The sequence below is a fragment of the Panthera leo genome, chromosome C1, assembly GCF_018350215.1.
Source record: "Panthera leo isolate Ple1 chromosome C1, P.leo_Ple1_pat1.1, whole genome shotgun sequence".
Lineage (NCBI taxonomy): Eukaryota > Metazoa > Chordata > Mammalia > Carnivora > Felidae > Panthera > Panthera leo.
The window spans coordinates 130,117,622-130,189,710 of NC_056686.1; the positions used below are offsets into that span (position 1 = coordinate 130,117,622).

At 37.2% G+C, this 72,089-nt stretch overlaps 1 protein-coding gene across 1 annotated transcript; it reads right to left on the reverse strand.

Annotated features, from left to right (window-relative positions):
- Nucleotides 1-8,526: 8,526 nt before the first annotated feature.
- Nucleotides 8,527-51,612, reverse strand: LOC122225994 (thymocyte nuclear protein 1-like). The gene is made up of 4 exons (XM_042948661.1): nt 51,523-51,612; nt 34,177-34,326; nt 8,854-9,260; nt 8,527-8,623 (listed from the first exon to the last, which is right to left on the reverse strand). Exons 1-4 carry the CDS (start codon nt 51,610-51,612, stop codon nt 8,527-8,529), a joined length of 744 nt encoding a protein of 247 aa, XP_042804595.1.
- Between the last annotated feature and the right edge of the window lie 20,477 nt (nt 51,613-72,089).

Below are 72,089 nucleotides of genomic sequence, written 5' to 3' on the forward strand. Positions count from 1 at the left end.
TGATCTAATAACTATTTTTATTTGTAAACCACTGCTAATAAGATATTTAGTTATTTATAGTCAACTCTAGTTTGATCTTTTCCTTTGTATAAACTACTCTGGACTCAGGTCTGGGCTCAGTGCCACTACTATGTGACTCAATGGCAAAGTGTTCATCCCTTATCAAGGAACTTATCATAGAACATCCCTGATCAAGGAAGTTATCATAGAGCATCTCTTTTTTCAATTTTTTAAAATTTTTATAAGCTTTTTTATTTGTTTGGAGAGACCGAGAGAGTGAGCAGTGGCGGGGCAGAGAGAGTGAGAGAGACAAAATCCCAAGCAGGCTCTGCACTGTCAGCACAGAGCCTGATTCGGGGCTCAAACTCACAAACTGTGAGATCATGTCCTGAGCCAAAACCAAGAGTCAGACACTTAACCAACAGAGCCACCCAGGTGCCCCATCATAGAACATCTCTTATCAAGGAAGTTATCATAGAATATTAAAATTTTCTATCCATCTAAATGAATAAACTACTATTCCATATATTATTGCTACACAATAGAGTAGTATGTCTATCTTTTTCAATATTTTATGTTTGGTATCTAACCCAGTGACCAGGCCATAATAAATACCATATAAAATGTTGATGAGAGAAAGAGTTGAACTATTCAGTTATTTTTGTCATTATTTTATTATTGTATTTTATTTTATAACTATGGTTATATACCACTACCCTAGGACAAATTTTTAACATTAACATTACTGTATAAAAGGTTATGTATATTTTTTGTGCATTTTTATTAGAGGAATATTATTTTGATAAGATTTGCTACACAGAGTTAGACCAAACTCAAGATTAAGGGTACAGTCCTCCAGACTGCCAAGTCTACCCAAGAATTTACACATCATTCACAAGTTTAGGCGTTTCAAGCATGAATTCAGATCAGCTGGCTAAAAATGTGGGGGTTCCTATGACCATCCTCACATTTAATAATTTCCCTCTCAGTACTCGGGAAAGCACTATCTTACTCTTAGTTTTATTATAGGAAAAAAACATGATGTAGAAACACCCATGAGGCACAGTGTAAGACTGGGAAGAGGGTTTCAAATACAAAGTTTCTGTGTCCCAAGGGTATGTTACCCTCCTGGCACTGAAGTGTAACAATATGTGCATGAAATTCTGCCAAACTAGGATGCTCACTCCAGCTTTGCTGTCCCAAGATTTTATGGAGGCTTCATTAGGTTGACAAGAATGATATACTGCCTGCATGTTGAATTCAGTCTCTAGTCCCAGCCCTGGAAATCTGACTGATTTCACATAGCCTAACTCTGATCACAGGGTTGGTATTTCTGGATCTTGGTCAGCCCCTACAGTGGGGTCATCTCTTTAGCAAAATAATCAGTTGGGGTCTGAGGAGCTTAGCCTACTACCTATTATCTTGTTAGCATAAACTATCAGCTGTGGCCCCAGAGGTCCACTATGAATAACAAAGACATTCCATTCTCTGGGGAATTCCATGGGTTTAGAAATTACCTCCCAGGAGCCAGAACTAAGGCTAAACCTCTCTGGGTAAAGTTCTTTCTTCACTACATATCTGCCTAAAAATTCTTTTCTTTCTTTCTCTCTCTCTCTCTTCCTTCCTTCCTTCCTTCCTTCCATCTGTCTTTTCTTTCTGTTTTCTTTCTTTCTTTCTTTCTTTCTTTCTTTCTTTCTTTCTTTCTTTCTTTCTAATGGATGCTGGACCTGTGTAAGTTAAAATTTCTTATTCTAATAGTGATAGAGAAACACTGAAGACTTGTCAAAAACATCATTCAAAAAAGAGCAGAAACAAAAGAAACAGGAAACCTAGATAACCCACAAGTTGAATCCAAGCTGGTAACCATTTCTTTCTGTCTGATGACATGTTCAATGAATAGACGTCCTGTCCATGCCCAACAACATTACACATACCTGTGGATGAGAAAACAGCTTACTAATGCTGCAAGAAGAAATGTATTCCCTTTGTGACTGAGAGGTCATAATGCAGGAAGTTTCTTGGCTTCACAGCTTGACTTCACAGCTTGACTCAGAGCACAGAGTTTGGGTCCAGAAGTATAAGTGTCTCTTTCCAGCTGGCTTAAAGTTTGTAAGTGCATCAGCTTGCTGTGGGCTGATCCAACCATGCTAATGCCTTGCCATTGGGACAATAAACCAGGACATTAGAATCTGGGTACCCTGAGATGATATTGAGAGAAAGGTCAGCCATCTGGCTGCTACATCAGGTCTTACTAGTTTTAATTGACCCTTTTTTCTGTCCTATCTGTTTTTCTATTCATAAGCCCACAACTGACATTTCAACTGGTATAATGTGAACTAAATGTCTGAGAACTCACTGTCCCAAGAGCTGAAGGGGGGATTGACAAAGGCTTAGTTCTTTCAGAGGCATATTTTGTTTCTCATTAACACATTTATTTTATAGTCAATATTCTTCGCATGCCTGAATAATACAGAAAACAGATTTTATTTCATCTAAAAGATTAATAGGGATGGTATGAAAAAAATGGTAAAGATCTTGGGCTTGTCAGAAGAACTAGTTCTAAATATTTCTCTGAATATCTTTTTTTAAAATTTTTATTTATTTTTGAGAGAGAGAGAGAGCACGTGTGAGAGCAAGTGGGGGAGGGGCAGAGAGCTGGAGACACAGAATTCAAAGCAGGCTCCAGGCTCTGAGCTGTCATCACAGAGCCCAACGTGGTGCTCAAATTCACAAACCGTGAGATCATGACCTGAGCTGAATTTGGATACTTAACTGACTGAGCCACCCAGGCACCCCTCTCTGAATATCTTTAATTCCCAGATTTATCAGTTATAAAACAGTAACAAGAAAAGGCTATATCTCAAAAGATAGTTATAAGAATTGTTAGAGAGTACAGATAAATTGTTTAGGTATGCACCTATTTGACTCATAGTAAATGCAGAATAAATAATAGTGCTATTTTATGGGCATCACATTTTTACTGGGTAATGTTCAGATACGGGAAGAATATGATAACCTTTACTCAGTTTTTTTTTCCTTTTACATAGAACAGGAGAACCTCACCAACTGGTAGTCAAATGAAGCCCACAGATCTTCAGTCAACTTCTAAACTGTAAATCCACCTGTGTTGGTGAAACTAGGGAGGTCATCATATTAAATAAAGAAATCGAGGAGAAAAGTGACTTGTTATCACCACTTTACTTCCCTCATTACCAAATCAAAGAACAGATACACTCTAAAGAGTAATATAGACTACCAGTATCTCAACCATTGCTGTAATCCTTATGTAATAACTGCATTAAAGCACATTATCTCCTTTACAACATGCAGCGATAAACTCTGTTAATCAATTATCTTGGTTCTTATATACTTAGACCCTTTGAGGCAATTTGTTTTTACTGGAATGGTTAGCAGTTTGTCTTTTATCCTATACAAGTGTGTGTATGCGGTGCCCAGGTGGCATAGTCAGTTAAGTTTCCAACTCTTGATTTTGGCTGTGGTCATGATCTTATAGTTTCTGAGATCAAAAAATAAATAAATAAACATTTAAAAAGAAAACAAACAGTGTGTGAATTTCCCTACATTTTGCCATAGCAATTTCACAGAGATAGGTATCTAAAATTGCCAACAGTGCCACAACTGATGCCTTACACTGATGGCAGGATGAGTGAGCATGGCTGAGAATGGAACGAGTGGAAAGCATAGGCTTTCAGCTTGTGTAATCATGTAAAGGGCTGTAGATGAACTCGTGGACCACTAGCTTAAATAAAATCATTGTTGGGACAATCAACATTGAAGTCCTTAGATATCAGTGAATGGGGTTATTTGGATTCATTTCCAAGGTCAGAGATAATCTTAGGCCATTCCACCAAGCAATAGGTGTAATAAAAAATGACTACCTCGACTACTTGGAAAGGATCATATTTTGGTATATTCTCACCGGTAGCAATAAAAAATAGAATCTGTCAGAAACTTGATGCAGAGATTATTCAGTGACCAGAAGGTTTAAGGATAGTTAACCTTTCTTCTTGGTCCTTATTCATTAGTTAATAAGGTCCATAGCTAATATGGATTTATTTGGGCACTTCCCAAAGTGGAACAACTCAACATAGTGTTGGTTTTCTGGAATAAAGCACTGCCACAATCTATTCCGCTGTATCTTTTAAAAGGAAAGTAATGACCTCTCCTTGGTCTCTGATAAGGTATGAAAGTCTGACTATGTCACTGTAGAAACTTAGACTCAGAGCTCGAAATTGAAGCCAATCACCTATTTGTTCTAACACACTTTCATGTGCATATTGTTTATGCCTTTGTCTTTTGCCCTACAATTACAAAGTTGAGTATAGTGACCAAGGTCATATGTATCACATAGTCTAAAATATTTACTATCTTGCTCATCATAGAAATGTTTGCCAACTCCTTGTCTGAATGAAGCAAACCCCTCATTACAAGTTCTGAGAAGGATCCATAGAGACTATTTTGTCTATCAGAAAGGCTACCAAAATGAGAATATATAGAAGAGATGGAGTTTATGCACAGTTCAGGCCCCATGGGAAGCTGTGAAGGAAATACTTTTTCACCATAGGTTGAAAACCATAGGTTTTAAATTTTTGTTTGTTTCTTTCTTTAATATTTGCTTATTTTGAGACAGAGCAGGAGAGGGACGGAGAGAGAGTGAGAGAGAATCCCAAGCAGGCTCCACACTGCCCACACAGAGCCCAATACAGGGCTTGCAAATTGTGAGATCATGACCTGAGCCAAACTCAAGAGCCAGATGCTTAACTGACCGAACTACCCAGGCACCCTTCAGTTCTTGTTTTGAATGTCCTATGCTACTTGTTTTTTTTGTTTTTCTTTTTGATGGAACAATGATCTTTCTACAGCCAATGCTCTGTACTTATCAAAATATTTATATTAATTAACATGTGTAAATATTTTAGTAATGGGATTATTGCATATTTATCTTGTAAAATCAATTCATAACATATATGGACTAGGTCTAACTATTACCAAAAAAAGACTTGCATAATTAAGTGAAACTGTAGTTTTAAGAGCTATAGAAGCTTTTGCTAAAAATTGAATAATGAAGGGAATTAAAAATAAGAGCCTGGGAAATGCAGAGTTCTTTGTGAAGAAGTAAATTAACACTATAATATATTTAATTACCAAGTATCTCAAGCATTAATAAAAAGATAGAGAATAGTCCAGCAATGCTTATATACACTTGTACATCATTTTCTTTAGGTCTATTTTTTAATAAAATAAAATATTCCAATTACAGATGAATTCCCATGCATGATTTTTTACTTTCACAATACATGAACATATTTGCTAATTATGTACAGTATTGTTTTCAAGTTTTAGTTTTATGTAAATGGTATTATGCTTTATGTATCCTTTAATGTCTTAAATGCAATTTGATGAAATCCATTCACATTGATAGATACAGTTTATTCATTTTATCTGTTGTGCGGTCTATTGTCATATGACTAATATTAATAGTAAAAGATCAAAATTACTATATGCTATGTCTCTTACTCTACTCTGAAGTCTATTTATATAAAACATCCTACAAAAAATAAGAAGCTGGCACAATTTTTACCTCCATTTTACAAATGAAGAAACTGAAGCATAGAGCTACATTTTGCCCAAAGTTGATAGAGCTGGACTTCACACACTGGCAGTGTGACTCAAAAAAAAAAAAAAAAAAAAAATCATTCTAAATCACTATGCCAAAACTGCCTGGCTTAAGCACAATTTAAATATTTGTTCTGCTTTTAGTGGGAATTTTGGTTGATTATGATATTTGCTAGTATAGACAATGCTATAATAAACATGTTGGAGCTGGTCTTCTTATGCTACTGTGAAAATTTCTCTATGTATGTATAAGAAAATATATTTGGTATTTGTAGACTTAAATATTTTTCACCAAATCAGATAAATTTAAAGGGATATCTGGCTTTGCAAATAGTTATTCCTTTAAATACTAGTATGTTTCAGCCATTCTTCTTATATTTATTGATAATTCATATTTATGCTTCTAAGAATTCTTTGGTCTCTTCATTTGCACATGTTCCTATTTCTTTTTCTATTTATTTGTTTTTTTTAGTAATCTGTACACCCAATGTGGGGCTCAAACTCACAACCTCAAGACCAAGAATCATATGCTCTTCTGAGTGGGCCAGCCAGGCACCTCTCCTATTATTTTTTCTTAAACTTTCGAAATTGTGGGGCTTTAAAAATACACTATAAATAGTTTTTAGCTTGTCAAATTTATAAATGGTTTCTCTGTTATTTGCTTTTAGTTTTATTGTATGTTTAGTTCAACAGAAGTTTGTAATTTCAGTGTAGTCAAATTTATCTACTTTTTTAGGGCTATGTTGTTTTTCTCATGTAAAAAAAAATAGTTCTTCCTTCCAATCATAAGATATTATTTTGTATTTTCTTCAAAAACTTCAAGCTGATATTTTCCATATTAGATTTTCATCCTCCTGTATTTGATTTTTTCCATTTTATTGAAAAATAACTGACACGCATCACTGTATAGGTTTAATCATTATGGTTTGAATTACATTATTGTGAAATGATTATAACAGTTCAGTTAACGTTCATCTCATCTAGTTACAATGAAGAAAGGAAAAAATGTCCTTGTGATCTTAGGCTTTACTCTCTTACAACTTCTCTATGTATCATACAGCAGTGTTATCTATAGTCATCATCTTGTACATTCATCCCTATGCTTATTTGTCATATAACTGGAAGATTGTTGCCTTTGATCACCTTTTTCAAGTTCTCCCTCCCATCACCCCATTGCCTTCTGCTAACTTGGGGTTCAGTTTGTTATTCTTTCTCTAGTTCCTTAAGACATAAAGTGAGGTTGCTTATTTGGGATCTTTCTTGCTTCTTGATGTAGATATTCATTGCTATGAATTTCTCTCTTAAAACTGCTTTCACTGTAGCCCATAAGGTCTGGTATGTTGTGTTTCCATTTTTGTTTGTTCCAATTTTTTCTTAATTTCCCCTGTAATTTCTTCTTTGATCTATTGGTTATTCAGGGAAATGTTTATCTTCCATGTGTTCATGAATTTTTTAGTTTTCTTCTTTTATTGATTTCTAGACTTATGCCATTGTTGTCAGAGAAGATGCTTGGTATAATTTCAAATTTGAATTTGCTATGACATGTCTTATGGCCTAACATATGATCTATCGTAGAAAATGTTCCATGGGCACTTGAGAAGAACACATATTCTGATGTTGCTGGCTTGAATGCTCTGGATACGTCTGTTAGTCCTTTGGTCTACAGTGTTGTTCAAATCCACAGTTTCCTTATTGTTTAACTGACTGGTTATGGTCTATCCATTGTTGAGACTGAGGTACTAAAGTTCCCAATTCTCATTGTATTTTTTTTATTTCTCCTTTTAACTTTGTTAACTTTGCTTTAAATATTTAGGTGCTCCAGTGTTGGGAACATAGATATTGACAATTATTATAGCTTCTTGTTATTGACCCTCCTATCATTATACCTTGGTTTTCTTTGCCTCTTTTTTCCATTTTAGTTTAAAGTATATTTTGTCTGGGGGCGCCTGGGTGGCTCAGTCGGCTAAACATCTGACTTTGGCTCAGGTCATGATCTCACAGTTCATGAGTTCAAGCCTCGCATCAGGCTCTGTGTTGACAGCTCAGAGTCTGGAGCCTGCTTCGGATTCTGTGTCTCACTCTCTGCTCCTCCCCGGCTCACACTCTGTCTCTCTGTCTCTCAAAAATGAATAAATGTTAAAAAAAAATTTTAGTATATTTTGTCTGATATAAACTTACCACAGATTCCCCTGCAATGTCTGTGGTGCAAGATCAAGTAGAAACTCCCACAAAGTGACCCACATGCTTGGGAAGGCTAGCTGTTCCCCCTGGGTTGTCATTTCCCACCAGAGGAACTAAAGACTCCTTTGAGTTCACTGCATGGTCTGCATAGGCTGGGGAAAGGGCAATGTGGTCAAAGTGTAGCCTCTTCTCCTTCCCTTCTAGTGCAATCCGTCTTGTCTCTGAGGTGTGGGGGATGCTTCAGCCTCACCCCTGTGATTTAGGATTGTTTCGGCAGTGTCTTGTTCCTCAGTATATATTAACTCTTCTTCTTGTGAGAGAGATCAAAGTCAGGAACAGCCAAGATGTAGCCATCTTGGTGATGTCACTTGTATTTGATTTTTAAGTATGGCATAGAATATGGCTCCATTTCCTTCCTAAAACTATATGCAATGAAATCACTTATCTGGGAACACTAAATGATAAAACCATCCTTTACACATTTATTTATTAAGATATGATAGATTGATAGGTTTATTTTTAAGTTCTTCAGTGTATTACTTTCTTTTTTTTGATATTAATGTTTTATTGAAAAAGGTACATGAAAACCACCCATGTATACAATCCCAGGTGAACATAATAAGCAAGCCTCCTTACACCTTCTTTTGTCTTCTAAAAGCTTAACTTCTTTGGAGTAATGTTTTGCACATTTCAGCAATAGTATCCCAGTTAACTTGGTTCCTTTTTCTCCAGGTTCAAAATAAAATCAAACTCCTCTAGAGTCAGGGGATGAATTGAGAGTCTCTGGCGAGTAAAGAGAGCCATACATATATTTTTTTAATGTTTAGGGTTTTTATTTAAATTCCAGTTAGTTAACATATAGTGTAATATTAGTTTCAGGAGTAGAATTTAGTGATTCATCACATACGTACGACATCCAGTGCTCATCACAAGTGCACTCCTTAATCCCCATCACCCATTTAGCCCATCCCACACCACCTCCCCTCCAGCAACTCTCAGTTTGTTCTCTGTAGTTAAGAGTCTCTTTTATGGTTTGCCTCTCTAAGAGAGCCATATTTTTTAAGGGCTTGGTGATGAGTTTTGAGCTCAGCCAGGGTAATGAAATGCTTCATCATTGGAACAAACTGTACGTCTACCAAGGACAATTTGGGATTGTCTTCTTTGCTGTATGGGTCATAATGGGGATTGTTTTTCTCAAAATGTGTGTGGTCTGGGTAAGCCTCCTTCATAAGCTTCACAAGTTCTGTGATGCCTGGCTTTTTGCAGTTGCTATGGTAGGAGAAGTCTTCTCCCTCCAGCTTCATGGCTGGAAGGAAGTTCCAGGCCTGTCTTGGTAGTTTCAAACACCATCCCAGCATCCCAGTCTGCTTGGACTGTGCTTTAAGATCCTCAGTACTGAACTTTACATCTAGGCCTTTGTCTGATTGGCTTTCTGACTCTGACTTGCATTAGCCAGGAACTGATTCCTCCCACAGTTTTTAAGGGCTGGTCTTCCCAGGGCTAGAGTTACCCACTTTAGCTGATGTCTCTGCTGGAATCTTGTTTTTCCTGCTGGCCTCTTACTGTCTGGCCCAGTAGGCTCAGCAGCCCAGCCAGCCTCTTCCGGGGCCAGCCTCTTCCGGGTCTCCCTGTGGGGATGTTCTCTCGAAGCACTGACCCTACCACCCGACAGACCTATGACTTTTATCTTTTTTTATTTATTACAGCTTTATAATAAGCCTTGATATTTGGTAGGATAAGCCTCCTCATTTTGTTAATCTTTCTCATGAATGTCTTGGATATCTTAAGATCTTATATTTCGTAAATATTTAAAAAAATCTTTCTAAGCTATCAACTAGAATTTCATTGACGTTGTAGAATAATTATTTATATGGACTATTGTCATCCATAATCATTGTATACTTCTGAATTTAGTTATTCTATTATTATTTCCATAGTTTTATGTTTTTTTTCTTAAATTCTTGCAGGACTTTATTGTCATTATTACATATAAAGTTCGTTGTTATTATGAATGGCATTTTTAAAAATCTGATATTTACTAATGTGGAATCAATAAATGTGTACCACTCAGAAATACCTTTAAGAACGAACCTGTTGGGGATGCCTGGGTGGCTCAGCCGGTTGAGTGTCTGACTTCGGCTCAGGTCATCATATCACCACTCCTGGGTTTGAGCCCCCACATCAGGCTCTGTGCTGACAGCTCAGAGCCTGAAGCCTGCTTCAGATTCTGTGTCTCCCTCTCTTTCTGCCCCTCCCCCTGCCCACACTCTGTCTCTCTCTTGAAAATAAACATTAAAAATATGTTTTTAAATAAAAAAAGAATGAACTTGTTACATAGTGTTCAGTCAGATAACAGCCTAAGTTGTCTACCTCTGGGATCCATTACAGTATTTGATTCAGATACACACTCTCCCTAGGCAGCCCCCAGCCAATGACTGAGCATGATCAGCATATTAGGGCCTCGTGTTGATTTCTCTATACAATACTTTTCTATAGGCAATTTTTGCCCTACAGCTCTCTGCTGGGCTGCCTACAGCTTTTTTAGAGTTGCATTGGTCTTTTGCAGTTCTTTGTCCTATTTTTTTTTATATTTGTGAAGGAACAACAAATTTCATAAAAAATAAGGCTTAGTTTAAAATATTTCCATAAATTTATAATCTGAAAAGCTCTCATTGTGCTAATTAAATAATCTGTAACCTCTTTGTCATCAGCATTCTATCAACAGAATTCGTAATGTGATGGGACTTTCCATGTCCCAAGATTCAATTTATCATGCTGGGTTTTCACCAGAGGGAATGAAGGTTTCATGAACCATGGTCAAAAATCATCTGATTACATTTCAGTCCTAAACCCAACTTGCCTTTCCCAACCCAGAACACATTTTTATTTCCAGTTGGAACAAATGTGATCTGCCAAAGAATTTGAGTTCATATTGTTACTGAAATATAGGAAACTTATAGGAAAGTACATGAGAAATCATTAAAATGCACTCATAAATTTTCACATTGTCAAATTTAGAGAAATATAATACAGGTTAATTAAGCCAGGGGATATGAATACTGCACCAAAAATTCAGTTTACATCCAGGTTACTGATGCAAACATTTGTTACCACATATGGCTTTAAATATTTCAAGACATTGGGTTTGATGTTTATACCCCACAGTGTGTGAATCTTCCATATGGTGGCTTCCTATTATACATACTATTTGAGTTATATGGTTGAGTGATAGAAGTTTTTATTTCAAATGCTAGTGGATGTATTCATGTACACACACACACACACACACACACACACGCCTATGCCCACAAATTTACACAAGCTTTAGAGCTTATCATGAGCCTTTGAGACCAACAAAATAGCCCTAGCTATCAGTCTAAATAGATGTTGGAGATATGTTTTAGCAAAGTATAGAATTATTTTTTGTAGGCTATTTTATTTATAACGGATACAATTCCAACTCAACATTGTCTTCAATGTTAATGGCAATAAGTAATTTAAACTTTGCCTTGTTGCTTAAAAAACAGCTATATACCCAAGCTATATACCCAACTTCATCATCTTCTTCTTGCTTTCTATATATTGAAGAAGCAAATATAATTAATGACTCATTTAGATTATCCAGTGAGTAAGAAGCTCTAGTTTGAGTGGGAAGTCTACAAAAATGGTAAAACAAAGAAGAGACTTGGGATTGCTTGCTCAGGGCCTATAGATAAATGCTTCACCTTACCAACAGAGTAGCATTTTCTGTGTTTCTTTTCTTGTTGACATGCCCTGAGACCAGAAGCCTGACAGTGTTTGACCATGCAGCAGTGGTAAGAAAAGTATGGTGTTATTTTAAAAGGACTTTTCAATTGTAACGAACCTTTTCAATTAACAGAAACATGACTAAAGGATTAAACAAAAATCATTGTCTTAAAGACTTAATACAAAATTCACCCAATAATCTGAAATGATGCATTTTGAATACTCATCACACAAATCATCAAAAAATAGATTTTTAATATTTATTTATTTATTTATTTATTTATTTATTTATTTATAAGTGCTCAGCCTAGAATGCAAGCATCCATTTCTCTTTGTGCTTAGTAATGGTGGACCTTTGTAATCATGGATTCTTAAAAATAAAAGATTGGGGAAGTGCCTCCGCAGGGGAATCATATATGTGAGGAGAGATGATAGACAGATAGATAGATAGATAGATCTCTGTTTCTGCAATGATAAGTGTAACTTCTACTCACCAAGACCTCTTAGGAAACAAAAATTCTCAGAGTTCAGACATCTCAGTTTACCATAATGTTAACCACTCTTCCTTGCTTACTAGCAATTGCAGAAACAATTGTACCACATGCAAGACAAAGAATAAATAACCAAGAATTTGGTTACTTAAGGGGCACTTGCTCTTACAGAAACTCACACAAACAAATTGATTGGAGTTGATCTACATAAGGATATGGGTTGACATTGCACGGGTCAAGACCAAATTTTATGTCACCTGTAAAGCATTAGCTCCTGTTTCCCTTTCTCAGAGCCCCAGCTTTTCTATGGTGACAGAAGAGGTAGATCTTGGGATGACCAGATTGCTTTGTCTAACAAATGGGGCATTTATGCTGCAACAAATATCCCTTCACTTAATAATGGTAGTCATTCACCTCTGGTGCAAGTGACAGTAGCTGAGATTTTTTTTTTTCCAGCAAACCAATAATGGAGAAAATTTAATCCAAATGAGAAATGGGCAAAGATCATAACTGAAGTAGAAATTTTTTACAGATGAGGGAGAGTTAGAAGAGAAGGGCATGTTTACATGTAGTCTGCCTCTGAATAAATATAAATAATAACATAAATTCAGTTTAAACTTATGTGGATAATAACTATGGAAAAGGAAATTGCCTCTTAGGTTAATTGTTGCCAGATGCTCCTATTTGTAAGTAGTATGATCCAATGCTACCAAATTTGCTACTGTAATCTGACTGATGTTTTAATGGATTACATAAAACTAATTAGTCAAATCAGGATATATGAGAGACACTAACTACTTTTTATAATTTGTTTTCATATTAAATTTCCATTCTTGGAAATATATTATCTTCTAAACAGTCATTTAAGTACTTTTTGTGAGATATATGTCACAAACGTCTAGCTTTAAACATAACATTCTATTGTCCCATTTTTTAATATTGCTGAAAAAAATATTAGCAATATTTATTTTTCCTAGGTATATTTTCCAACATTTTCTCCATTAGTATGAGCTTTATAGTGTTTGCCTTATACTAGTACATAGGAAAAGACACACTTTATTCACAGTTACATTTCTAACAACACATACAACGTTTGGCTTTGTACCTATTACATATTAAGAAGATAGGTTATCATTTAGCTATGTTAAAATTATAATACTGCCAAAAAATTTAAAATATTCCATCTTTAACATTCTTTCACTTTATACTTTAAAAAATCAGATGGCTTATCTGAATATATTGTACATTTTTTATAGCTAACAAAATCATAGAGACTATTTCAGCCTGTAACTTGTAAGCACAGCACCATAAGTAACACTTTAATTGTGTACATTGGCTTTATTTCCAACACATGAAAAATATTTACTAGTTTTACTATACTGTTATACTCACACTTGATGTCGCTATCTTCATTTGTATAGTAAACCCTGTCTCTTGCTCAGCCCAAGCTCATTGCTCCAGAAATAATCCCTTCTTTACCTTACATCATCACTTTCCCACTCTACTGGATCATTCCCATCAACATGTACATAGACTGTTATCTCTTTAAAAAAAATGGTTTTCAGACTCCACTTTCTCTGTGAAAGACTTTCCTATTATTCTGCTCCCCTTTGTAGTAAAACACTGAAAATATGTGTTGTTTTCCCCCTTCTCACATGTTCTCACTTCATTATGTTTTTCCTCATCACCTATTAAAAATGGTGTCATGAAGATCACTATCAAAGTAACTAAAGTCAATTTACTTGACCTGTAGGTAGCATTTGAAATAGATTACCATACCCTTCTTCTTTATCTACTTTCCCACATTTCTTCCAAGACTTTACTCTCCAGGGATTTACCCTGCCTCAGTGGTCATTCCATCTCAGCCCCCCCTTGCTGGTTCTTCTTTTTCTCCCCAGTCTCTAAATTAGAACATTTCCAGTCTCAGTCTTTGGTCTTCTTCTTTTCTTTATGCTCATTCTGACGGATATCTCACCTATTTTCATGGCTTTAAAAATTAGTATATGCAGAAGACTTCTAAAGTTACACCTCTTATCCACAGTGCTCCAACAGACTGCAGACCTATAAATCTAGTTGTCTACTTGACATCTCTACTGGATGTCTAGTTGACACCTCAAACTGAACATACTTCAGAATGAATCCAGTCTCAATTACCCCTCCCCATATCAGCCCCAAATACAGGTCATGCCCACTATTTTCCAGCACTTACGCCAACGTAAGTGGAAACATCCTTGAATCCCCATTTTCTCTTACAAACTACACCCAATATATCAGAACATTTGTTGTCTTTAACTTCAAAATATATTCAAAATCCAAATATTTCTCATCACCTGTGATCACAATTGATTCCCCGGATTACAACAGTCTCCCAACTAATTTCTGCACTTTTGTCCATTGGAGTCTATTATCAACACAAGCGCCAGAATTTTTTTGGGAAACACTCTTAGAATTGGCACCTTTAGGGGCAAGGGATGGTGAGACCATCTTTAGGCAAAGGGAAACGTTGCACTGTGATACAGTCTCAGGAAAGGTCACTCAGTCCCACAAGAACCTCTGAAACTTGAGTGGCCCTTCTGAGTGGTCTCAAGGTGGATGACAAGTGGCAGAGCCTTTAGCTCCCCATTAACCACTAATGAATGTAGGCTGCCCTCAGAGCAGAGTGAGACTTGGGTGAACGGGCCCCCTCCAGCTGAGGGCAAGGAGAGGAAAGTGTCATAGTTGGAAGCTATCAGGCAGCAGCACAAACAGCAAGTGCAGAATGGGTCCTCCAGTTCTGAAGGGACATGTGGTTGGAGCATCACCGTATCTACCATACGATCCGTTGAAAATCACTGGTCTTAAGAAAACAATTAGGAGAGGAAGCAAGTGGAATTGGGCCAAGTTGAAATTTTAGAAGAGAATATTGCTAGGTTAGCTGACAAAATACAAATTCCATCTCTTCCTATGAACTTCAACTGTACTGTTTACAAAAACTGTGAATTGTAAGGTACTTTCAAATGGGCATATGATTAATGATTCAAGAGAGAGTAAGTCTGAAGGTGTCAACTATGTGATAGGAATTTAATCATTCAGTGGCTTCAGGAAGGTTCCTTTATTACCAGATATCTTTCTACTTTGTTCCTTTCTGCATGAAATCAGTTCCAAAAGTAGTCATTCGTTCCTTCAGCTTATATTTTTCTTTTGTTTAAAAATATATGCACTCTACAAAGGAAAACTCATTAAACCCTTTTGGTCACTACAATTCATTTTTTTATCAAAACTGTCAACATTCAATAAGACTATTGACCCTTTATGTACTAGATGCTGTGTGAGGTTGTGAGCTTACGGAGGTGAATGAATTTCTAAATGATTTCAAGGAACTCTGCAACTTAGTAATGGAAAAAAAGAGAAGGTAAAGGCACATTATTTCAATGCAGCTTGATATGTGCATCGACAGAGATTTGCCCAGGGTCCTGGTCAAAGGTCACCAGAGAGGAATCCTGGAGGACAAGTAGGGTTAATCAGTTGGAGACTAGAGGTGGAAGTAATATTTCAGACAGAAAAAGCTGTCTCTGTAAAGGTTAGGAGGTCACAAAGGATACACAGCACACTGGAACTTACACGGATCCGTAGCCCTGGGACAGAGAGCCTGAGGAAGGCAAGCTGTGGTGGGAGGGAGGCTGAAGCCACAGGCGGGAAGAAATGCAATCATACACAATTGGTTTTCAAACTCAGCATTTCTTTAGCAGAATAGGGAGCATTTTTGGAAGGAAAAATGAGTTGGAACATGACAATCAGAAATTGTAGATTTTTTTCCTTTATTAGTAATTTACAACATATTTAAAGCATACACATCCTCCTTTCCCAAATTCTCAAGAGATTCACAAAAAGTGATAGTCTTTTTCTTGCATTTGTGACTGTTGCCTATACAGGGAATCCAGTGCAAGATACAGATATTCTTACCCTATAAAAATGCCACATATGTATGCATATAAAACTGTGTATGCTTGGGGCACCTGGATGGCTCAGTGGGTTGAGCGTTGACTCTTGATTTCAGTTCAGGTCATGATCTCACTGTTTCTGAATTTCAGCCCCCCATCTGGCGGTGTGCTGATAGTACAGAGCCTGCTTGGGATTCTCTCTCTCTCCCTCTCTCTCTCTTCTCTCTCTCTCTCTCTCTCTCTCTCTCTCTGCCCTCCCTGGCTCATTCTCTATGTCTCTCTCTCAAAAATAAATAAAAATTAAAAAAAAAAAAAGAAAATCATTAAAATTGTTTATACTCAATTTCAAAGCATTTATAGATTTCCTAAAGCTCATACATTGTTGCTTTAGGATGCTAAGTTAAGAAACCCAGATGTAGCATTTATGTATCAATTTGGTAAGAATAGGGCCAGTATATTTGTTCTTCTCCTCCCCCTCCTGCCACAAATCTCTTCCCAGAGTACATGATGTTAATTCTAGTTGCCAATTCATTCATTTAGTGACACCCATAATAATGATTTATTACACCACTCAGCTTCTGGGCAGGGCCAGATGTATATCACCCTGGTCATGCAACCCCTTTCTCTGTGAGTGTATAAACTTTCAGGGAATAGTGCCTTTCCTTATGCCTAGTGTAAATCACTCAGATGGTATTATAGCCCTATTTCCTTCTGTTTTGTCCTCACTGGATTTGGAAGCAAATGTGAAAACAGCTTAAAAAGTCATTTACCTGTTGTAAGTATAGCTGCTTAAAACAGGAGGGCCATCTTTTATAGTTATGAGATGTCACAATGACTTTATTGGGGAGACAGATTTAATCAATGTCACTGATGGAACTGTATTAAATAATTACACTTACTCTTTTGACTTTTTCTCTAGTTGGCACTTGAAAAAGCTATCCTTTTGTTCTGGATCACAGTGGAAATCTTTTGTTATAGTGAGAAAGTTAAAGCGTTTTTCTTTGTCTTCATTTATTTCTCCTTTGCCACTTCTTTATACCTTTCAATGTAGACTTAATTTATACCAGAACATGCATACTCATTGGATTAAATGCTTACATCTTAAATTTAAAAAATTTTTTAAGTGTTTTATTTATTTTTGAGAGAGAGAGAGAGAGTTCGAGCGGGGGAAGAGCAGAAGGAAAGGGAGACACAGAATCCGAAGCAGGCTCCAGGCTCCCAGCTGTCAGTGGCAGAGCCTGATGCAGGGCCTGAACTCACGAACCATGAGATCATGACCTGAGCTGAAGTCGGATGCTTAACCAACTGAGCCACTGAGGGGCCCCTTAATGTCTTCATTTATTTTTGAAAGAGAGAGGGGTGGGGAGAGAGGGGAAGACACAGAATCCGAAGCAGGCTCCAGGCTCTGCTCTGTTAGCATAGAGCCGCACGTGGGGCTTGAATCCATGAGCCCTGAGTTTGTGACCAAAGCCGGAGTCAGATGCTTAATCGACTGAGACCCATCTTTGGCTCCAGTCATGATCTCGTGGTTTGTGAGTTGGATCCCTGCATTGAACCCCTAGCAGTCAGCACAGAGCCCACTTCGGATCCTCTGTTAACTTCTCTCTCTGACCTGCTCGCGCTCTCATACACTCTCTCTCTCTCAAAAATAAATAAGCATTAAAAAAAAATGTTTAGGGGCGCCTGGGTGGCTCAGTAGGTTAAGCGTACGACTTCAGCTCAAGTCATGATTTCACATGACCTCAAGTCCCATGATGGGCTCTGTGCTGACAGCTCAGAGCCTGGAGCCTGCTTTGGATTCCTTGTCTCCCTCTCTCTCTGCCTCTCCCCTGATCATGCTCTGTCTTTCTGTCTCTCAAAAATAAATAAACATTTAAAAAAATTTAAAAATAAATAAAAATGTTTAAAAGAAAGCATGATATATAATTGTACAACTTCTAGATAACATAAAAGTGAAGACATCTTTTTATTTACTGTCAATTTATTTATTTTGAGAGAGAGAACATGAGTGGGGAAGGGGGAAGAGAGAAGGAGAAAGAGAATCCCAAGCAGGTTCCGTGCTGTCAGCATAGAGCCCTGTGCAAGTTTCCATCTCACAAACTGAGATTGTGACCTGATCCAAAAATCAGTGGTTGGATACTTAATGGATTGAGACACCCAGGCACCCCAAGTCACACTTTTCATATACTAGAGACATTACTTTCAGTTAGAAACAATCTTCAGAAGTCACTAGAGGATTGTAACATGTAAACCTACTTATTAACCACATTGAAATTAATTTATTAGTCTGTTTCATCCAGCACGATTCTGAGGGCATATGACCCAAGAGTCAGGCACACTCTTTTACCTAAACAAATACCCAAGGTGAGTTTCCTGATCTTTCAAAAGGAAAGTAAAACAAGAAGTAAAGGAAAACTTGGCTTATACCATTCATATATTTTTTTCTTATTGGATCACATCTTTGATATATATATACTTTTGTATTTATTCACCCAATCCTATTTGACACCCAGAAACCTTCTTAGGTGCTAAGGATGCAGTCATTCTCACTACTGTCATGGAGTTTACAATTGGGTGGTAAAGGATGTAATCACACATTATTGTATGTCATAACCAGAATATCACAATTCTGACTCAGTCATTTAAAAGTGTATATTTACATTAAATATCATATGTTAAGTTAACTTTCAAACCCAGAAGTGATACATAAATTGACTAGCAATATCCAGGTATCAAGCCATATATCATCATTGTGTTGTAAAAATTACAAATTAACTCATAAATTTCAGATATTACACTAAGTGAATGAACGAAGTATTAGTAAATCCACAACCCTGGAATACAAAAATAAAATTTTGTTTTTATACAAATTAATAATGTTTAAAAAAACCCAGAATCTTAAACACAGGCAATTTTGGATCTTTTTGCCACCCCTGCCCCAGGAGCTTACCTAAATTCTGAATGATGGAATCTTACGTGGTACCAAAACATTGATTAGAAGAGAAGTCAACTGAGGCATAGGATGTTGGCTAAAATACCCCTTCATTTGTTCAACTTCAGCCACTATTTCCTGAGTTATGTGCCATTTATTAGCTTGCATGCCATTCTAGAGCACAGAAATCTTTGGGAGGTTATCTTTGGTCCTATCACCCATATGTCCCCACACTGCTATTTTCTCTTGACTCTAAATGGGAAGGGGAACAAAATTTCCCACTGATTTCCAAATCTCTAAATCTATTTTGAGATTTCTACCTACATCTTCCACACCTGCACCCCCCCCCCCAGAATCTTCCCTTCTTTTCCACACAGGATCCTGACTTGCTTTTCCAGTATGCATTAACGTTTATTTATTTTGAGACAGAGAGAGACAGAGCATGAACAGGGGAGAGTCAGAGAGAGGGAGACACAGAATCTGAAACAGGCTCCAGGCTCTGAGCTGTCAGCACAGAGCCTGACACAGGGCTCGAACTCACAGACCGCGAAATCATGACCTGAGCCTAAGTCGGCCGCTTAACCGACTGAGCCACCCAGGTGTCCCACTTTTCCAGTATGCATAAGAAAAATGAGAGAAAAAAGGGAAATCCCTGTTTTCTAATACGAGACAATGGCAGAAACAGGATGGTGATCCCTACAAGAAGGGAAACAAATAAGGCCAACCCAAATCACTCCAATTTTTCCACTATTATTCATGATTGTAAATGAATTGTTTAGCTCTAATCTTCAGTTTATTTACTTGTAAAATAAGGATAAGATTAGTATCTACTGCATCAGATTGCATAAGACTTTAATGAGATAACTAAAAACCTAAGCTTTGTACCTAGCACATAAAAAACTTAGTTTGGTGCCTAGCACAAAATAACAGATAATGGATGCCATGTGTTATATCATTTTCACTATTCTAGTATAAAAATAGAAACTATATTTATATAAATATATAATATTTTGGGGGGTCCCTGGGTGGCTCAGTCGGTTGAGTGTCTGACTTCAGCTCGGGTCATGATCGCACAGCTCATGAGTTCAAGCCCCGCGTAGGGCTCTGTGCTGACAGCTCAGATTCTGTGTCTCCCTCTCTGTCTCTGCCCCACCTCCCACTTGTGTTCTCTCTCTCAAAATAAATAAATAAACATTACAAAAAAATGTTTAATATTTTGGAATAAAAATTTCATAATTATTACAATTTTTTAATAGATGTTTGTTCAGTGTTGCTGTACCTTAGTGATATCTAGAGATAAGTTTCTTAACAGTAACAGTTCCTTTTCCATCCAGTCTCACTTGGGTCATTCTCACATTTGCATTTTGGAATTGTTTTTTGTGAGCTAAATTAGTAAATCTTTTCAGGGGTAAAACAGAAGGGTTAAAAGATTTAAATTCCAATATCATCTGAATACATTGATCATTAAATTTTTAATGATACAATTAAATGATAAAATCATAAAAGTTGGGGGGCATCTGGCTGGCTCAGTTGGTAGAACATGTGATTCTTGATCTCAGGGTTGTGAGTTCGAGCCCCACATTGGGCACAGAGATCAGTTAAAAAAAAATCATAAAGCTTAGAAGAACTTTGAATAGTTGTGGTTTTTTTTCTTTTCTTTTTTTTTTTTTTAAGTCTATTGCATTATCTTCATGTAGGGCATAATGAAGTGAAAACACTTTGCAGACAAAAGATGATCAAATATTTAAATGCCTTTAGAAAAGGAGATAAAAAGTCTGCCTCATCAAGCCATTCTAGGGTCTAAAAACAAAATGCCTAAACTAAGGAGCCTCTGCTGCTGTTCAAAGGCTGTTTTATGCCCCCCACCCCACCCCGCAAAGGCCAGGGGAAACAGTTCCTACTCTGAATGCAAGAAGATATGAAAACAAAATTGTTGCTTCCATTGTTAAGCACACTTTCTAAATTCTACCTAAACATTTGCAACTAATAGCAGATATTGTAAGACCTATGATTTGAATAATTACCTTTAATAGTAAATGTTAGGTCTCTTCAATTTCTCAGCTGTGAAATTTTGTGAGTCACTCACTGCATGCAACTTCACACATTTATATCCTTTATTTTTATAGATTTTCTGAAACCCAACTTCTTCAATTATCCCTTTTTTTCTGATTTATGTTTAATATAATTAAAGTAGATATTGTTCTTCTCTTCAATGTGACATTTTCCTGCCACACTTGACTCAAAAATGGACTGCTTTTAACAGAGCTAGCGATATGTTGGAAACAAAATCAACTAGACCATTACAAACACAAATACTTAAATGCTCAGTTTTATTTTCTTCTTGTAAGCCACTAACAAAAGGGATAATTACAGAGACAACCAATCTAAATTAAAAAAGAAGTATTTTGTTGGGAAAAAAAAGACCCAAGATTGAGACATATCCCCATAATTAATGAGCGGTCTGACCTCATTAACATCTTCTAATTTCAATTTATTTATCCTCAAAATAGCATATATGTTTCACTTGTGTTACCCTTTCATAAGATTTTAAGGTGAATTTCAGTTTAGACAATAGGAAACATTCACAACTCTGATCTTTACTATTATTGTTGTTACTACATAAGTACTCTACTTCACCAAATCAAATGTATATGCTAAATACAAGTTGTCTTTATTAAAATTCCAACAATAGCTTATTCTAATTTCGAAGATTAAAAATAATACTTTCTCTGACAATTTCATGAAGTAACGAAGAAGATGCTTTCTATGAGTGATGACGCTTCCTCTGCAAATAACATGGCACACAAATCAAAATGGCTTAAGCTATATGAAAAATTCATTATCTCATTTACTGGAAGTCTCAAGGTCATGCAGGAGCATCCTTGCTCTGCCGTGGTATTATTATTCGTGGTATGAAAAGTTTAGTGTCCCGGTTCCATGCAACAATGCTGGGAAAGGCATTGTCTAATGGGGGCAGTAACAATATCATTTGCCAACAACACTCTCTTCCCATCTGTTGGCCAACATTTTGTCAAAGGTCTTATGTCAATCCAGTCAGTGGCAATGGCAATGGGATTATCATAACTGGTTATGCTAGGGTGTCCAATGCAATAGCTGGTAGCCACATGTGTCTATTAAAGTGAAATTCATAGTAATTTTTAAAATGAATGAATGGATAAATGAATTGACAGTAATTAAATTAAATTTAATTTAAAGTTTAGTTTTGCGGTCTTACTTGCCACATTGCAAATACTCAATAGCCCCATGAGGCTAATGGCTACTATATTGGGCAGTGTAGAAATAGAATATTTCTCTCGTCACAGAAATTCCCATTGGACAGTGTGGGAACTTTAGATAAATCAGGATTCACCTCTGAGCTAGAGCAAGGATCAACTTTGCTGAAAGCTGGATATCTGAACAAATTATGTTTCTATCTACCAAGGAATAAATAAACATTGTATTTGGGCATATGACATGCTATATCTGCTACATAATTTTTTGAGGAACACATTGTCACATCACACAAGCCTTACTATCAGCACTTCATATCCTGTATACCTCTCCCCTGCACTATATTTTAGATGGCACGTGGACAAGTGGCAGGGAGATTTACATAATAATATCTGTCAATTAGAGTTGGCTCAATAAATTGGACATAAGACAACTACTTAAAACTAAAAATTAAAAAAAAACTGTCTGAGAAGATAGCATAGAAAAATATATGAATGAATTATACCACTCTCCATAGCAAAATAAATGTGTCCATATTTTAATTTCTGCATGGTTTTTCTTTCATTTTGCCAGATATCAAATGAAAACGTATTTTATATTTAGGAAGTATAGCCTATTGTTTAAAACTAATGGTCGGCTTTATCTATAGGGAGAAATTTATAAGAGTCCAATGGAAAATTGATTCCTACATAGTTTACTTCCTGTCTTCAAGGCAAATTAACTATCTAACATGAAGAAATGTGATTCCCAAGGCATTCCAGTTTGCATGTAGCAGTCTCGATAGCTTCTCTTGCTGCTTCACTATGCCCCTCTCCATCAAAGGGAAGATACCAACTAGGAATACTGGAATAGTCCCAAAATTCTACTGAACTACTCATGTTATTACAAAGTCTAAGACGAAGAATAATGGTTTGATAATTATTGAAGACTTTCTAATATAAATGGAACAATAGATGTTGGTTATGTTCGAGTTATAAAAAAAAATTGAATGGAAAAAAAATTGAATGGAGATTCCAGGAGAAAATGTTAGAATGCTTTCTGGTAGCTGAGATAAAGGATGTTCTCTCTTACACAGGAAAGAAAAGCAGGGCAAATATACTTCTCAGGTCACAAAGCACTAAGGCAATTTACTCCTGTCCGTATTTTTATCAACGGTCCTTCATCTATAATCCCTGGCCTCCGAGAAATTTGGGGCTTGGCGCATTCTCTCCCCAGCCTGAAGGTCATGCTCTGTTCTATTTGCTGTGACTGAAATAGCTGTGTGCTTTCATCCTAAATTCATGCTTTGGTTCCAGGACCATCTAAGCATCTGATTAGCTCCATCTTTTATCTCCCATCTCAGTGGCTTTAGACCTTCGGCCTCCCATTTCTGATGTTCCCTACGCACTCAGATTGATACAGAGCAGCAAAACTGGCTTTAGAGCCCTGGGTGGGACAAACCTGGCTTCCTCGAAGTCTACTTAATACCTTGCCAAAAGAAGTCTAGTCTCTGGAGCATGATCAACCTTTTTTTAAATAGTGAGTTTAAGCTTTTCGCTTATTTTGTGTCTCTCATCCATGCTTTATCACTAATTGAAATAAAAAAAATAACTAAACAAAAAGGCTTGAGAGCATTTTAAAGGTCATAAGAGTGAAGGGGTGCCTGAGTAGCTCCATGGGCTAAAGGACCAACTCTTGATTTCAGCTCAGATCATGATCTCGTGATGGTTCATGGGATTGATCCCGGTCTCATGCTCTGTGCTGACAGCATGGAGCCTGCTTGGGACTCTCTCTGCCAATTCCCCACTCACTCTCCATCAAAATAAATAAATAAACTTAAAAACAGGTCACAAGAGTGAACTAATTTCTTTTTTTGTTTTTAATTTATTTTCCAATGTTTATTTTTGAGAGAGAGGCAGAGCACTAGCAGGGGAGGGGCAGAGAGAGAAGAAGATACAGAACATGAAGCAGGTTTCAGGCTCTGAGCTGTCAGCACACAGAGCCCGACGCGGGGCTCAAACCCACGAACCATGAGATCATGACCTGAACCGAAGTCGGACACTCAACCCACTGAGTCACCCAGGTGCCCCGCCCTTTTTTAAAAAATAGGTTTCATGCCCAGTGCTAAGTCCAATGCAGGGCTTGAATTCACGATCCTGAAATTAAGACCTGAGCTGAGATGAAGAGTTGGATTCTTAAGTCACTGAACCACCCAGGCGCCCCAAGAGTGAACTAATTTCTAACATTTCATATTACATACATTATAGCATAAATTGGTCTCCCCTGTTATCTTATGTTGTCAGATATTTTAAATTGTATTTAGGTTGGGCTCATTAAAATCCATTTATGATTTGCATTTTCTTTGGTAATTATCTCTACCCCAAATGGTCTCAAACTACATATTTTACATATTTGATGGATCTGGATGTTTTATATGCATTCATTTAATTCCTTAATTAAAGCTGAAACATTGTTTTTAAGTCAAAATACATGCTCATAATTTTAAAGTTTTTAAGATAGCCTCAGGTGGTCATCATTATTTTAATATGACAAATGATCCTCCTAATTCCAGTCAGCTATCTTAAAAACCTTTGTTGGTTTTATGATGTGGCATACAGAAGATTATGGCTAAGGACAGCTTGAACACATAGGGGACAGGACACCATTTTTGAGCCCCAGGTACAATAATAACTGGGTGAACCTAGGTCATGTCTTACAGCTTCCCATTGTCTTAGTCTCATCATTTACAAGACTAGGGCTCCCATGGCTGCTGCAGGAGCAAGGCCTGTGTGAAAGGAGCCATGCTCCTTCCTGCCGCCCACTGCTGAAGGCAGAATGTTTTCATCACATACGGATCACACTTAGACTTGAGGGGATTGTGTGAGGAGAGTCAGGACGTGTCAGTCTTCTGTGGTAAAGGGCTTGGACTGGGAAGTACTGCTTTTCCATTTAGTGTGTCAATATCAAGTCTTGGTGTCTTAGTAGCTCCCATTTCTTGACCCCATGTTCATCTTGTCTTAAAAGCCCAGAGTTTGGAATGACCTGTTCTTGGCCAGCGTGTGGAGTTTCCACTAAAAACACTGGAGAGTTTGTCAAGATGACTTCAAATTTACTTTCATTGTTCAAAGTTGTATAGAACAGCAACAAAAATACAAAAAATTCAACTGAAAATACAGGCAAAGGACTTAAATAGACACTTGTCTAAAGGCAATATCCACATGGATAATAAGCACGTTAAAAGATTTTTAGCATCATTAGCTATTAGGATAATGCAAGCCAAAACCACACTGAGATAACACTTCACATCCAGTTAGATGATCATAATAAAAAAATAACAAGTCTTGGTGAAAATATGGAGAAATTAGAACTCTCATGCATTGCAGGTAGGAATGTGGAAAACAGCTTAGTAGTTTCTTAATACACTAAACATCGAGTTATCACATTAGCTAGCAATTCTACTCCTAGCTTTTTATTCAAGAGAATTCAAAACAGGCACTCAAACAAAAACTGGTACACAAATATTCATAATCACTCTATTCACAATAGCCATAAGATGGAAATAATCCAAATGTCTGTCGATGGATGAATGGATAAACAAATGTGTATATCCACACAATGCAATGCTATTCAGCCAAAAAAAAGAATGGAGTACCGATCTATAATACAACATAGGTGAACTTTAAAAACATTATGCTAAGTAAAAAAAGATGGGCACAAAGGCACATATTTTGTAAGATTCCATTTATATGAAATATCCTGAAAAGACAAACCCATAAGTACAGAAAGTAGATTAGTAGTTGTCATGGGCTGGAGGCAGGGGACTGGGGAATAATTGCTTACAGGGTGTGAGGTTCCCCTTTGCAACAATGAAAAAGTTCAGAACCAGATAGAGATGATGGTTGTACTACATCGCAAATTTATTTGATGCCATTGAATTGTATACTTTAAAATGATAATTTTTATGTTATGCGTATTTTAACACAATAAAACAAATTATGACTCAATTTACACAAAGTAGAAATTTACATTTCCACTAAAGCAAGAAGGCCTACCGTATGTGGGAAGAGAAATTCCATTCTTATCAGCTACTTGCAGCAGTGGAAAAGGGAATTTTTTTGTTTATATAGTTTTGTGATTTAAAGAAACAGCATTTCAAGGCATAATAAAAAATAATACTCTGGGGTGTTAATTTTCAAAGTTTTAGGCATGATCTTCAGCCAATCAAATTTTTGTTTGTAGTTCCATGCTGCTTTGTTCTAACTGCTAAATTACCCTCTTTCTCTTTTTTTCTTTCTCTTTTCTTTCATTAGCATCGTCTCTGTTCTGAGGTATAAGCTGGGCTTTCTTACAGTTTAGTGCAAAACCAATTATCTCTCAGTTATAGTGCGGTTTTTGTTTTCGTTTGTGGCCAGTGTTTCTCACACACTGTTGAGCATCAGAATAAAAAAAAAAATCTCCAAATTAAAATATTTGGCAGATAGTGATACAATAATGGGTTTTGGCTCCCTCTTGGCATTCTCATGTTTTTGAAAAGCATCACACATACAGTGTTGGCTATAATGAAGTAAGCAGCTGAACTAGAATTTAGGTTTTATTTCATCTACTTTAATGTGTAATACACATGAACAGAGAGATATTTAATAGTTATAACCCCAGTGGCAAACTGCGGTGTGAAAAAAGAATTATTCTTTATTTCTTTTTTTTTAAACTTTTTAAAAATGTTTATTTATTTCTGAGACAGAGAGAGACAGAGCATGAACGGGGGAGGGTCAGAGAGAGAGGGAGACACAGAATCTGAAGCAGGCTCCAGGCTCTGAGCTGTCAGCACAGAGCCCGACGCGGGGCACGAACCCACGGACCAGGAGATCATGACCTGAGCCGAAGTCGGACGCTTAACCGACTGAGCCACCCAGGTGCCCCTAATTCTTTACTTCTTAAAGTCTGATTCAGAACTATCTTCTCACTTACTGTTAAATTGCTAATTTAAACTGGTCCTTTCTGGGTTTAATTTCTATACAATGCAGTGATCAATTTCTCATTTAATTCAGGTCTGTGGTTCGGTCTTATTCTGGTTTAAAATTCTCTGTTTGTCCCCCCTATTTCCGGGTTGTTCTGCATTTCTGGTGGTCTCTGCACCCCTTCTCACATGCTGTCACCACCGGTGGGCTTCTCATCTCTGCCTGGCACAGGTGGTACCTTTAGATGGCTTGGATGAGGGCAGGGTGGTGGTCCCACAGAGAAGCAGCTTCATGTCACTAAGCCCCTACCTGTGACCCAGCCTACAGTTTTTGACAAAATATTTGCCTTAGTTGAGCCACAATTGAGTAAGTTAAATGCCTCAGCATTCCTCAAGGGTGTGGCATTCAGAGAGCCATCTCCCACTCTGCCAGGGACTCTGGGGTCCCTCACGCTGTCTTTGGGGCTTCTGCATGTGTGTCCCACTTGGGAATCCCAGACAAGAACACAGGCAGAGTGTCTCTGATTTCGCCTCACACTTCGGAGGGAACTCTGGTGTGGTTGCAAGTTTTTATTGTGCTCAGATGAAGAGGATGGTGCAGATTACTCAGTTTGAAGGAGCAGGAGACACTTGCAAAGGCTCACAAACAAATGGGATGATCCCTGCCCCCCTACCCCATCCAGCCCCAGCTAAATAAAAGCACCAAGTGCTTTCTTTCCTTCTCTCCCTTCCCTTCTTTCCTTTCTTCGTTTGCAAGAAAAATGGAAAGTTTAGGGCACCAGAGAATAACAATAGATTCGTAGTAGGATTGCATATGTATTTCAGTATGTTCAACTACATGAAGAAACACAGATTAATTTCCCTAGCTATCTGATTTTTATCACATGTATCCACCCAAATAAGCCAGGAGAGAAAGAATAGCAACAAAGAACAAAACAAAAACCTCTCATCCAGTAAAATTAGTTCGAATCATATTTAAATCTTTTTAAGTGATCGGTCAGACAATATTGGGTAAAATTTCAGAAATCTACTCCACTCGCCTGCTCTCTCCTGGATGGTATCTGGGTGCATGGAGGAGTGTTAACGCTTCAAGGGCGTGGTCTTTGGGAAAGAAAAGAATGTCTCTGAGCCGTGCAGTATCCTACCTACCTTCATCCCGCCCCTCCATCCCTGGCTTTCCCTCTGAAGTATCAGCTGCTGTCATGTGCGTGGTCTTTGCCTCTCCCCTCTAAGCCACCCGCTGCTACCTTCTGCTGAATCTGTGGCTAGAAAATGGCCCTTTCTCATCTTAGGGTGCTGACAGCTGTCCTTGAAAATCTTGTCTCTCAAGATTTGTTTGTGGAGCCTGCAGGGATCTGAGTTTGAGTCCCAAACTGCCCCAGGCCCAGGTACAGTTACAGAAATTCCTTACCTGCATGCGAGAACTTCCACATCCTACTACTGGCCACAACAATTGTAAGGCAGCACTGAATGAGAAGAATACAGACCCTCTCTGTGCCTGTGTATACAGTACAGCCAAGTTCTTTTCTATATGGCCACCCTTGGGGACGTTTGAGATACCCTACCATGCTGACTCCATCAGGACACCTGAAGAGAAATTAGCAGAAACTTCTGGGGTCTTGGTATTCCTCTCAATGAAAGCAATTCATCCCCCATTCCATACACCTGGCTATCTGCCTCTTCTGCTCTGTCTCCTGTCACCCCATTAATCTACCAGGGCTGTAGGTTGTGGTGGATATTACTCCATTTCTCTTTGTTGGAATGTTCCTTGGGCGACATTCAACAATCACTTTCTGCAGACCTCTCCTTGATAAGTTAAATGGGTAGATAAAAGAATTTCTCTGGAAACAGCCTTGCTTTTAAACTGTTTGTCATGTTACCATCTCAAAAATACTATATTAGGTGTCAAAACTTGAATATTAACTCTTTCTGTCTTTTGGTGGAATATTCCTGATGCTGCCTTGCCTTCAACTGCCCCAACCTGTATGCTCACACAAGCATAGACGCTTTTAAGAAAAATTATCCAAGACATGGACATAGGATGTAGAGACTGATGGACGTCCTACCAGTGTAATGCTGAGTACTGAATAGGACACATAACGTGACTGAGGATTAGCTAATTTTCTAGGAGTGGTTGTCTTCATTAAACTATCTTTTCACTATTGATTAGCATACTTTACAGCTCTGTAAGGATATAGGTTAACTTGTAGGACACTGGTATTTGTGAAATCATTTCTTGACTGGGATCACTACAGCGGATTCTTGTTCAACAGTAATGTAAAAATTATATCTATCTAAAAGAAAAAGTAACTGCAAATATTAGGGTTTATTGCCATACATGACATTAATCAGTTTTATATCTAGTTGCAAATGATTTTCAGCGTTACTGTGACTGACAGACTACATAAATCTTCATTTCTTGAAGTCTGCTTTGAACTAGGTTTAACATCTTACTGGTTCCCTTATTAATGAACTGAGTAGTTTTTGACACTTCTTTGTTTTTAACCTTTTGAAAAGTAGAAGTAGTGAAAGAGGCTTTTAAAGATGTATCTTCACAGTTTTGGGGGGTGCATGTTTATCTTTCACTCAAATTACCCTTGGAAATATGTTACAGAACAGAAAAAAAAACATCTTTAGGGCAACATACAGGCTAAACACTAGACTTCTTTGAAGTATGTGGAAATCGGTCGTATTCACCATGGTACTAAAGAATCCTAAAAAATATTGACTTTTCCATCACTCTTGTTTGGCATAAAATTCAAAGCAAAACCTTTTTTGTTCATCCAAACATAAGGTACAAGTTCTGTTTTATCCTTTATGATACTTTCTAGCTAGAAGTCATGTTGAAGAAATTGGTGAGTGCATCTCTGCTTGAAACCAACATCTCAATATATGATTTCCTTTAGAATATCTGTGTACTATGTTGGAGGAGGGGGTGTAAAAAACGTTTTATTCTTCAACCAAAAAAAGTCCTTTTCTCAAAAGTTGTATAGATTTTTAAAAATTATTCTGGCAAAAAAAAGATAATTGAACAGTCATGTGAGATAGGTTTATGTATGGAAATCAAGTTAAGAGTAAATATATAGATATAGCTATAGATAGATGTAGTGCAGAAACAGATGTAGATATAGAGGTAGATATAATATTGACCTTGTAACAAAATCAAACATTCATTTATCTACCATTTATTTATTTATTTATTTATACATACATACATACATACATACAAGCTGGATATTTTGGTTTTGAAAATTTCCAATAATCTATTTGGGTTATTTTTGCCCAGTGCAGTAAATAGGTTACTTTCAAGATAATTGGAACTAATTGAGTAAAAATAAGGCAGAGTCTTATAGAGAATACATAGCTTCTTCCCCTACAATACAGCCCTCCCAAATTCTTTGTATTTACACTTACTTAGATGCCATTGTAAAATCAAAACAACTTTAAAGGAGAAGGGAAACGTGAGGGGTGAAATGCTTGGGTAGGCCGCCAACTACAGAGAGTGTTTAGGATGTTAATTTCAACCATGGTTGATCAGCGAGCAAGAGGACATTTTGGGGTTTATACTTGACATTACTTACGAATGTGTTCATTATGTATAAAATATTTTATCTTAAGCCTGTTTAACTAATATCTTTATCTCCTCATTTGAGTGACATGATTTAGGGTGTTGTGAGGTGGATGGTGAGTGTGCCATACCCATCACATACCCATACGCTCATCTGTCCCACAGCACCCCTTTTCCTGTCATTGCTGTGCTCCGAGTCTCTTGCCTTAACTCAAGATTTCTGTTTATTACTACAGAGAATTTCTCTGCATACTTATTTGCTCCTCAGCTTGCCATTTTGATTTTATATCTACCTATTTGATTACCATGGTTGCAAGATGATGGATTGAACACACTGCAGCTTGTCTCTCTTACGTTCCTGGTCCCTAAAAATGGCTTAAGAAATGGCAAGAAATCCAAAATTACAGCAAAAAAGATAAGGGTGTGTTTTTGGGGCTCATTGGCCCACACACTGTGAGAATCCTTTGAAGCCCAAAATAGTTGAAGGAGAATTTAAGTGGGAATGGCTACTGAGAATGCCTGAGGATTATTGCTGCAAAATGGGAATGGGCCACATCTGGAAGTGTTTGTGGTTACCAGGAGCCTGGAGGGCTCAAAGGCCAGCACTGGACTACTTTGTTGGTTGTGCCATTGCAGGAGCATCTGTCTCTCTCCTTGCTCATTAACTCCTACCTCATGATTGTCCAGGCTGTGAGGGGCTCTAGACACAGAAAGTGCCAGAGTTTGAGTTAGATATACACATGTGCAACTCCTTTTTAAAAAATAGTTTATCGGGGCGCCTGGGTGGCGCAGTCGGTTAAGCGTCCGACTTCAGCCAGGTCACGATCTCGCGGTCTGTGAGTTCGAGCCCCGCGTCAGGCTCTGGGCTGATGGCTCGGAGCCTGGAGCCTGTTTCCGATTCTGTGTCTCCCTCTCTCTCTGCTCCTCCCCCGTTCATGCTCTGTCTCTCTCTGTCCCAAAAATAAATTAAAAACGTTGAAAAAAAAATTAAAAAAAAAAATTAAAAAAAAAATAAAATAAAAAATAGTTTATCATACATTATATGTGCAGAGTTTAGATCTATATGACCTAGTGAATTTATATTAGATAGCATAGGAAGCTCAATTCTATTCAAACCTTTCCCTCCTAACATAGGGCAACGACAGATGAAGTGTAAAAAAGAAAAAAATAAAACATGGCCCGGAAGTGTTGAACAGTGAGTAGCAATAAAGTTCTCCCCTTTTTACTGCTCCTGGTTTGAGGCTTGGCTGTAGTAAAATAAAGAGGATCTAAAGTTTAATTTTGCTTCTGTTTTGAAATTTGTATTTCATTATGTTTACTATTACCATTTATAGTCATGTAGAAGGTAAGTGTCTTTTACCTTAAAATTTTACAAGAGCATTTTATATCAATGCAATGTCATTTTCATCTGAGCCATACCTGAGAGTCAGAATAATATTCGGAGTTAATCAACTCTTCCCCTCGATCCCCAATTATTACCACTTTTGAAAATAAGTATCTTTCTGTAATAGATTATGTTCACTGAGTTGGAGCTAAGAGAGAGAGTAACTAATCTGAAGAGTTAATCAACAGTCCCTCCCTGGTTCCTAAATAATCATCATGATTTCAATAAATTCTGCAGTTTGCTCTTGGCAAATGAGTCTTCCTTTGTTGTCTAGAGTGTTTTAAAAACTCATGCTATAAAATGCTTATTGTAGACACTTTAAGCAGGTGTACAGAAATAACTATGATAAACCAGCAATGTGTGATGAATGACCTTTCAGACTTAGCACAGATGACTGGCAAATGCATGTGAGAAAATAGACTTTTCTAAGCAGTTCACATGGGAGATGCTGTACAACTTAGAATCATCCATCAGAGAAGACTGAGCTGGCATTAATTCTAAAAACCCGTTAGTATAATTCTTCAATTAATGGATAAGTAAACTGAAAATTAGGGTAATTAAGTGATATATGGAGTCCTGCAGTCTGTTAGTGCCAGAATCAAGACTAACACCAAGGTTTTCTCACTATCAATTCAGTACTTTCTCACAACATTACACTAAACAACAATAGAAAAGTGATTGATGAACTATGATTATTTAATCCAATCTACCTTGGTTTGAAAACACCAATTCAATATTTTATTTAAGCCAACTGAAACCGAAAGGAGCAAATCCAAACTTAAAGATATTGAAGGCAATTACTATTCAATCCGTTATGCAGTTAATAAATACATCTAGAAAGTATGCTACATATTACCGAGTAATTCATCTTCCCCAAAGACATGAATTCCGCATGTCATACTTTCCGTTTAATAGCACAAACTGTAGCAAGTAGATAGGTATGTGCATATTTTTCTGACATGTTTATTAAAGCCGCACAACAGCTACTAAATAGATATTCTGAGAGCAAGGAGTTCTAATTTCAAAGGAGGCTTATTGACTTCTATTCAGTTTCTTATAGGAAAGCCTTGGGGAAGGGGTCTTTAAGAATTTGGTGGATGAGGAAAATGGTATAACTGGAACAGAGGTGAAAATTCAAGAAGTTGAGGACAACATAAGACTACAAAGTTACTTCAAGAAGTGGTAGAACTTTATACTTTCTTGAAAAGTTTGTCCAGGGCTGGCCATGTTAATCACAGTTGACAATCGCTTTTAAACTGTCTATTGCTCTTACTGGATCATAAGAGGCAAATCTAACTCTTTTGACGTTACTTTTGTGAGTCTAGTGAGGACTGAGATAACCTGCAGCCCCAAAACCTAACTCTCAGGACTAAATATGAAGGCTGTCTCCATCAACGTTCCAGTATTATTTATTCTGGAAAATTCTTTCCCAGAAAGATAAAGATATAAAACAGTAAATAACTTCATTGTTTGCTTCAAGATCTTCCCCAAAATGCAATTATCTAAAAGGAATGCGCTCAGACTTTTTCTAGAACAACAGTTTTATTTAGGTAGGCAGCCTTCTGAGGACAATAGATGGTTCAAATAGGCAAAGAGATCACTCAGCCCAATATTAGTAACTCGGGAACACTTATCTAAGATCCTTACCTTCATTTGTCCACAGAACCTAAACCATGATATCAAAAACTGTACCCAGTCCAAATCAGATTCAAGCTCTAAACACCTAACTTCAACCACCGAAGCCTTAAACCCTAGAAATAACTATTTCCCATCTTCCCCTTTTAAGAAACTGAATGTCTCTTAAGGTGATGCTCTCCCTTACTCTAATAAGTTAATCAACTGAGCTTTCTTTGATCAACATTTTAATTTGGTGGTCTGTTTGGGGAGTTGTCAGCTGACATGACTAATAGCAAAGAGGGTTTTTGGCCAAAAGAGTTGCAACTACTGTATTATTCAGAAGATGTATCTTAAAGTTTTTGCTAGGATGTTGATCTATTTATTTTTCCATTATCACTTCTTTGTTAGATAAGAGGTTATGGGAAGTATTTGTGTCAGAAATTATTGTAGTCAGCATTTTATGTCGTTTTTCCTGACGGTCACTCCACAAGCACCTGTAAAATACAGCTGCTAGATTCCTCCCACTACTGACCTGCTGGGAGACAGGGCAGCTTTGCCTGGCTTTCTCTTCCTTCACTCTCTCCTTTGCACAGGAGTATGCAGATATAGCTGATGCCTTGGCCACCATGCTGACTCTCAACTCAGCTAATTTCTTTGCTCCCCGTGGAGGTATGAAGAGGTCCTGTTAACACCAAAAGAAAAGCTAGGAGTTTTCCTAAAGGCTACTCTGCCTGACTGAGCTGTGAGCTGAGTTTCCCTTCATGTGACCTTCCTTCATTTTGTTGAGGAGCCAGGTGAGGAACATTTATTTCTATCCCTAATTCCAAATGTGAATGTATGTGGGGGAAGATAATCCCCTGAGACTAGGAATTTCCCTGAACCTACAAAACAAGCACTGTACTTTGAGGCAGAGAGAAGAGATGGTGGCACACCTGTGACCAACTGCCTCTGTATATTTAATGTTCCTTCTGTCTGCAATCCAACAAGGTCAGAAAAGGCAGAATCAAGGCTGGCTTCATGGGCATGTGACCTGTGCAGTTGTACAGGGTCACATACTTGGTTTAATACCCGGTTGTCACTGTCTTGATATTGTCATGATATCTGATCAAGGGACCTGCTTTTTCCTTATGAAAATTACATAGGTGGCCCTGGGCAGGCTTTGTTTTTAGCTTTTTTTCTAGACACGATGGTCCTTTATGTAGAGCCTTAAAGTCCAGTGTCAAATAGAAGATGATAAATTCTCTAAAATTCTCTCTTGACAATCTTGCCTTTCTTGCTGCAAAATATTGCTGCCTATCTTGAAGAATCAAAAATCCAAGTTTAGGTAATGAAATTTGAACTCTCCCTTTTGAAGCTACTTTTTAATAATTTTAACCTCTAGCTGGTCCAAGGCAGAAGAAATCTGGAGAATGCCATGTAAATAGAATTTTATATATAATTAATAAAAACATAAAAGCAAAATACAAGCAGCACTGGTTAAAAAATAAATAATTGGGTTAAATATTGGTAATAAATATGAAAAAGTTTCCTCTTTTGTAACAAATACAGATTAATAAAAATAAGATAAATGCCACAGTGGAAAAATATGAAAACATACACAAATACCCCATTAATATGTAAAATAGTAGTCATGCTTGATTAAAAAAAAAAAAAGAAATGCAAATACAAGGAAGTATTTTATCTTCCAATCAATTGTAAAATAATTTTAAGGGTTAAAAATTCCTTCAAGATTGCCAATATCCATTCTTATCTGTTGCTGACAGTAGAACAGACTACAATATGCATAACCCAAATTTTCATGTTATTTATTCATTTCATCCAGTAAGTTTACCTGAAGTAATTTACCATAAAGAAAGGCGCTGTCAAACAGTTATGTATAAAAAATTCACAGCAATGTTATCCATAGTGCAGACAGTATGACACTAGACATGTAGAAATAATCAGAGATGCAGTCCAGAATTTATATGTAAAGATGTTCACTGTAGTGTTATTCATAATAGAGACAGTTCCCACCTTTGTATACAATGTTTTCTTGAAAATATGTATGTATTCACAATGCCAGTAGGATGAAAAACAGACTTACATAAAATAAAGATGTTTCTATTCCATGAGAACCAGAAATATCATAAATTTCTAATAAAACCTTGCCAAAATTACAATTTCAGTGAAACACTCCCAGATATCCTACTTTATATTCTACTTTGTTTCAGTTTTATCTTGAGAATGATACTTTTTCTTATTAGTATCTGTGGTTGTTTCATTCTTATATTATCACATAATAAAAAAAAAGAATTCTGAAAAAAATAAGTCCTCAATTAATTGCACAAACTTGAAGAACCAAAATCAAATAGGCTAATGTTTTTGTTCATTATCTGATTTACTCATATTAAGGATTCTATTCAGCATGTGAGATTTGTTTTAGGGAGAGTAGCACATATTTCATGAGAATTTGGATTTTGAAAATGAAATAAGTCAAAAACCGCTATGGTTAAAAAAAATTAAAAGTACCCAAAGTACTCAACATAAGTCTTCAAATAGGAGAATTATAAATACTTTACAGGAAAGCCTTTCAATTCCTTGGAATACTGGAGGAGCTATTCCAGGTGGAGAAAATTTTAGTTCATGGGCTTTCTGGACAACATACACAAACTTAGCTGTTTTAGGAGTAATTTGACTGTGGGTAAGGAAAAAGTTTTCCTCAACCCTCTTAGGATTCCTCATTGGGTCTGAAAATTAAACTGACAAAAACAGATTCACAAGTGAAGAGAATATACATTCACTTAATACAGCTTAATGTGACACAAGAGACTTCATAAGGCAATTAAAACCCGGAGAAACAGACCTGAGTTTTTTTATGAGCAGTGAGATGAAAAGTGGGCTATCCTATAGAAATATGATAGGTAAGACAGTGTGAGGTTAGTGGAGTAAACTGGGAAACTTAGCAAGACTTGTTTGTTCAGATTCTTGATATCTCTTTGTCTTCACACATAAGGATTGTCCTTTCCTTGGGGTATCCTGAGGGAACATCTCACATGAGGGTTTTATAACTTGTTTCAGGAAATAAGGGGGAGGAGAAAAGGTCAGAATGAGCTTTCTGCTTCTGCTATTTTCTAAAACTTCTTCAGCTTAAAATATTTAATATTTCCAGTTGCCATATTTTGGGATAGTGTGCCCTGAAGTGCATCAGAACATCATCCCAATGATGAATGGGCCTGGCAGGTCATGATCATGGAGGAGACAACATTCCTGCAGACATCACATTCTACACTTTTCCTTCTTTACTCCTTTGAATAGAGTTGCAGGTTAGGTTTGTGATAGAGCTGGCCTTCCCATAATTCAAGGTATTGGGCCAGAGTTAAGGGAAATTCTTTCTCCAGGATCTGGTAAAAAGAATATATCACTTTGTATTAATATCACACACTAATAAGTCTTAGATACATATAAGAAGACAAATAATAAATATGTTGTAAATTACTGTAAGTTTTTCTTGACATCTCTATTTCCAGGATGTTAACATAAATGTCAAGCTCTTATATATTCCCTTAACACCTCCTGTTGTAAACAATACTAGCAACTTTCTATAAATGTTTATAGCTCTCCTGATTTACTGTAAGCTCCCTAAGGACGGAGAATTTGTCTGTGATACTTTGTTTTATTTTTAGCACCTAAAAGAGTGAGAGGCACATACAATGTGCTTAATAAATATATACTAAATACACAGAAGCAAGTAAACATTTGTTGAGCAAATGAATGATTAAGCTCCAGTTGAGAACTTCTGGAAATCTGCTTAAGACCAAACGCTATCATCTCAGGTTTTCCATGATTCATCTCATGGATTTGCCATAATTAGCCCTGATATTCCATGTACTGTATTTCAGTCAGGCCAAATTAGCCTTGACAGTTACATAATTCTCAAAATGAACCATCTATGTTAAGATTTTTTCTTTTATGTACTCCTACAGCTGATAAAACAATATAATAGAAAATTATTGCTTAATAAATGTTGAGCTGCATGTAAATGTAGAGCAGGAAAAGCTTTTCCTCTACCCTGTTATGTTTACTTGTTTGTTTCTTTTTACCAATGGTGTGTGTGAATGAATTTAAAAAAAAAGCAGGTTAACAAATTATATCTGATGTTAGTATTTAAAAAAATTTTTTTAACGTTTTATTTATTTTTGAGACAGGGAGAGACAGAGCATGAACAGGGGAGGGTCAGAGAGAGGGAGACACAGAATCCGAAACAGGCTCCAGGCTCTGAGGTGTCAGCACAGAGCCCGACGCGGGGCTCGAACTCACGGACCGTGAGATCATGACCTGAGCCGAAGTCGGCCGCTTAACCGACTGAGCCACCCAGGCGCCCCATGATGTTAGTATTTTTTTTTTATTTTTTTTTGATGTTAGTATTTTTTATAAAGAGAGAGGATTTACAGAAAAGAAGTGAAAAGCTCAAAGAAGTGGTTAGACTAGAAGACTTGTATACCACCTTAACAAAGATATAAATTGTGGTAAGGTAACTAGGAAATAAGGGTTTCTTAGTAAGGTTTGTTATGAAGACACATCTCTAGGTCATCTTCAGTCGTATCGGCATGGAAGAGGCATGATCTTGACACAAGGGGAACGTATGCTCTACTTTGAGGCAGAAATGAATAAGGCAGAGGGTTCTTTTTATGCGTACTATTTCTCAGTTGCCTTCCATGCAAAATAATTCTTATGCCAAAGTAGCAACATTTTGGAGTGGCTTATTCTGACTTCCATTTAAAATCTCCCTTTTTTTGAACATTCTAGCATTTGACCTTGCGCTGGTGTTGTATTTGCACTAGATTGGTGTATGTTCCACATCTTTCAAAAGAAATTACAACTACAGGGACCCGTTATATTTTAGATTCCAAAACCTTTCTTTTGTCTCTTCAGTACACTTGTTTATACTTTCTTTCCATAATCCAAGAGAAAATAGTAGATATTAACTCTTCCCAAAGCCTATTCTAGAAAAGTTCTGTGCATCAATAAATATGCTTTGTATTGGGAAAAAATGTGTAAATCACTTTCGTGGATATATGAAGTGAGAAATGATTCAAAAAGAGAAAAATAAAATTCTACCTCTAAGCTATACTGGTTTATTTTTCTCTAAGCCTTACTATCTCAGCGTGCTGCATTTATTTCTTGAAAATTAAATTTCTTGAAGGAGAATGTCATTCCAGCCCTTCTTTAGTTGGCCTCGGATATTTGCATATAACTACCATTCCAGTGAATATGGGTTTTGCTTAGCAATTAATCAGTGTCGGGATGCCTGCCATTGTAGAAAGTAATTCACATGCAGATAGTTTTCTTAACTTTCCTCATTGAATTCCAAAAAAAAAAAATGTATGAAGCATCTGGATTTTTGACATACCTCTGTCTCAAAAGCTGAAGTGATAATGTTTTCATTGAAGAGATGTAAAACACCTGGGGTGTTAACATTTAATTGAAGCTTGTTTTTTTTGAAAGAACAGAAATGAATTTGTACTTTGTCATAATTCATTTCCCAGAAGATGCAGTTGCTCCACAGAAATCAGACAATAGAACTGTTACCTCATTTGATTTTTAGCCAGATAATCAGATTGAACAATATCTAACAAATATTAATGATATTGTAATGAAAGCACTGAAAATATAAATAAATACTATCTTGTGATAAATGTATATTTCATTCAACAAAAGCAAATACCGTAAATATAATTTTTACTTTTACTTTTTTCAATCTGTAATACCACCTGGCAATATTCAAAGACAAGTGTGCCCAGAATAATCTTGTCTCATTGAATTTGGAAGAATGTGAATTGTGCTATTAAACTCTTACATATAAACAAAACTTATAATAGAAAAGAAGATTTTAATAGGTTAAATGTAAAAAAATTCAGGACAGTAGTCTTGGTAAATCATACCATTTTAGAGAGGAAATCTTTCACATTTTAAATTGAAAAAAAAAAAAAACAAAAAACCCTGAAATTGTCAATCTTCTTTTCTATCTTCTTTGTTCATGACACTAAATAGAAGCCACAAAATTGAAGGATCTTTATACACAAAAATTTAAAATCACATGTTCATGAAATAATATAATTTTTTTCATCTTTATTTCTGATGAGGACTTAGAAAATTAGTGAAGAATTCTTTAAAGGTAAAATTATTGTTGCAAGATTTTTCTTTTTTTTTTACCTCAATACCCAGGATTTGTTGTCTCGCCTTCAAAGGATAAAGAGGTAGACACAAAATAAAATGGGCAGCAGGCAAAATATTAGAGTATAAGATTAGAAAGTAAGAATAGCATGAAAGCTCTCTTTATAGAGAGAGGGCACTGGAAAGTGAATGTGCCGGACTATAAGCAAGGGTCTTTGTTTTATAAGGTTCTAGTCAGCACTCCCTACTTTTCCCCCTTGTTCCTTCTCAGGTTCTACCTTTATTGGCTAGGTAATCCTAAATGCCTACTCATTCCTTTTTGACCGGCTCATTTCCATTGTATGAGGGGTGGTCTACGGCCATACCTTTCCTTTATGGTCTACTTATTTTTAGTTAGGTCTTTTGTTAAATTCCTGAGGACAACCTGAAGGGGAGTTGGTGCTGTTGGTTACGTTCTTAAGAGGAACCTTATGCCCAGAGGGGGTTTGCTGTGGTCAGATGCTCCCAGCTCTGTTTTTCCCCATCCAGGATCCTCAGGTCTTAATCTTTCCCTCTCTGCCTATTTTATCCTATCTTTCCCTATCAAATTATGACATAGAAATATAAAATGAATACATTTCACAGGTTTTATTTAGCACAATAATTAATGAGGGAACCAACAATGTATTAAAAACTAGTTCAAAGAATTTGAGGAACACACATGTAAAGACAAATAGAAATACTGAAGTGAATGTGCAAATACATACAAATTTGGTCACTATCCATTGGGCAATGAACAATTACATCTCCACTGGCCAAATTCATTTGCATTTCTAACAAAAATATTTATTTACATTACTATCAGTTTTCTACAACTTACAGAATTATAAAATACATTTAAGACCATGAAAAGCTAAAATAATCTGAGTGTTCTGGACAAGCCACCAGTAATCAACTTTGCTCATTTGAAAGTCTTTTACATTTTTTCTTGATTTACAAAATTTGAATACTTGCTATCTGTTTATATGTTAGGGAGCAAGAATTCCTATCCTCTCAAAGTCCTTCTAGCTGGACTAAGAATCAAATTGACATGAGACAGATTAACAGGAGAGAATCAAATTTAATAGAGTACATACAGGGAATCCACACAGACATGAAAATTCCAAAGGCAGTCAGGTAAAATGAGGTACACATATCATCCTGAATTAAGGAGAAAGGGGTAGGGATATGGGACTCTCGGGGCAGGGGGCGGGAAAAGGACCTCACAGGACAATAAGAAGAACAAATGTTTGGTAATTAGATATTTGTCCTGACATACAGATGGGTCACTCATATAAAATTTATCTTTGCTAATAGAAAGATCCCAAAATTAGACTCTTCTATATATTTAAGGGAGGGGCAAAAGTGTCTCTTGAGCCTGTAAGGTCGTGATTGCCTTCAGCTCAGAACAATCTTCACATCAAAGTAGACCATCTTGGGATGGCCTGACATCAGCCTCTACAATACAAGTAACTGCAATTAATCTTTACCAAGGATAACTTTAACCTTATATCCCATTTCACATGAGCATTTATGTAGATGTTTCGTCTTCTTTTGTAATAATTTTTAATGCAATATGAGAGAATACAATGAGTTATTTTAGGGATAAATTAAATTAAGGGTTTCTTAACATGATAAAGCATGGGACTCTACAAGTATAAGAACAAATTTGTTTTGTAATTTATGGTGTCATTCTATACATAGTTGAGTTTATATGTAAACTATCATGTGAATGTGGTAGACTTGGTATATTTGTCTAAATGCATATTTCAGGGATAATATCTAAATCTTTCATCAGATTCTTAATGGGACCCCACAGTTTCTAAAAAGGTTAAGAACTTCTTCTCCAGAACAAAATTATTCTGACCTACTTGTCTGCCCGCTATTATTTCATTCAATCGTTTGGACTATTTATAGGAGGAAAGGCAGCTGGACTATCACAGACACTCAAACATGCTGGCACGACAAGCAGATTTATCTAAAAATCACCCTGGGAGCTCACACTGGGTTGTCTGGACAGTGAGCTATTTGGGGGAACCTTGATCTTCCCACTCACTTACACCTTATTTTATCAAAACTGAGTGCAACACAATTGAGTTTCTCATAAGACTGATGGCTTCCTTCTCCCAGTAGGAGGCACCAAATTGACCCTTACTAGACAACTCCTGAGAAGTCTTGGTACCTTGACCCCATCTTCCCTTCATGCTAGTAGTCTGATTACTTGCCAGTTACCACATAAGGGAAGAGAGCAATGGGCAGATGAAGTGCCTTTCTTAGAATGCAGACACATGCTACCCAAGCCATAGAGAGCCCTGGCATGATGCCAGTCTATGTGATGCTAAAGAGGATCAGAGGACCTGTGCCTTCTATTCTTGATGAACTTTGGTTGCCAAGTTCCTCAATAAAATCTATTCCTATTTCTCAACCCATGCCATAAAATGCTCTGGAATTTATGCCCAGGGTTAGGGAATACAGTTGGTGATGCAAAAGGGACATAATTTTATAACAGGTGTTGACTGTAAAGAGATCAAAAATATGCCTCAATCACCATCATAATATGTATGTATTCTTTGGTTTTCAGAGTATTTATGAGATTGCTGGAAAAAAAATGTATGCGTTCTAGGGGTTCAGAGATACATAAACAAGTTTGGTGAACTTGTGGGGAGGGCAGTGGAAACTAAGTAGTAGGCAAGACTCCAGGGCCCTTCAGGCATGATCCACTATTAGGAAAGGAGACAAGTATGGACATCAGGATTCAGCAACAGGGGTGAATTTAGAGAGGAGGATATTATGGCAACATCATTTGGATACATTCCTGACTCAGTCAATTTGGCAGCATGTGCACATCATGGGCAAGAAAAACTTACAAAACAAACATACAAAAAAATAGTAGTTTTCCTTAAGCTTTGGGACCCTAGTAACTTTGGGACCCTAGTAAATGTCCTGTCTCCTTCAAGGTCCTTTTAGCCAGACTAAGAATCAAATTGACATGAGAGAGATTAACGGGAGAGAATAAAAGTTAATAGCAAACATACGGGGAATCCAAACAAACATGGAAGTTCCCAAGATAAAGGTGTTATTTTGAGGCAAAATAAGGTATACATGTCATTCTGAACTAAGGAGAAAAGGGTAGGGAAGAAATGCAATTTAAAGACAGATGAAAAATATTAAATGTTTGGTAAATAAATGTTTGCTAGACCACTCAAAAACAATGACACATAGAGGACTTTGATCAAATAGGACTTGTTAGGTTCCTCCCTGTCTATCATACCTAGCTTATACCAAAATGTAGTTCTCATGGTGATGGTCTCTTTCTGGAGCAGGCCCAATATCTATTTTTTTAAAGTGTTTGACGAGGAGGTAAAGAGATTTTCCTGAATCTACTGGGTTTTGATTGCTTTTTAACTCAAAATAATCTTAATGCCAAAGACGCTCATCTTGAGGCAGCCTGCCCTTCGCCCCCAACATAATTCTGATGTAGTGACCCTATAAAAAATGGATCATAAAGTGATAAGAGAAATTTTTCTTCCAATGCTAGAAAAATATGCACAGGTTGTCCAGAACATTAGAAAGCATTTGTCAAATGCCTGAAATGAGAGACATTTGTGAGAACAGCAGACTGAGGGAGATTAGTCACATGATGAAAAGAACTAGAAGTGAGCTCTGAGCCATCACCTGGAGCAGCCCAGGAGCAGTGAGGGTAGCAAGTATCTGAGCTGCATTCAATAACAAAATACCAGCAGTTCAAGCTGGTGATGTCAAGAATTTCAACAGCAATAACATAATTTGAACTGCCTATCCAGAAATGTTTGCATGCGTTGCCATATAAACATAGGTATAGATTTTGACATAAAATTACTTATTACAACACAAATGGCATAATCTGTATTGTGCACAACTAGCTCTTTCACTTCTTGGATGTATCTTAGATACCTTTACAAATCAGACTCCAGACTCACAGAGCTTTAGTTTAAAGCCTGGGTTCTCAACATACTGAGAACACCCCCACTTTGTTTGGGCTTTACACTTGTGGCTTCCTTGGCCTTTCTCCATCTACATAATTTGTATCATTCTTTGATACATATATCTTCTCAAATATCACCAAGCCCCCCTTTTAATGCAGTTCCCTGTTCTTCTCTGCCACACTTTTTTTCCCATCACTCTGTAGCAACTGGCCCTACTTCATTTTTCTTGATAGCACTTATCACGACTCACCTTGACATTTTGTATTTATCTGTTTATTGTCTACCTTTCTTACTGAAATGTGAGCTCCAGGGGGATAAAGACTTTGTAGGTTTTATTACCACCATATTCTCCAAGGCCTAATATAAAGTAGGTTCTTGATAATATTGTTAAAAGGACGAATGCCTCAATTATTTATCATTCACCAATAACTGGTGATTATCAGTGGTATGAGTTCATGATAACCAACTTGTCCTTCATATATAAAAATGTGGATAATAATGCTACCTAGCACATATGGTAGATGTAAAGATGAAAGATTATTTTACTAATTATAATAATAGTTAATACTTACTGAGTATGCACTGAGCTAACCTCTCTTTTACTTGCTTTCCAACCTATAATATAGAGATTACAGTTAAACCCACTGATGAGTAACCTAAGGCCAACAGAGTTCAGAAATGACAGTATATGATTTTTATCCCAAGCAACCATATTCCAGAATGCTATCCTCAAAACTACATTCATGCCACTTCCTTGACACATATAGCATGGGCCCAACTAATGATGACTAATGTTGTTGGTAACACTATTATTGTTGTCATTGTCTTGTGCTTTTCATGACCATATATGTTCTATCACATGGATATACTATGTTTTATTTAACAAATTACCTGTTGCTATATTCTTAAGCTGCTTCCAGGGCACTGGGTGGCTCAGTTGGTGAAGCGTCCAACTCTTGATTTTGGCTCAGGTCATGATCTCGAGGTTTGTGATTTAGAGCCCTGCATCAGGCTCTGCACTGATAGTGCAGAGCCTGCTTGGGTTTCTCTCTCTCTCTCTCTCTCTCTCTTTCTCTCTCTGCTCCTCCCCCACTCTTGCACACACACTCTCTCTCTCACAAAAAAAAAGCTACACCCATTTTTATAAATCACTACAAGCAATGTCTCAGTGCAATACATGTACATCTGTGTACATATATATAATAAATTTTCATAATTGTAATAGGCATGTCATTTTGATATATCTTCCCAATTTATACATTCAAGACATTATACTTTTATGCTTTGAGGCCCATAAAGCATCTCACATATTTGTTGGTCCTTTAAGCTTTTGTTTTCGTCATCCCTACTACATTTTACATGAGTTCAGTAGTTACTGTTAAAAATTCACAAACTCATAATCTCCTTTGCAAAACCAAAACAAATTTGTCCAATTTGTGTCAATACCCAAACCATTTTGTTTGGCTTTGCTGTTTTCCTTAAGAATCTGTTTTATCTTTGTTTGAACCATTTGATTCTAAAAGAAAGTTTCCAAATTTATGTATATTTTAATGAAGATGGTGCTAACATTTTGTTTATTTGATCTTGAAATTTCTAAGTGATCATAAGAACTTCTAAAAAATTATGAGCTACTCATATCTGTAAATATTTTAGGGAGCTTAGCCTAAAGTGTTCTGAGCAAAGGGACCTCTAGAGTACTTACTAAACTGCCATAAAGGTGCTGACTTAATATTATTTCAGAAAATATTTAGGCAAAATTAGGAAAAGAATTTAAATAGTATACATCATCTTAAAGACCAAAGATCACCCAAGAAATAAGCATATTTTAAAGTCAAGATATACAAATCATGTTTATGGTCTCTAGCTCGTTAAAGAGGGCAGCACAAGTCGCTGTAATCCTTTCTTGAAAACATGCCTTAACAATGCCACTACAGAGATTTCTGAATGCTTATATAAATACTGAAAACATCCGAAGTAGTTATGGCTCAAGATTACAATTAGCATTTCTTAATGGAATAGAGTACCTGTAAGATGCTAACTTGTATAAACAAAGTGTGAAATGTGGCTACAATAATTTTAATTGCTATCACTTTTCCAGTGAACCTTTTCAAAAGATACTTGAAGAGGTTTGCCAACTTAAATTGTCCAATTATTTGGAAAGCGTTGCAAAGCACTACTTACAAAAAGCATGTAAAATAAGGCAAGTACAGATTGCATATATTTGATTGCTTCCCCCACTTTTGTACAGGCAGGCTAGGAGTGTGTGTGTGTGTGTGTGTGTGTGTGTGTGTTCCTCTGTGGGATATTGTTTAAAATTCAGAATGGACTCTTATGGTAGTCCTCCTATTCATTATCAATGAGATCTATTTTACTTCAAATAAACATAAGATACTGTTTTCTTGCTGAAGGTTTAAAAATAATATTTAATAAAATTGAGTGCATAGAAAAAGCCATGACAATTGCAGGCAAATTCCCATCTGAATACATTTGTCAATTTTTTTTCCTGTGTATGTAATACAAACTTACCTCAATATGGAGCCAAGAACAAGGAAGAAAACAACTTACTGCATCCTTTTCCTTTTTACCCTCAGTGCCATCCTCTTAGTTCAAGCCCTGATTATTTGTGCTAAGCTGGTTGTAGCAGCCTCTTCTCTCTACAGAGAACTACAAATTGGTTGGATTTGGCAGTAAGTCAGCTTTACCTCCAATAAAAGGTAAGCCGGTTCAGTAAGCAAAAACAATTTTATCTGAGCCACAATCCAAAAGGAACAACTATCATATTTTTTAGGTACCCTCATTATATCTAAAGCATTATCAAGAATGATTTTAGGCATTCGTTTCCTGAGAACTTCATTTGATAAATTTATATACTTTTCACTTTTCTGATATATATTACTTTGATGTTTCTGACACATATCACTTTGTTGTTGTTTTTTTAACTGTGTGATTTAAGAAGCCTAAGGGAATACATCCTAAAAATTTAGAGAAAAATGAATTGAATTTTCATTTGTAAACCTACACATTTATCATCATATTCAATTAACTTGGAAACCTGTAGCTAGTAGGAAACACCTACTATGTGAAAGATATTGTAGGGTGTTTCAAAGAAGGTGTAATGATTTAGGAGTTGTGATCTCTGATCTCTGTAACAGAGAGCTCACAATTTCTTTAAAGGAATACTATAGAGTCACATAAAGATAAAATTCAAGGGAGTGTGTAATTTGGCAGGATATGAAAGATGTAGACAATGAGTACTATGTAAATTCACAGGATGAAGAGAATATTCAGTACTTTGCTGGTGAAAAGCCCTTTGATTTACTCATCTTCAACAGAATCACTCTGCTTTTATCTGTTTTATTTGTTTATGCTCCTGGCTAAGATTTCATCTAAAGAGAGGGTTCTGTGTGGGAAAAAGTTAGTTTGAAAATCACCATTCCCATAATGAAGTGGAGCAGAGGCAAAGATTTTTTTAATACAATATTGGGTAATCTAACTTATATACATATGCTTGTTTTTGTGATGCATCGTGTGGTGCTTTGGGAGCATGTTGATTTACTTCCTAACCTGCCAACCTGCCATGAATTTCAAAGTAAATATGGATGCCAGTGTCTTTTCAAATCTTTCAGTCACCTGCTATTGCCTAAAGAACAAAACCCAAACTTTTTAGCAGAGCACATTCCCTATTGTGTTTCCAACTTCCTTTTCTCTTTATTTTTTAAAATTACAACCTTATACCTGATAGCACAACCATACCACCCTTGAGATGTCTATTTACAATGTTCATTATTCAAATGAGAAAACTGAGGTTCAGTATGGTCATGCCCCAGTGGATGAGAGGCTGTTCCATAAATTTAGGTTTATATGATTCTAACTGTGTGCTCTTTCTTTAACATGCTATTTCTCATGGGACATTCACCTCTACAGCGCCAGTGTTAAATCCATAATACCTACTCAATATATGTTTGTTAGATGAATAACAATCAGGAAATTGGATATAAAAGAGAAATGTAAGATAAAATTCCACCCTCAAGCTTACCTCCCCATGACTGGGAACATGGCATAAAATTATCAAAGCATTTCCTAGTCTCTCTGTATAGTTTCTTCTTTAGAGGAGGATGGTTTTCCAGTCCCTGATGGTGTCCAAAAACTAATTGTCCATTAATCTCAGAGGCAGACTATTAAACTGTGAGAGCAACATTTTGAGAATTTCTGATACCTCGTCTAAAAAGTGAAATTGCTACAGTGTCACAGCTTTCTAGAATATTCCATGGATGCTGTGGGCAGGTGACGATGGGAGAAGTAAAGACAGGGTACATAAATTATCATCTCATCAAAAGGGTTAGAGTGATTTCTACTTCTTTTGTAGCTAAGTACCTTTCTTTACTTTGAGAATAGGTTTTTCAAACAAAAATAACAGATGAAGGGTCAGGTTTATATAGTTCACATATTTGAAAATACTTCCAAAGAGATACACTTTTATCCAGTCAAGTTAATATCACACACACGCGCGCGCGCACACGCACACACACCTTACTGCCGTTGATTTATTGGATTTTTAGATAGTGTTTGACAAGCTCATTTAATATCTCCCAACTTCCCAGGTAGGGTTTAAGAAATGATGCTTGTTTCATCTGCCAACTCAGGAAAACACAAGTCTTTGTAGAGAACTTACTGCTCATAGTAACAAAATTTAGAGAAAATGTACATATCATTTAAAAATACATAAGGCAGGGGCGCCTGGGTGGCTCAGTCGGTTAAGCGTCCGACTTCGGCTCAGGTCACGATCTCGCGGTCCGTGAGTTCGAGCCCCGAATCGGGCTCTGGGCTGATGGCTCAGAGCCTGGAGCCTGCTTCCGATTCTGTGTCTCCCTCTCTCTCTGCCCCTCCCCCGTTCATGCTCTGTCTCTCTCTGTCTCAAAAATAAATAAAAAAATTTAAAAAAATACATAAGGCAGAATCGAAAAGAGTTTCACCTTTTCTATAATAGTACTTAATAAAATGATAGCAAAAATAAAAATAAAAAAATATAATAAAATGATAGCAATCTATTTCTAGTACCAAGAGAAAATGAATTAGATCCATGTAAAACTTTTCTCCTGAAGAATCAGTGTGTATTTATGTGTCTGTGTGTGTGCACATGTGTGTGTGTGTATGTGATTCCCATAGAATTAGCGGCTTTTGAGGAAATGAAGGAGAATATTATTAAACTGTATAAGTCAGAACAATAAAATGTAATAGGAAGTAATATTAAATAAATTCTCTTATTCATTTGACTTTAGAAAAAAAATGACATACACCTTAATTTGTCCCAGATTAATAAAATGTTCTCAAATCTTCCCTGGTATCTTCTATTAAGTACAATATGTCTATGCATTTTATCTTTAATAAGCAACTTGGGGTAGGAAAGGTTTCGCTTTGTTATGAGAACTAAAGAGTTATTTTATCCCTGGTGCAAACCTTTGCTTCTGGATGGGGGGCTGTTGCACCTTAGTAAAACTGGCAATCCTTCAAAAGGGTTCTGAAAGCAACTATGATATTTGAAGATAAAAGCATGGAGACATTGCCTGCATTCTGTCCTATAAACCTTAGGGGTAAATCCTTTGATGTTCAAATGAGAGGACCTTAAATTCCTTTATCTTTCTACTTTTAAAATACTGTCCGTGGATTTTTTTAATAAACACTACATTCCATTTTCTACACAGAATGACTGCTATTTTGTATGCAGCCTAGATAAGTACATTCTATTTTAATGTCAATGTCTCATTACATTTATTTTTCATATCTTCACTAAGACAGACTATTTCAAAGTAAGTGGAAATCTTGGGTATCATTAATTATATTATAAAATTAAAATAATCTAGAAAATTCAATACCAAAGAAATATTTACTGTCCCATTCATTAACCTGTTATCAATCAGTATTTTATTATATTTAAAAATTAGCAAAACTTAAAATTCTAGTTTCATGCTTCTCCATGGCTATTATTAAGCATCTCAAAATGAATCTGAAAGAAATTATATGTAACCTGAATTGCCCTTTGTTGCAAACCTATTTACTCATAGAGAATGTCCAGTCTTCTGCAAATCCCCACATGTACATTACAACTATTTTGGGGATTTTCTAGGAAAGTCTCATACATACTCCAAAACTTTAGCCTGTTCCCTGAGGACACAGATCTGTGGCACTCAGGGCTGCTGTGACTCATTAATGAGGTGCAGCCTTCCTGCGCTGCCTTCCTCAGCTTGTCTCTCCAAGGGCTCTCCCTGGGCAAAGCCCTTAGTATGTAACATTGCTAGACACCACTCTGAAGCACCTATTTTGATTGACCTTTTGAAATTAGAGACATTTTATTTTAATATGACCAAATATGCAAAACGGTAGAAAATACATTATAATCTCTGTATATCACCCAGTCAGGTGAAGAACATATTACTAAATACATTTGAAGACCCCTGTATAACCTACCCCTATAACATCCCACTGTTTCTCCATATCATTTAAATGTATTCATTTATATTTTCATATGCGTATATATCATTAATATATAATTTTATGATGTAAATATATAAATAGTATCACAATATATATACTTCTGTCTTTGCCTTTGCACTTTCAACATTATGATTATTTTGTTCAATATTTATTTTTCAGTGTTAATTTTCTTACCTTTTTCTCTAGTTTAAGCATTTTCATTACCATATAGCTTTTTCTTTGTATATCTTACCAGATTATTAAAATCCAGAGTAATTAGACATTGTGCAATTGACACAGTGGAAGAGAATTGGAAGAAATAAACCCAAAGAATGAATCATATATATATATATATATATATATATATATATATATATATATATGAATTTTTCCCTCAAATGAGCTCCAATATATATATATTGGAGCTCATTTGAGGGAAAAATTCGGATAAAGGAGTTTGGAAAAACTGATTATACTCATGGGAAAAATAGGATTTTTACCTCATAATGTGTATGTATACACACACACACACAAATCAATTTTTTTTTTGAGAGAGAGAGATGGCACAAGTGAGTGAGGGCAGAGAGAGAGAGAGAGAGGGAGAGGAAGTAGAAGAGAGAGAGAGAATCCCAGGAGGGGTAGAGGGAGAGAGCAGGAGAGAGAGAGAGAATCCCATGAGGGGCAGAGAGAGAGAGAGAGACAGAGAGAGAAGCAAGGATCACCCGGAGTGGGGGCTCAATCTCACCTGATGCAGGACTCAAACTCATGAACCATGAGATCATGATATGAGCCGAAGTCAGTCAGATGCTTAACAGACTGAGCCACACAGGTGCCCCCCCCCCCCACCACAAATCAATTTCAAGTGAAGTAAATCCATGGTACTCTTCATATAACTTTGGGATCATGTGATGGCTTTGTAATGTGTCAACTTGCCAGGCTGAGCTTCATTTCCCCAAAGTCTGTTCCTTGTATGCTTCCTGTTAGAAAAGGCTGCTGGAGAGATTCTCTGCTCATTCACAGGGAGGAGCAGCCGAACCTACAGTTGCTTTGTCTTCCCTGGATTTTTTTTCTTCAGTTTTTCTGACTACTGGGCTAAGTGTGTGCTTACTACCATGACTAAGAATCCTAGCCTCTGTTGGATAGCCAATACATGCCTGGTCACTGATGACAGAGGCAATAGAAAAGATACGAGTTTTAGCCGATCTTTGTGGGATTCCAGCCCATGTTCCTGACATGCTGGACTATGTTATCTTCCTTTCCTGACTGCCTACCCAGCAGACTTCAAGTTCTAGCATCAGACGCAGAGACAGTCTTCCCGAGAGACTTCTTAGGCCACACGTGTCAACCCCAACTACAATCATAGCTGCATTATTCTCTGGAAGGTTCCTTGGCTCCAAATAAAACAGATTTTGTTGGATCTTGTGCCAACATTTCACTGGGTGTGTGTAAACTCACTAAGGTTTTACAACTGCCATAGGCATACTCTACACAAATATATGAATACATTTTCTCCATTCTTGAGGCATAATCTTAATTCTATGTTAAGTTGCAAATATATATTTTTTAATGTTTATTCGTGAGGGAGAGAGAGACAGAACATGAGTGGGGGAGGGGCAGAGAGAGAGGGAGACACAGAATCCGAAGCAGACTCTAGTCTCTGAGCTGTCAGCACAGAGCCTGATGCAGGGCTTGAACTCACGAGCTGTGAGATCATGACCTGAGCTGAAGTCGGACACTTAACTGACTGAGACACCCAGGTGCACCAATTGCAAATATTTTTTAAAAGATGAATTTTGGGGGCACCTGGGTGGTTCAGTCAGTACACATTCGACTTTGTCTCAGGTCATGATCTCACAGTTCATGGATTTGAGCCCCATGTCAGGCTCTTTTCTGACAGCTCAGATTCCGGAGCCTACTTCATATTCTGTGTCTCCCTCTCTCTGTCTGCCCCTCCCCTGCTCACACTGCCTCTTTCTCTCTCAAAAATAAATAAACATTAAAAAGACATTAAAAAATAATTTTGAATTTATGGTTGTTAAAGTTATGGGTGTCTAAAAATATCAATCATATATATTTCCTCTATATTTTCTAAGTCTAAAATATGAACTCAATTAAAAAATAATTTTTGTTTTGTGATTCATATATTATCAAATACGTAAAATTGTATTTCCATACCTTTTCTAAATGAAACACACAATTAAGTGGCATACTACTTAAACATTCAAATTTGTTACTTAGGCAATCAAATCTGCTATCTGAATATATCCAGAAAATTCTGGATCCTAAAGCAATTTTTAATACCTAGGGAAAATAAGAGGTGTTCTAAGTTAGATCATTATCTCTTTCTATATGTTGGAGCTGTAGACTTCTTTTTTTAAATTTTTTTTATATTTATTTATTTTTGAGAAACAGAGTGAGACAAAGTGTGAGTGGGGGAGGGGCAGAGAGAGAAGGAGACACAGAATCTGAAGCAGGCTCCAGGCTCTGAGCAAGCAGTCAGCACAGAGCTTGGTGCGGGGCTCGAACCCACGAACTGTGAGATCATGACCTGAACCGAAGTCGGACGCTCAACCGACTGAGCCACCCAGGCGCCCCTGGAGCTGTAGACTTCTTAAAATTTAACTTTCAAGGGGAACCAGGGTGGCTCAGTTGGTTAAACATCCAACTCTCGATATCAGCTCAGGTCATGATCTCATGATTCGTGAGTTTGAGCCCAGGTCAGGCTCTGCTCTAACAGCACAAAGCCTGTTTGGGATTCTCTCTCTCTCCCCCCCTCTCTCTCCCTCCCTCGCTTGTGCTCTTGCTCCCTCTCTCTCAAAATAAATAAACATTAAACAAAATTTAACTTTCAAACTTTAAAGATGAAAGGAAGGTTAGCATGGTTGAGAACAGATTCTAATATCCCTTTCTTCCCACACTTATCAAAGTCTTTCTCCCTGGATCAAAGACATATTGTACTCTTTCTACTGTGAGTGATGATGTAAATATTGATGCAAGCCAGGGTTATATCTCACATTTTGTAACTTTGTACTCTATCATACTTCTCAAGCACATCAAATTTATTTTAATTACTGGAATGGGCTCTCATTTTCTTTCTCACCCCACCAACTCTGAGATTTTGTATATGCTATTTCTTCTGTCAGAAACATTTCCTCCATACTTTTCCAAACTTCAGGACAGGGATCGTGTCTAACTTCATCACTCTATGTCCACAACTCCACAACTACAGCATGTGTGGCACATAATAAGCACATAATGAAACCTTCTTTGATCAATTCCTGATAGAATTTCATGCTATTCTGTATTTTCCCTCTAATCAGCCACTTTCACCTTTTAAGCCCTTTTCCAATGAAACTTCGTGAGAGTGTCTCAAATCTTCCTCTGTAACTTACAACACCCAACAGAAAATATCTCATGAAATCATTTCCAGCTTTTCTCCCTTTATCATCTCCAGTAAAGAAAGATAGTATTTTTCTGCTTTCATAACCGTTATCTGTAAATTCATTACTACTGTGATCAGGAGTAACTATATCAACCAGACTCTGGTTGAAAATTGCATAATTTGATTAGAGTTTAATAAACAGACTATTTACAAAACTACAGGCAGGATTTAGAAGAAAAAAAAAACAGAATACAGTGCAATTCTCGAGGGCAAGTAGCATTCTTTTTTTTTTTTTTTTTTTTTTTTTCCACGTTTTATTTTATTTTTTGGGACAGAGAGAGACAGAGCATGAACGGGGGAGGGACAGAGAGAGGGAGACACAGAATCGGAAACAGGCTCCAGGCTCTGAGCCATCAGCCCAGAGTCTGACGCGGGGCTCGAACTCACGGACCGTGAGATCGTGACCTGGCTGAAGTCGGACGCTTAACCGACTGCGCCACCCAGGCGCCCCCAAGTAGCATTCTTAACACACGTAAGTGGGGAGGAGGTTAGAGGAACTTTGTAGAAAAGAGTTATGTAGAGAGTGCCATCTTGAAATAGTTGTAGCCTTTAGTCTAAGGAAGCCACCAGGCCTAGGCACTCACATAAGAGGGAAGGGAATGACATTCTGGCATTCTCTCCTCTGTCTCTCTGTTTTCTTGCTGATGAGTCCCTTGGGCCATAGCCCAGAAGTAAGAGAGCCTTGTCGCCATACAGGTCAGCCTCCATGGACAGAGAGCAAGATGAAGAAGTTTAAAGCATAGATCTTAAAGACAAATGAAAAATATCCAGCAAAATAATTAGTACTATTCCTATTAATAAGAAAATAATGTATTTGCTTAATGTTCAAAATGCCAAGTACTTTATATATGCATCTAACCATAAAAATTCTCGAAAAATATCAATAATATATTAAAACAGTATTAAAATCATAGATTGAAACTGATGAAATTTGTTTTGGATCAAGACTAAATTAGAAAACATGTCACGTAGGGCACCTGGGTGGCTTAGTCGGTTAAGCATCTGACTTTGGCTCAGGTCGTGACCTCATGGTTAGTGAGTTGGAAGCCCTGCACTGGTGCGCTTGAGCCCCACTTTGGGTGAGTTTTAGCCCGGCTCTGGGCTCTCCACTCTCTCTCCCTTTCTCTCTTCCTCTCTCTCTCTGCACCTTGTAGAGGTATGTGCCCAATCTTCTTGATATAACTGTGCTCTCAATTTGATCTTTAATATGAAGAAACTGATTTAATATTTCAAGTTCAGTCTGGTACATATAGCATATGGGCTATACTATTCTGTATTCCTACTTATATCTCCTTGTGTTTTTATGTTTTTATTTGTGACTTTTCAATCAGATTAGTTGTTGTGCTTTTTCTCAGGCAATGCTTTTCAAACTTCAGGTGCATTCAACCAACCACTTGGGGAGCCTACCAAAATCCATTTGGTTGGACCTCATCCCAGACTTCCCATTCAGTCAGTTTGGAGGTAAGAGGTACAAATCTGCATTTCAAACAAGTTCCTAGATGATGCTGATGGTACTGGGGTACGGACCACACTTCAAGGAGCATTAATTTATGGGATTATACAAACCATTATCTCTTAATGTAAGTCTTAAAAAAAATAACATAATCTAGAAATTTTAGTTTTTGAAAAAATACAGGTTTTCTTCATATTTTATATACATTTCTATATATTTTATGTGGGTTCACGTAAGTTTTGGAATCTAATTATATGAAGAGCTTTAAATTGTTACATTATAATTTAAAATAATTCAAGGACTGTTGGGGGAAAATGGTTCTTTATACTAAGAATGATGAAGACACGTGATGGATTTGGTTTTAGAATAGTGAAACCTACTGAATTTGGTCAAGTTTTGATTTCTTTATTTCTTTCTTCATTTCTTTTTTAATTTTTTTAGAGAGAGAGAGGGAGGGCATGAGTGAGGGAGAGGGGCAGAGAGAGAGAGATTTAAGCATGCTCCATGCTCAGCATGGAGCCCAATATGGGGTTCCATCTCATGACCCTGGGATCATGACACAAGCAGAAATCAAGAGTCAGAACCTCAACCAACTGAGCCACTCAGGCACCCTTGGTCAAATTTTGATTTCTGATTGATATTTAAAATTTAGGAATTCCAACGTAACAGCAGTAGCACCTCAGTCAAGTTATTACATTGTTTAATTAGACTCACACTATTATATAAGCAGATATAATACCATAAGTGGATCTAGTTTTGAATGTCAGAGGCAAGTATTTTAGTCACTAATACACTAAAAGCATATTTCTCAATGGTAAAATTAATAAGACAACTTTCAAATCATTAAAGTCCACTTCCATTTTGAATTTAAAGCTATGAATTCAATGACTAAATTTTAGATTAAAAATGGAAAGACATAGGGGCGCCTGGATGGCGCAGTCGGTTGAGCGTCCGACTTCAGCCAGGTCACGATCTCGCGGTCCGTGAGTTCGAGCCCCGCGTCAGGCTCTGGGCTGATGGCTCGGAGCCTGGAGCCTGTTTCCGATTCTGTGTCTCCCTCTCTCTCTGCCCCTCCCCCGTTCATGCTCTGTCTCTCTCTGTCCCAAAAATAAATAAAAAACGTTGAAAAAAAAATTAAAAAAAAAAAAATGGAAAGACATAATTCATGTTTATACTTATTTATCTTTTCTATTTCATTAAGGTATATTCATTAGGAATTTATCTTATTTTAAATCATGTTATGCTTGACAAAAATATCTTGATATTTTTGGACAGGCCTTATTTGTCTTTCTTTTCCAACAATTACCAGGGTACTTGGCATAGAGTAGAATCAGGATACACATATTTTGATGAGTTCATACGTAAAAAGGGCATAAAGTGTTGTACACAATATAATGGGAGTATGTACCGGTGACAAAAAGCTCAAAAGAAGTGGTCAATTCAAACACTGCAGAACCACTGTTCCATGGGAATTTCTGCAATGATGAGAAAATGTTCTGTATCTATGCTATTCAATATGGTAGCTACTAGCCATTCATGGCTATTAATCATTTCAAAGTTTATTCATTTAATTTATTTAGAAAGAGAGTGTGAGCTGGGGGTGGGGGGGCATGGGAAGAGAGAAAGAATCCCAAGCAGGGTCCTCGCTGACAACACGGAACCCACTGCTGGGCTCAAACCCACAAACCGTGAGATCATGACCTGAGTCAAAACCAAGAATCAGACACTTCACCAAATGAGCCACCCAGTCGCCCCTATTAATCATTTTAAATATGGTCAGTGTGCTTGAAACGAGAAACTGAATTTTAAATTAAATTTTAATTAATTAAAATATAAGTGGCTAGTTGATGGGGGGTGGGAGGGAGGGGAGAGTGGGTGATGGGTATTGAGGAGGGCACCTTTTGGGATGAGCCCTGGGTGTTGTATGGAAACCAATTTGACAATAAACTTCATATATTGAAAAAAAATAAAAAAAATAAAAATATAAGTGGCTAGATGCTACTATATCATAATGACAGTGCAGTCCTAGAGAGAGAAGAGTTGTCTGAAAAGCCTTCATAGAAAAGGCAAACCATGACGTGATCTAAGTCTTTAAAAAAGAGTTGGTATTTACCAGGTAATTGCCATTGAGTAGGTTTGGAGTGAGGCTCCAGAAGCCACACTGTTTGCACACTGCTCACCCCATAACCCCAGCAGCAATTCTAATATTCTATATGCTTCAGTGAGTAAAGTTTGAGACATACAAGCCTATTCAAGGTATAAGATGAAGGCTGAAGACAGTGGCCTAGGAAATGTAAATATTTAAGAAGTAAAGACAGAGAAAAAGACTAAGTGGGCCTGCCAGCTCTGTGGAACAAGACAAGGAGATGTTTCTTGAGAATCAAGCAGAGAGTGGTGGGAGATGAATGGAGTGGTCAGCAGTTTATTGCCAGAATTCAATTAAGAGGCGGACTGAGGCAACAACAATGGATTTGACAATTAGGCAGCTGTTGGCCGTGCTCTTTGCGATTCAGTGGAGTGGTGCTAACTGCCAGAGGCTTCGTGGTATTGATACATGTGTTAACTTTAAGCAGAGCAAAAAGCAATTTTATGTAAGTAAAAAAATGAGTTTCTTCGGGAAGAGCAGAGGAATTGCAATTTGGGACAAGCAAACTATGGCGAACCATAGTGAAATCCGAAGAAACAAAGGGAAGGTCAACTTTTATTAGGTTTTAGGAGGAAACTGGGGAAGGCTATTTTGAACAAAAGTTTATTGGAAAATAATAAGAGTTCGAGGTTGTGGCAGTTTCTCAATGGCTGCAAACAATGGTTACTGTGTTGTTGCTGCAGCAGAGAGGGATGCTCCTTCCTTTTCTTGAAAGCAGGAGATAAAAAATAAATAAAAAAGGGGGGGGGGCAACTGGGTGGCTCAGTCAGTTAAGCATCTGACTTTGGCTCAGGCCACAGTCTCCCAGTTCATGAGTTCAATCCCTGCATCAGGCTCTGTGCTGACAGCTCAGGGCCTGGGGCTTGCTTCAGAGTCTGTGTCTCCCTCTCTCTCTGCCCCTCCCTTGCTAGCGCTCTGACTCTCTCTGTCTCTCTCAGAAATAAACATCAAAAAAAAAAAAATTTAAAGCGGAGATAAATTATTATGTGAAAAGAGCCCTTCTTTGTGAAAATAATTCTGATCTGCCTTCTTCCCGCTGGTCATGCAGGTTACAACTAGCAGTACGTGCATGACAGCTCCCCCTTCGTTGCTTCCCAGCTCCATTTTAAACGAAGTTTCCTTAATATATTTTTACACATGGGAGTTGAAGGAGTGAATAATTATTGTGAGGATTATGCTATGGAAAGAAATGATAAGGCAACAAATAGGGAAAGTAGGTTTAAGCATAGCTTTTTTTAAAATAGGGAATATTCAAGTTTATAGTGTAGGGGTTCAGTATAAGTCACCCAAAAATGTGCCACTTTGACATATTGATTATTTTGAATTAAAGGTGTTTGAGAAATGGCTGGTGCAAGAAAGACATTCTGACCTTTTTTCCCCCCTGAAAATAGGAGATAAATCTTCTATGTGAAAGGTATCCTGCCTGTACCAAGGGGAAGAAGACATCCTTATTGCTAGAGACAAGGAATTTAGCAAACCTTGTTTCTTTTTCACCATTTTACTACCCTGGTCCACACCCCCTTGCTTTGTCAATTCTTCATAAGTTTATTGTTTCTTTGTGTAACAAGTCTAAAAGCTTTGTGCCCTGATTACTTCCTTCAGTCCTATCTTTCTGGGGCTCCTGTAGATATACACATAATCAAATTTATTTATTTTTCTGTAATCTGTCTTTTTGTTAAAGGGAGATTTCAGCCAAGAATCTGGAAGGGTATAGGCAAAATTATTTTTCCTCCCCTATAGTATCCTTTCAGGAAAGACTAAGAATATGTAACAGAAACAGAAACGAGCCCCAAATATACCACTTGGAATATTCTCTAAATCAACTTCCCTTTGCCACCTGACCCTTCTTTTTCATGACAAACATAGCCTAATTTGGTGGCTCTGGGTGAAACAAACCCCTGCCCTGGCAATAGGCCTCATCACCCATTCTTTATCTCCACCTGCCAGGACAGTGCCTGATACCTTAGCCAATGGTATTTCACTCTCCTCTACGTGCCTAGTATTTTTTTTTCTTGAGAGAGAGAGAGGGCACAAGTGAGGGAGGGCTGAGAGAGGGAGAGAGAATGAATCCTATGAGGGGCAGAGAGAAGGAGGCGGGGGGGGGTGGGGGGAGAGAGAGAGAGAGAGAGAGAGAGAGAGAAGTGGGGCTCAGCCAAATCAGGGCTCATGTTCACCTGAAGTGGGGCTCGAGCTCACCTGATGTGGGACTTGAACCCATGAAACCATGAGATCATGACCTGAGCAGAAGTCAGATACTTAATCTACTGAGCCACCCAGGCGCCCTATGTGCCTAGTATTAATACAATCACAATCTCGTTCTCTCAGTTCCATTTTCTAAAACAAATATTAAAGTAACTTAAACATCATAAATTATATTAAAACACCACATAACTCTATTATTCCTTGTACTAAATAATGATGTCAGGTCAGCCGCAAAGAACTCAAGAGAAAAATTTGTGAAATCAAAAGTTCTGAGTATGAGTCCCAACTGCCCATTAATAATTATAAATGGTGGATCATGGAAATATAGTTTACCTATCCAAGCTCCTTCAACATGCCTCATAGGATTTCTCGGAGGACTGTCAAAATCCAGAAAATGGAAATCCTATATTAGGTGAAGTACATTTAACATAATACCTCCTTCTAAGTGTGTTTTCTTTCAGTTTTCTTTTTGAGATAGAACTCACATACCCGACAACTCACCCATTTAAAGTGTACAATTCAGTTGTTTTTAGTATATGAACAGAGTTGTTCCACAACCACAGCAATCAACTTTAGACTATTTCATTACCCCAGAAAGAAACCCCACATATTTTAGCTGAACTTTCCAATACCCTTATTTCCCCACCCAACCAGCACTAGGCAATGACTAATCAATCTACTCTCTGTCTCTGTAGATTCCCATATAGATTCTGGACACTTTAATATATAAATGGTGTCATATAATATGTGGTCTTTTGTAACTGACTTATTTTAATGTTTTCAATGTGCATCCATATTGTTGCATGTATCAGTACTTCACTAATTTCTACAGGCAAACAATATTTTCTTGTATGGATAGACCACATTTTATTTTTCCATTCACCATTTGATAAACACTTGGGTGTTCCACTTTTTGGCTACTGTGAATAATACTGTTGATGAACATTCATGTGAAAGTTTTTGTATGGACATTTTCTTTTTCTCTTGGGAATATACCCAGGAGTGGAATTGCTAGGTCCTATAATAACTCTATCTTTATCCTTTTGAGAAACTGCCAGATTGGTTTTAATTGTTTTTAATGTACCTGCTTACACGTGTTTAAAGAAGTTCAGGTTTCCTCTATCAATTTCTGTTTTTACCTCTGGGTCTAAGCTTGGATGTGGCTGAATCAGAAAGCATTCTGAGTTAGGTTCCCTTCGTTGTGCTTCCATGTATCCTGTGATTATCATAATAGCACATTATGTTATATGCTAATTGAACATTCATTTTACTGACATCTCTTTGAGAGCCTTCTGCACTGCTGGTTGCCCACTGCTAAGAGCCTAGCAGGTGCACCATCAATATTTGTGGACCAAATCAAAGTTTCAGAGTTATAAGGAATTTTTATGTTCTTTATATTTCTCTGAAATTTCTATTTTTTAATAATTAGCATGTGTTCCTTTTTTACATTACTTTATAGACAAAGCTATGTGATTACAATTTGTAACTGTAATTATATGTAGCTATATAATTATATATGTAAATTACATAATTTACTTCTAAGTACTTCTACTGAGCATGTTTAATTATATTATCAGTTAAAAATCAACTTATAACCTTTTTTAAAACATGTGTCAACTATTTGTCTTTACTCTAGAAAAAATACTTTAAAATGTTTACAGTAGCCCTTTTGAGTAGTAGGGTTTTAGTGAGGTATATTTTTGTATATTCCATTTCTCTATAGTAAAAATTATTTGTGTTATATTTAAAAAATAGTCTTATTTTGGAAAGTAGCATTCAGTTTCCTCTGCACAGAGTCCATGTTCAACAAGAAATCTCATAAGTTGGATTTAGCTTCCAAGGAGTACTGAAAATTCCCTAAGCAGAAGACATGAATATTGCAATCTTTCAAAAGGTAAACATAGCTCTTAATATACAATGAATACATTGTCATTCTGGAACTTTATTTAATAAATCAGTCTCCAATAACTTGGTCAACTATGAATGCACTAACACAATTGAGCTTTAATATGTGTAAAATTAAGAACCTGAGTATATGTGGTGACAACTTCAAGATATGGCCATTATATATGGTCTAAAATTGGCAGCTGGTTTTCTTGTATGACACATCCATTTTATTACTGTGAACTTCTGTCAAATACACAATGATATCAAAATATTTGCGGCTCAGATAATTTCCATCTTTCATAGTACAGAAGACTGCATTTTGAAGAGAGAGAACGTTAGTCCGTAAGTTGATATGTGATTGCTTCTATGCAGTGTGTACTTTTTAACCCAAAATAAAAGAGTGGTTAAGATGTGCACTTTGTAGCCAGACAGCCTAAGTAGGAACCCTAGCTCTGAATCTTAGCAGCTGTGGGAATTTGGATATACTGTTCACCTGCCTGTCCCTCTATTTTCTCATTTGTGAAACGGATACACAGGTACCTACCTCACACAAGGATTTTATGTATTAGTACTTATATAACCATTATATATGCAGAGAAGATACTTAACACAATGTAAATTTTAGCTAAGAGTACTATAGCTTTTCATTTTAGCCTGTGACTAGATGAGTTTGAATGCCTGACTACATTTCCTTTATAACAGTCTGTAGTTAAGACATTTTATGAATTCAGGCTATCACATCCTCAAGTGGTTCAAAATATTGAGCCTTTATATACTTTTCAATGTCTCCTCTACTCACATTTTAAACCAAATAGTTGAACAATGCATGTAAATATAAATTGAAAACACATTGGGCTTTTTTGATCCATTATATTAAGTAAAATTCAACCAGTGAAAAGCTTAGCTATAAAACCTTAACCCTATTGGAGTTGAAAAATGTTCCATTACTTGTGGAAATTAGTGTGCTGGACATACCTTCACATGTTTAGTGAAGGGAATATAATTAGAGAAAAATTTTTAAATGTACTTCTTTTTTGAATTAAATGTTGAAAGCACTGTAACCTCAGATTAAATACGAGCAGCCTCTGGTAAAGTGAATGAAAAAGGTGCTTTAAAAATCACCACTGGGGAATTTAAGGAAATAACTTTCACATTAATAAGTTAAAGCTATCAGTGTAGAGTTTTGTCCATTCTCCCTTGAGCTGTTATTACTTGCCCAGTGAAGGGAATAGTTATATTAAAAGCCAACTTTGGATTTTTCTTTCCTTTTTTTTTTCCTATAAATGCTATGCATTGATCATCCCTTTAATCATTCTTTTTGCAGTGACTATTGCCTTTAAGGGGGAACTGAATTTAGTGCTCTGAAAAAAAGAAATGACACAACGTAGGGCAACAAAGTCGAGGCAAAAATAGCCTGTGCTGTACCTGAGGATTTATTGCATTGCCTCCATAGGAGATGTCCTCTTTGGGCTACTTTGTGCTTGTAATCCTCTGCCTCTACTCCAGTGATTCTCGGCCTTGACTGCACATTAGGATCAATTTGGAAACTTTTAAAAAATCCTAGTGTCCAGGCTGCACCACAGGCCAATTAAATCAGAATCTCTAGGAGTGGGACCCAGGCTTCAGTATTTTTTAAAACTCCTTAAGTAATATCAATGTGTAGTCAATGTAGAGAGCCACTGCTCTGGAAAATCTCTTCTACCTCCCTGGGAAAACACATAAGGGCCATTTCACACAACCAATACTCTGCTCGTCCGTAACCATGTCAAATTGCTCACCCGAGAAGTGGGGGAGCTTTGGGTGATGGTATTTTCTTTGTTGTGACCCAGAAGCACTTCATTTCAGATGACATGTTAGAGATGGAGAAACTCAACTCATTGGATCCTACTAGCATGATCTCAGATGCTTCAGATGATTTGGGCAAATGAGGATTTTAAAAGATACATTTAAAGAAAGAAGGAAATCTCTAAACCATTGGCTCCTTACCTTAAAATGTGACTAAAAGCTACTTTTTTAAAGAATAATAAAATGTCAAGTATAACATCTGTTTTACTCTGGTTTGACTCGATTTATTATGTAGTCTAAATGACAGTATTCCTCCTCCACAAAATAATAACAGTAATGAAAATAAACATTTTCCATATACATTTAGGTTGGGGAGAGAAACTTTCACATATGTGGTCTCTCTTCTTCTTGAAATATATTTTAATTGTCCTAATAGTACCAAATTCTTTCAGTTTTTCTCCTGTTCCTACAACCACTTCTCAGTGTGGCTGGCTCTTCCTCCTCTGCCCCTGCCTCCAAATGATGGAGTCCCCCAGGCCTTGGTACTAGACCCTCTGTAGTATTCTATCTAAATTCTCTCCTTGCATGATTTCATGAGTCACATAATTTTAAATGCCATGTATAAGATAATAAAGCCCACATTTATATTTCAGGCCACAACGTCTCCACTGACTCATCTATTTACACAACTTTTCCTCTTTCATATCTACTACACGTTTTGAACTTCACCAATACCTAAATAGTCCACCTGACTTTATCCTCAGACCTGCTATGCTACTTCCCAGAACATCAGTGTTCTCATCGGGACTACAACAGGAACACCTTAACACTCTCTGCTTCGACTCCCATCTCCCTGTTGACCATTTCTCTCCACAGAAACCAGAGACATCTTTTAAAGTTATGCTTTAGACCACAGCACTCCCTTGCTCAGTATGCTCCAAATTCCTCATCATAAGTTGTATATCCATGTACAATCTGATTTCTATTTCCCTCTTTTACCAATCCATTCACTCAAAAATATTTATTATTCACCTATCATATGCTCCAAAGGATCCATCATACATTTGCTCATGTGGAACTGACATACTGGTTGGAAAGGAACAACTAAAGGTGAAGATGGTGTGTGTGTGTGTGTGTGTGTGTGTGTGTGTGTGTAGTTGAATATTTGTTTAAAATAGGATGGTCAGGAAAAGCCTCTCTCTGTCTCTGATGGGATGACATTTGGCAGATACTTAAATGAGATCAGGCAGGGACGGGCTGGAATGAGGCATGCTAAAATTCTTTATCACCCATACATTGTCCATATCTTGCAGAAATATAGTAGCCTTTTGTCTGTACCTATAACACTTCTAGTTTATTCCTGCCCTGGCATCTTTGTACTTAGTCTTCCCTTTGCTTGGAGATCTTACCGGATGTTTGCCTGTCCGTGTTCATATCATCATTTGGATTTCAGCCAAACATCACATCCTCAAATAGCTGCTCTTTGAGCACCCTAACTACCTCCACATCCCCTACTACTTTCACTGTTTATTCCACTTACCAATGTCTCATTATTACTTTTTAACTTCATTTATCACAATCGGAAATATTTTACTTTTGGGTAGAGCAGCGTTATTGTTTTTGGTCTAGCTATTTCCAAGAGCGCAAAACCTTAAGAGCCTTATTCACTACTGTGTACTCAGCATAGAATAGTGTCTATAGTCTGATCTTTTTTTTTGTTTTACATGTAAGACTGGACTTGAACCCGGATCTTCAGAATCCATACTTTTCCCCCTGTGCCAAAGTAGTCAATTGCTTATTATTATAAGTTGTCCAGTATCTACTAATCTGAACTTGCTTTGGCTATGTTTACTCTGTCATTAAGTAAAGGATCCAATCAGCTGCTATCACCAGCTTTAGGTTGTTCACCTCAAGCGATCAGTTAAGCTAACCTGGTTAGCTAGGTTAGCTGTTAGCCCAGGAAAAAATATGTTGATTCCCTTTAGAATAGTGATTTTCTACCCTGCCTCCATATTCGAATCTCAAGGGGAGGGGATTTTATAATATAACTATGCCTGCACCTGACCTCTAGAGGTTGTGGTATGCTCCATTTAGAGTGCAGCCAGGGGATGGTGTTTAAAAATTCTCCTCCAGTGATTTTAATGTGTAACTCAGACTGAGAAACAGCACTGTAGGAAAAAGTAGCCCACCCAAAATGAAGTGACAAAATAAGAAAAGCAATAACCAACTGTTTACATAAAGCACTGCTATGAAAAGTGCTTTGAGGATTACATACAACTCTTTTTAAATTACCTCGATAAAATCGGAATGGCATATACAATGTATGGGGCATATTACAGGAAAGCATATGAGTATCACTATCAGGAAACAGGTTTACGTACCCTAATAGGATGAGAGAGATTTTGAGCTGCTTCTCTGCAGGAGAATAATGCTTTTCTCTCCTGGTATCCTTTCCTCATGGCCCTGAATTATGGCAAAGGAAAATAAAATGGAACCCTGGAGGAGCCCCTGTAGGCAATCCATGTGAGAAAAATACCACACTTTCTAAATGTATGCTGAATAGGTGGGGGTACAGAATCATTCCTGCACCTGACTTCTACTATACTTCCAACATTTCTGATCTCAGGCAATAATTATTTAGTATATCATCAAAACATTGTTAAATAACTATCATCAAACAATAAATACAATGTGTTAAGGGACCATTATTTAATGCAACACTGAAGTACATACATCACATAGATTAGCACATTTTATTCTCATAAAATCCTTCCAAGTAGGTGTTTTTTAAAAAAAATTTTAACGTTTATTTATTATTGAGAGACAGAGAGAGACAGAGCATGAGCATGGGAGGGGCAGAGAGAGGGGGAGACACAGAATCCGAAGCAGGCTCCAGGACGGCACAGAGCCGAATGCGGGGCTTGAACTCACAAACTGCGAGATCATGACCTGAGCCAAAGAAGTTGGACACTTAACCGACTGAGCCACCCAGGCGCCCCTAAGTAGGTATTTTTAATCACTATTTTTCAAATGAAGAAATAGGTGGATAAAAAAGGAGACAATGTGTTCAAAATTGCACAACTAAAAAGTGATGGAGCGAACATCCAGAGTCAAGTTTTTTTGGACTACAAATCCATGCCCTTTGACAACAGTACTCCATATTACTAACTCTGATAGGTCAAATGTTATGTCAGGTGCTGTGGAAGAACACTCATAGAGGGAAAATTGTAACTGACAAAGATTTCAAGTAACATTTCTGGTGTGAGAAAATGTTCCTGAAGGCTACCAATGTTCTTTCTCTTTTCTTTCCATCTGTTTCCAACTAAATCAACAGATTGTCTTGAAATATATCTTTCTTGAGGATTATAACACAAGGATGAACCACCTGCCTTAGAAGAGGAATACATTTATCTCAAAGCCAAACACAGAGATCATAATTGATGTGGGGTCTTGGCATGGAGTTAAGGAACAGAGATGGGTCATGGCATTGAAGTTCTCAACTAGAGCCAGAGAAGGTGAATTGCCTAGCTGGCAGAGTTCAACCCACATTTCAGCCACCACCACAGAGCAGAACTTTGGCAGGGATGCTGGGGAATTTATCTCATCAAGCTTTGGGATTCCCATGTCCAGATTGAGAAAAAACTAAAACTACAGCTTCTGACAAGAAGATGATGAGACCCTTATAAACGAAAATGTGAAGATTATACAGAACTAGGTGACACCTTTCATTTGCATGCCTTTTGTGGAGCCACCTGAAGAGAAATGCCAGTGATTCGTTTCACTTCTGACATCACCTGGTAAGCAAAAGCCACCAGTAGCCTGTAAATAAGGGGGTGTGTGGAAGCCTGTGATAAAGGCTTCGAGCAAACCACATGCACATATGCCATTCTTCTAACTAGATTTTGTGCTTTTTATGTGTTCAGTCAAGAATGAAAACAATATTATAAATGTTATGCTTTCCAGGCTTGACAGATGCTCATCTTAGGATGGAGTTACATACACAGATAGAAAATGAGCTGTAACAAGTTCTTTGCAGAGGATAAGTGGGTGTTTCTGGAATCCTTGATGAAAACCCACTGTAGCATATATATATATATATATATATATATATATATATTTTTTTTTTTTTTTTCCCTTATTACCCAGATTTATTCTGCAAAGCTTTCCCTCCACCATTTTCACCATCCAACTGACAATTTGCAGTGTTCCTATGTCATTACAGCTTACTTGGTATAAAGCAGAAATGATGTTCTACAGCAGCTACATGAAGTACCATTGAGAAGTAAATTGCTTTCCTTTCTTCCTCATCGTTGTGAATTTGGTACAGATGAAGATGGAAGATTGGCAGCCAGGGAGTCAAAAGTCCTCTCTCATCTATGAGATACACACGACATGGGCAGAGGCAGCCCAAACTTCCCTCTTCACAGCCATATGCCAGCTTTCAAATGTTGGAGAAAGCGCTCTGTGAGAAAGTATGTCATTTGTAAAAGATAGAATTTTGAGATAGGCTTTCTTTTAAAAAAAATTAAAAAGCATTGGGATTTATAAAGCGGTTAGAAGGAAAACAGCAAGTTGCGAGCTGGGGAAAAGATCGACAAAGGGGCTTTTTGGGCTCCTATTTATGCGAGAACAGTGTAAGCTGCACTCCTTTTTCCTTTTTGTTTTGCTTTTGTTTTGTTTTGTTTTCTTTTTGTTCCTCACCTTCATCTGTGTGTCTGTCACTCTGGAATTCTCTGCCCATTTTTGTTGTGTCTGAGTAGGCTCAGTTCCTGTAACAAACTACTTTATTAGCCATAGCCAAGCCCTGCGGCTCTCTATAAAAAGACAGTCTGAAACCCTAGACCATCATGGGATGCCTCTACATGCTGCTTCTTTCACTTCTGTCTCTATTTCCAGACTGCCTGTTCTTGCCTAGGTGATTTAGCTTCCTCATCGCCTTGCACCTGGTCTCGCCTCACAGCCTAGCTTGAATCCAGCTTTGTTCCTGGACAAATCTTTTAGCTTCTGTCTTACGGGTTGGAATCCAGGTCCATACCACCCTACCCAGAATCCAGGCTCTGGAAAGCCTGGCCCAGGCACAGGGACTTCTGACAGGATACATCACTGGCAACATTTGCTATGAATTTCTTTCCAGCTTGCCAGGAACCTCCGCTTTCCTTTGGTTTTGTATGGATTAAAAAAAACCAAAAAACAAAAAATGAAACTATTGAAGGATAGTTCAATATCCTTCACCAAATGCTCAGGTCAAACCTTTGGTTTCACTTGTTCTCAGTCATCCAGCGGCACTGCGGCCGGCAGTACTGTCTTCCTCTCCCTGCTGTGGTGGGAGTTTGGAGGCAGGTCCATCCAGTGCGCTTTGTTAAGCATAGCCTCGTGTACTGCAATCTTCAACAAACTTTTCTCCTCATTATGATGAGTGCACTAACTGACCCCATGATTTACTTTGTCTGAATTAAATTTTTCATTTCCCAGTGCAAACCTGCTACCCCTCCTGTGATCCCTATTTCTGTTTATGGTACCACCATTTTTCCAGGCTCCCAGCCCTAGGTAGCACGGGCCCTTCTTTGATTCCTCCCTTGCAGCCACATTTACTCTCTTTGCAAATCTGACTGATTCTCATCCATTTCCAATTTTCTATTCCTACCACCCACAATCCTTATTTGTTTAGATGGAATATTGAAAATTTGCCCTTCCGTCTGCTGATTTTTCCTCTTTGAATCCATTTGATATCTTCCTGCCAGAGTAAGCTTTCTGAAGCATTTCAATTTCTGTTCTTCACTTACTTGTTGTGTGATTAGGGGCATGGTAATGAATTCCTGTAAGTTTCAGTTTCTTATCTGTAAAATTACCATAATAATATCTCAAAATAGTATTATTATTTTTTAAGTGCTGCATCGTCACAGAGTAAAACACAAAGCTCTGAGCCTGCTCTTATACGCTTTTAAACTTCCTGTTTAGTCAAATTTATTGCTTAGCTGTTCTCCTTCGTCTGTACTTCCAACGCTGCGGTGGTGATCAGAAGACGGCAACGTTAACATCTAATAACACCCATGTGCCTGGATGATCTTAATCACTTCTACATGCATTGGCTCATTTAAACCTCAAACTAGAACGTAGGCAGAATTACAGTCCCTTAGTTCAAATGGGAAATTAAAGCCAAAAGAAATTAAAGTAACATGCCCCAAACCACACAGTGAAAGTGGAGAAACTAAGATTTGAACCCAAACAATGTCCCTCAGAGGTTGTGCAATTAGGCAGTGTTCTAAGTACTCTACACATACCAGCTACGCTTTTTTTTTTCAACACTATTCTTTCAACCCTTGTTTTTTCTATCATGAGAAATTAGTAACAGTCAGACAAGTGAACAGATATGCAGAGTTCATGGAGTCATAACCAAACATCATCTAGGTCAAATGTAGAACACTGCCAAAACTCCCAGAGCTACCCTCTGCCCTCCCAATGCTACTGCTTCTGTCCACAAACGTACCTACTTTCTTAATTTCATGGTTTATGGGAAACGTTTCTGAGGTTTTATTTATGACCTTACCTGTTCAACATGTATCGTAATCAGTGTAAGAGAGTTTTGAAGCTTTTTGAAATCAAATATATTTATTTTTATTTTTTTAGCCTTTATTTATTTATTTATTTATTTATTTATTTATTTTTCAATATATGAAATGTATTGTCAAATTGGTTTCCATACAACACCCAGTGCTCATCCCAAAAGGTGCCCTCCTCAATACCCATCACCCACCCTTCCCTCCCTCCCACCCCCCATCAACCTTCAGTTTGTTCTCCGTTTTTAAGAGTCTCTTATGCTTTGGCTTTCTCCCACTCTAACCTCTTTTTTTTTTCCTTCCCTTCCCCCATGGGTTTCTGTTAAGTTTCTCAGGATCCACATAAGAGTGAAAACATATGGTATCTGTCTTTCTCTGTATGGCTTATTTCACTTAGCATCACACTCTCCAGTTCCATCCACTTTGCTACAAAGGGCCATATTTCATTCTTAGCCTTTATTTATCTTTTGAGAGACACAGAGAGACACAGCATGAGTGGGAGAGGGGCAGAGAGAGAGAGAGAGAGAGAGGCAGAATCCAAAGCAGGCTCCAGGCTCTGAGCTGTCAGCGCAGAGCCCGAAGCAGGGCTCAAACTCACAAACCATGAGATCATGACCTGAGTCAAAGTCAGATGCCTAACCAACTGAGCCACCCAGGTGCCCCTGAAATCATATTTGTATCTATATCTGTCTATATGTGCCTATACCTATTCACACATACAGTGTGCATTCTTCTGTGCTGGGCTCCTTGTGCTCAATATTTTGTGAGATTCATCTATGTGGCTGCACTTTTTTTTTTTTTTTTTTTGATGGTTAGTGATTCGGATATCTGGCTTATTAGGTACCCACCCTGAAATCTTTAGCTATGTTGAGATCATGAAGTTATTCTTCTATGCTATCTTCTAGAAGCTTTGTTTTAAATTTCATATTTATATCCACAATACGCATAGAATTGATCTTCTGTGCACAGTATGAATTGTGGGTCATTTCATTTTATGAAATCCAGTTGGCCTATTACCATTTATTGAAAAGATTCTGCTCTGCATTGCTCTAGGTCAAGTCTCCATATTTGCCCAGGTTAGTTTCTTGGCCCCCTATATATTTTCCCATTGTTCATTATGAAAATTTTCAAGCATACTGAAAAGTTGAAAGTATAGTTCATTAAACACCCAGACACCCACCTCCTAAATTCTACCATTGACATTTTGTATGGTTGCTTTCTCACATATTTATCCATCTGTGTACCCCTCTAGTCATCTATGAATTCATCTTTTTTAAACATTTCAACGTTATAGCTATCAGTGCACTTTATCCCTAAGCTCTCCGACAGCCATATCATTAACTAGAATTCATTATGTCTGAGGTAACCAGGTGGCTCAGGGTGTTGAGCATCTGAGCCTTGATTTTTGTTCAGTTTATGAACCCAGGGTTGTGGGATTGAGCTACATGTTGAGTTCTGAGCTAAGCATGGAGCCTACTTAAGATTCTTTCTCTCTTCTTCTGTCCCTGTACCCTGCTTGCACGCTCTCTCTCCAAAATAAATAAAACAACACAAAAAGAATTCATTATATACTTATGGGTTTTTTTTTGTTATATTTTGAGTAAATTTACATCTAGTGAAATATACAGATCTTAAGTGTACTGATTAATTTTTGACATATATATAAATAGGTTGCTTCAGCCTGTTCTCCAAATTCATACAATAAAATCATACAGTATGTACTTGTTTAACTAAAGCTTCTTTCAGTAGTATAATATTTTTGAGATTCATCTATATTTTTATGTGAATCTATGTTTTTTTCTTTTTTTTGCTGAGTAATATTCAATTGCATTAATGTATAGCAGTGCATGTTCTATTCTCTTATTGATAAATACTGGGCTGTTTCCAGTTTTCACCTACTCAGATACAAAGCTGTTACAAGCATTCTTGTAAAAGTTTTAATGGCCATATGCTTCTCTGTCTTTTAGGTAAATATCTGTAAGTAAAACTGCTATTTCATATGGTAGGTACATGTTTAGGTTTATAAAAGAAACAATAACAGTTTTTTAAAATTTTTTTAATGTTTATTTATTTTTGAGAGAGAGAGCATGAGCAGGTGAGGGGCAGAAAGACAGGGAGACACAGAATCCGAAGCAGGCTCCAGGCTCTGAGCTGTCAGCACAGAGCTCATCATGGGGCTCAAACTCACAAACTGTGAGATCATGACCTGAGCCGAAGTTGGATGCTTAACTGAGCCACCGAGGCACCCCTGGACAGAGTTTTTCCAAAGTGTTTTATACTTCCCTAAACAATGAAGAAGAGGTCTGGTTATTATACATCCTTGTCAACATTTAGTGTTGTTAGGATTTTGTTTGTTTTTGAAATTC

Bases quoted from the DNA above. Each gene is read 5' to 3' on its own strand.
- LOC122225994 (XM_042948661.1), bottom strand. From the start codon at position 51,612: ATGATTGTAGTTGGGGTTGACACGTGTGGCCTAAGAAGTCTCTCGGGA. The intron at 34,327-51,522 runs GTAGGCAGTCAG...TGGTGTTAACAG, and splicing joins TAGAACTTGAAGTCTGCTGG to GACCTCTTCATACCTCCACG. The intron at 9,261-34,176 runs GTCAGTAGTGGG...GGCTAATGCAAG, and splicing joins GCTGCCCTGTCTCCCAGCAG to TCAGAGTCAGAAAGCCAATC.